This window comes from Mauremys reevesii, linkage group 2 (genome assembly GCF_016161935.1).
Source record: "Mauremys reevesii isolate NIE-2019 linkage group 2, ASM1616193v1, whole genome shotgun sequence".
Taxonomy (NCBI): Eukaryota; Metazoa; Chordata; order Testudines; family Geoemydidae; genus Mauremys; species Mauremys reevesii.
The window spans coordinates 177,193,093-177,255,819 of record NC_052624.1 but is presented as its reverse complement, the minus strand read 5'-3'; the positions used below and the strand labels follow the sequence as shown (position 1 = coordinate 177,255,819).

The window sequence follows — 62,727 nt, the reverse complement described above, 5'->3', positions numbered from 1 at the left end:
ACAGTGCAAGGAGAGGGATGGAGTTGTTGTTTTGGGGTGCAGGGAAAAGCAATGAGCATGGGCAAGCACATGATGTGCCAGTGGAGATAAGTCCTTTATAGATGATTTGTAAGTGACGCACAAGAGTCAGAACAATTTCTAGGTAAAGTTAGACCAACAACATGTCTAGCAAAAATTTAGTCACGGCACTTACATAAGTGTTAATGCAAACAAACACACCAAAAAGGGCCAAATCTTAGCTGCTTGAAACAAGCCAATGAAGTGATGCTGATTTATAGATAATGACCTGACCCATTATATTTATATAATGTCACGTATGCGGTAAAATATAAAAATGCCCTTCCAGATAGTTTTAGAGAGATGTTCCCCCACAAATTGCCTTCATTGATCCCTGGAAAAGACACAGTCAATCATTTGTTACATGCCTATTTATTCTTCCTCATTATGAAGAGCAGTTCACATACTTCTTTACAAAATGGCCTGAATCTCAGTAAGGAACAAAAAGGGTCACCCAGTCACTGAAGTTTTACTGAACTAATTCTTCACCAGATTTAGGGTTCTAGGTGATTGGCACACAGATAAAGGGAAAACATTTGAATCAAAAGTATTTCAACACGTTTATGAGATTTTAGGAATCTATGACGCACACCACAATTGTTTGGGAAGGTGGAATGGGTCAAAAAAGGTTAAGCAGGCTACCTTTTCAGAACAGCATCAAACACACTGTAACTAGCATATCTCATTATTTTGATGGCCTATAAACAGCAGCCATTTAAAGTACAAAATGAATCCCAGTACACCCTCATGTTTGGACAAACTAAGGACCCCAGGAAATCTCCTGTAGAGTTTCTGGGAAGTAGCAAAGGAATTTGGATCATTTGAACTATATAGATATTCCACAGACCCAAACTGAAAAGGCACATATTTCCTTGGGAAAATTTGAAACCCTTTGAAAATGAAAAAAGACTTCAACCATTAAGTTCATATGGGGAAAGGTTTTTTTTTGGGGGGGGGGGGACATAATCTGATTCCACATTCTTAGTGGAAGGAAGGATAGGAGCCCTAAAACCGATTAACCTTGGGAGGGATTCTGTATGGTATTGACAAGAATAAATGAAGTGGTTTATAGCCAACAGGTGGATCCCAGGACTAAGCCCAAAATTACCCAGAAGGTTCATCTGAGAAGATACCAAAGAGTCAGAATTCTAACTTGGCTACCTCAGAAACTGAGAACACTGTTTAGTTGAGGCTGAAAGACCAATGGATGCCCTGTTAAAACAAAATGGGCAAAGTTGTTCATTATTGTCCCAGCCTGCAGACTTCACAGAAACAATGAACACACTGCAGGAGTCAATGAAAAGCAGCCCTTCAAAACTGCTGAAAGAAAATCAATCAGGGAGCGACAGGCTTTAAATAAATTTGGATGAAAATAAAATTAAGTCAGGAGTAATGGCATGGAAAGTCCTGACAGGAAGAATACGATGTAAATCATGTAACCCTTATTAGAGGCAGTGCTGGTAGACTAGAATGAGCTGAAGAGAATGGGACAAGAAGCCAAGTGAGGGAGACTGAGGCAGGGTTGTGTGGGACAGTGGGAAGAGTTGTTCATTGTTTGTTAGCAGACTCCACAGAAACAGTGGAAATACTACAGGAGTTTGCCTGTGGCATGCACCAAGCATGCCCATTATGAGTTCCCACAGCCCCAGACTGTCATGCACAAGTATAAAATCAAGTTGACAAAAACTTTGTGCTACATCAACATTTTCTAACTTGGACACCAACATTTAGGGACTTATGCACCTCCCCATCTCTTTTGTAGAGCAGTGATCTCTCCCTTCTCCCACTACATATCATCTCCTTCCCTGCATCAAGTCCTTCTTCCCAATTACCCTTCTCCTTCCTAAATTATTCAGTCTCTATCCTCCTCCCCTATCCATCTGGCTCCAACCTACCCCCAAGTCTTTAACCTTCCAAAATCCACTCACCCCCAACCACTTATGGGGTCTCATTCACTATTTGCAGGACACCAATAGACTTCTGAACAAGGAGTAGAAATTTTGGTGAGACTTTTTCCACTAGCCTCCATGGAGGAACTGATCATCTGTTCCTTCCTCAGACAGGATGGTGGGCCACAGGTGTCTGTGCTCTACTTCTAGATCCAGAGATCCTGTTTTTTCTTCCTCCAGCTTGGGGTGGGAGATTGCAGAAGCCTGTAACTCTTTTGCATCAGTAAATCCCAGTTTGAGCATGATCAGACCAGTCCTTGGTCCCAGCTTGCAGATTGGATGGTAAGGCCAAATCCAAGATACCAAGGGGGAAGTGACAGAAGCTACTAGTTAAATACTTTGTATAGCTGCTTTATAAACCTAAATGAGAACTGGGACTGTTTCAGCCCCAGGATGGACACTCAACAGCAGGGATCAGCAATCTGCTTGAGATAAAATCTTACATCCACTACTTAGATTCAGAATTCTTGAGGGAGGGACAGCTGCGCAGGTGGTTGGAGCAACTACAAAGTTATGTTATAGCATTTCTCCTTAATCAAGCCCTTAGTGAGTGCTAGTATAAGTTAATACATAATAAAATAAAATAATTTGGGGAGCAAGGATTGTCTCTGACAATGTGTTTATACAGTGCCTAGCACTGCTCTTGGGAAGGAAAGGAAGGGTGGTTGGGGTCACTGCAAGAGAATGGGAGAGAGGGTCAAATGGCCCAATGGGCACCGCCCTCTAGAAGCTCGTGGTGTAGGTGCCTTGATATTAACTATGTGCATCTGCGGAAGCTGCAACCTTTATGAAGGAACTGCTTGCTCCCTTCCTCCTGCCTCCACCTGACTCTGCCCACTACCCAGTCCCAAAGCTCCCTCTTCCCACCATGTTCTCAGTTCCAGGGCAGGGGACCCTACATAGTTTATTAGGGGCTCTGGGGCAATGGGTTCACGGGCTCTTGAAGTGGTACTTCCCTATCCTGGAGCCGAGTGCTGAACATGGGGGTGAGACAGGGGAAAGATACATTCTAGAGAAGCCCCAACCCAAAACAGCCTTAGCCTCATCCTCACGCCACCTGGGAACACACCCTCACAGCAGCCCCAGCCCCTCTCTCCAACCCAAGAGGCACAGGACAGTTTTACAGCCAGTTTGTGACTCACAGAATGGAAAAGGTGGAGCAGCGGCACTCAAGGCCTGGAGAGCCAGAGTAAACAACAAATCATCTCAGACCCCCAGAGCCAAGGCCTCCTGGCCCAGGGAATGAGCATGGCTGACTGGGTAACAGGGAGAGGACCACCACCACCAAGCCTCTGGCAGGGCTGCAATGCGGGAGAGGGAACCACAGAACCAATGGTCCCTCTGGGGCCAGGATACTCCCTTCTCTGGCAGTGGATGGAATGCGGAGTCCTGTGAGGTAAAGGGTCGAGTCTGAGAGGGGCAAAATATTCTTCAGACCTTAGACCAGGTTGACTACGTCAAGGGTTCCCAAACTTTTTTCCCTGATGCCCACCTGTACAGCTGCAATAGGCACTGTGGCCCACTATTAACACTTTGAGGAAAATTATTAATTTTAATGATTACTTACATATACATGTCACAGCAAATAAACAATGTATATTTCCTTTTAATTTTAACGTAAATGATTGTATGCCCTAGCAATATGCACTCAAAGAAATACTTACAAATCTTTGAAACCCAACAGTTATAGTAAAACTACACGTTAAAAAAATTTTGAGAGCAAAGTGTGGTATTCAAACAGGGAAAACTCAATTTGGTATAAAACTGGAAATAAGCAAAACAATTTTTGTAAACAATCCTGTTAAAACCAAACCATGTTATTTGTTGATTTTAAAACAAAATAGTTGTCCAACTTTGAACACTATATTACATTTTCAATTTTTTTTAGTGTAAAATCTGAATTTTTGTGCTTTGTGAGTAAAGACTCAACCCTAATCTCTGCTAATTAGAAAACAATCAACTATTGTAAATAAAAATATAAAATAACTTACAGACCAGGAGTCTTCTTAATGGGATAGAAGTGCCTGCTTCTCCTTGTACAGTTTTTCCAGTTGGGGACACACCTTAGTGAGGCTCAACCAAATCTCATCTTCAATTTTCAGCCCCTTGCTGACTCCAGCCCTTGAGTGCAGCCCTGTATGCCTTCCCTGCACAGACTGTCAGGCAGGGCAACTGGATGCGGCTGTGTGTTCTGGAGCTGCGCTGAGGGGCCAGGGTTGGGAGGGGAATGAAAAGATGCAGTTTGGGGGGGGGCGCAATGCCCCTACAAGCCTCCCCCAGTCTCTGCCCCTGACTTGATTGGGGAATGCAGTTTTGCCAGTGGACCACTTGGGATTGTGTTGTAGCCCACAGCCCACAATTTGGGAAGCCCTGGACCACGTGACTCACACTGGGGGCATTGGCCCCAAGTGAGAATCCTGCATGGGCAGGCGGACTGCAGGGCACAATTGTACCAGGGTTTAGTAATGACACATGGCTACTGTATCTGGGGCTTACAAACCTCACAGAAGTTGGACCCCAGATTAGGCAGCTTACATGTCAGAGGTGTAGGGGTCACTGCTACCAATGTACACAATTCAAGCCACACACTCTATAGAGTTCAACACGACAGACAAATACCAATAAAGTGAGTTCAAGACCTTTGCAGCTCTGGAAACTGAAGTCCTTACCAAACCTTCTCTATCAAGCTTCAAGGGGCCTACACATACATCACTCCCCCCGCCCTCCACACACACACACACACACACACACCCCTCAGTTCCCCTTGAGTCCATCAATTACTCTCCCTTCTCCTCCCCACACACATCCATCAACTCTCCCTCCAGACCACCAGTTCCTCCTTCAAGGGGTTCCCAAACTGTAGGCCTGGATGCAAAGCTGGTCACTTCACACTATGGACTGACTGGGCAAGCTCTTCACGGGAGCTCTTAATAGCAGGGAGGAAAGTACCTGGTGATGTTGCTGCGCCCCCTGCCATACAGGAGGCTCTTTGCATTATGGGTCATGTTCCACTCTCACAGCTTAACAGGTCTCTGAGAGAATTTATGCTGGAAGATGCCTATCTGCCTAACAGAGACAGGGCTGGGCGAGCATCCAGCAGCAGGTAAGAGATAAAGCAACAGAAGTAGAAATTTCTGGTCAACACTCAGAAAAGCCAATAGCAGCATAGGGCACACAGAGTAGCTGAGGGGAAAGATGGAGACACAGCACTGTGGGTGGACTGTGCACTCATTGTGTTACTGTTGCATTCTTCAGCAGCCTGTTCTTCTCATCTGCTACTATTGGTCTGTACAGAAACAGCACAATAAGTGAAGTCTGCAAACTACCACCAGTCAGCCCCTTAAAGGAGGGAAACCTAGTTGAACCCCTTCTGGTTATGCAATTGGCCCATTGCTTGCCATTTAGGCAGCCCTCACAGATTTTGTTCAGGTCACTTTATTTTTTAACAAATTATCAGAAAACTAAAGATTCAGAGCTTCAATTTGATACAAATCAAATCATAACACTAAATTTAAGCCCCCTGCACTTCAGAACCAAATTCACCATTGGCTATAGTACAAGGGATTAACTATCAATGATTAGGTGTTGGCATTATTAAAAAGAAAATCATTGATTCAACAGCCATTGTATTTATCAGTTATTAAAAATGTGTAATGATACAGTACATGGTTTACAAACCTCACTTACGTTATGAATCATAATAGAGACTAAACAAGCTAGAATGATGACCTTCCCACCAACCTAAAACAAGCATGTCATATTGCTGGTGCCAGATCAGATGTGAAAGTGAGGTCCTGATTACCTGTGATAATTAAAAGACTATGGCATCTTCCATAGCCTTACTACTGGCAAAAAAAAAAAAAAAAATCAAAAAAAAAAAAATAAACCCACAAAATCAGTAATGACAGTAGTTTCTGTTCACATGGCTCCTTCAGAACTTTATTCTTCAGTCTCAGGCTCAAACTATACACACAGTGAAGGGATCCCTGTATCTGCAACATACTTAATTGTCCTTAAGGATTAAAGTCCTATATATAGGTAGTGAAGTCTTTCAACTGGACTCCTCCAATTCAGAGTCCAACTGAAAGAAATGGAGGAACATACACATCTTCTTCCAGCTCCCCACAACACACAAGGTGTGAATATGAGAACATTTAAGTCCAGATGGAGTCTCTGTATAACCTTTTACTAAAATGTAATGTACACCCCCCTCCCGTTGCATGTTACAACTGAACTTGGCACAGAGTTTGAATGTAAAGAACCCTAACTAAAATTAACAGAAATCTGAGTTGGTACAACTTATTTGCATGACAAAGGGCCAGAAAAAAGAAATGCAGCGAGGAAAGCAAGGTACAGAAGAATGAGTTGTCACAGTAGGATTATAAGGATACGATATATATTGGGCTCTCTGAACATAAGTAAATGTCAGATGACAAGGATATTTTCAAAGGTTTCCTTGAACCTTTGGACACTATGCAAATAGAAGTGGACTGCTGATAGACATATTAAATAGGAGGACAGAAGTGCCAGATGCCAACTGCCCCATCTGCACATCATTGCAGAAGTTAAGGATGCCTCTAAATAGTTTTAATCAGTTTATTAAAAAACTGAAACAGTAATGGAGCAAGTGGCAGACCAGCTGCAATTCTTCAGTGTCAGGAGGCTGCAGGAGAGCCATGGGAATGAATGCTCCATTCCCAAGTGTGGGAGACCCTAAGACTGATGGTTGCTAGCTAATTGAGCCAACACTATCTTCAGAATATCTTCACATCTATATTTATTTGGTACTAGATGTAGTGTTCACTCTAGCTATAGCCATTCTATAGCATGGTGTCAGTTCCAAAGTAAAAATTAGAAAGTTATGGAAACAAGGAGACCATTTGGATTTTGCAAGCCCAAGAGAGAATGTGTACCAACTACTTACATGTGAAGAAGTGAAATTCCCCACTGACAGGTTTGCAGAAACGAGTTTTTATTTACACAAGCAAGTCTATCTTGAGATTCTAGTCAACTCTTTACATTTCTAGAATATTTACATGATTTCAAGATGCTTCATGAGTAGAGTGATGAACAAAAATTACAAAGGCTGTCAAAAGCTTAGCAAAACAACAACCCATCCTTGTGCTTTAAAACTTATGGTCTAGAGTAATGTAGAAAAAATGTAATGTTAGCACCTTGGTCATAACGGTCATGCTATATATTCATGAAAGAGACACTTTTAGAAAGCAGTAGGTATTTCAGAGGTGACCGTATCCAGAGGCTGCCAATGACAATTCATGAGTGAGTCATAGAGTTCTTCACTTCTCTCCATAAATTCTCTGTTCATTTCATCAATATCCAGATGGAGCTGTGGATCTGCAAAAATAAACCCAGTAAATAAAAAAAATTGGACCCAGCACAAAAGACTTACACAGGCACACAAAAAAGTAATGGCAAGAGCTTCATATGTGACATGTGGTTGTTATTACACCCAATGTTCCACCTCAAAAAACCAACCACACAAACCCTCTGCAAACTGGACTTTAAAATAAACCCCAAACATAACATTAAATTACATTAATGCTTAGGGTTAAAGTACAGATACTACATTATTACTTTGTGAAAAAATCAATTCTAATAAAACAAACTTGCACAGACTTGTTGAAGGTATTAACCTAAATTATACATCCATTGCTACAGATTTGTGAAATATCACTACCCCTACATTTAAAGATGGGAGAAAATGCATGCCAGGATATGCTTTTCTAATATCCCAGTATCCAATATACACTTATTTCTCAGACACAAGGGTGAAAAAGTTGCTGAAGGAGTTAAGGTAAGACTTTGAACCTGACATCTGGTCAGGTTCAGACAGACAATCATGATAAGTAGCAATTCAAGCAGGGAAAGAGCCCTCTGGCATAATCTAGCATGCCATTATGGTTAGATAAATGATAGGGCATCCCACTTTGTTTGGGACAAGGGGGGGGGGGGAAGAGTTCTGTACAAAATGTAACATCTCTTTTGCTTTTTAGCATATGATTCTGTTAAGCAGTATTGATATTTAACATGCTGTAAAAGATTTAAGAAACCTGTTTTCTACTGAGATATTTAAAGCAGAGTCAAGACTGTAAAGAGCTGGAGAAATTATGAGATGGAAAAATAGCACATCGAGGAAAATTAGCAGAGTGGGACAAAAAGACTATTTTATCTTCATGTAAGAGCAAGTTAGGAGAAAGTCATTTGTCTGAAAGAATGCCAAGTCTGAAATCTCCTAATTTTACATACAATGTAAATTATGTTACAGTCCCAACTTGCTGACCTCTATGCCAGTATTTAGGATAGCTCATTTGGAAATGAAAGTGGAATATTTGTACAGACTTTTTCCCATTAACTAGCACTACTTTGTCAGCAGTTCTGTATAGAAATTTTATAAAGCCAGACATTATTAGGACCAAACAATTGAAGTATGATAGCATTAGCATTACCTTCAGTTATTAGTTCATCATTGCTTTCAGCCACAATTGGGGTCTCCTGAAACAAACAAGAATGTTTATGTTAGTTTTATAGAAGTGTAATCATTATTAATTCCAGGTGCTTCAGAAATTTTTACATTCCATTATCTGAAAAAAGGATTTTTCAATGTATTCATGAATCTTCATTAAAAAAAGTCTTAGAAGCTGTAAAAAAACGGGGTTTTTTCAACCTTAATCCATTCCCTTTCTAAAAAAAAAAGACATTCAGGAGAAAGGCAATTTTATAGCTTAGTATGACTTAGAACAACTACAGAATTAAACTATGCATTATGGACAGACTTATTAGGATAAAAAAAATTACACACACATAATGTCAGTCACATTTGGCAAAAAAAAATACAAGAACAAATGGTACACATTGAGAGGATTATAGAAGTTTAATACTAGAGAAGTGTATCATCTAAAGGCTTGGATTTTCAATCTGCAATTTAGTCCTTATTTTACACATTATCATAGGCTTTACACATGGTTTCCATGTTAAAACTAAAGGGGGGAAATGACATACAGCTCTGTTATAAATTAAGTTCATTACGTAATTAAAGATTTTGGCAAGAACTTATCTTCAATGTAAATTCAGTAACATCAATACCTCAAATACAGCTGGAGTCACAATTGAGTCTCTTATAGCAGAATCTCCAACAGCTTGCATGTTGTCATAGGAAGGATAGCTATAGTTGTAATCAGCATAAGGATCATAACCCCACTGTGAGTAGTAGTTCTGATAATCTTGACAATAATCATTATAGTTATAGGACTGATACCGCTGGAAGTCTGCTTTCATTCTAAAAAACATTTTAAAGTGTATAATTAGAATTTAAGAACTGGATGTAAAACTGATTTTAGTTTAAAATTAAACAATTCAATAAGTCTTTGTACATCAAATTATGAAGGTGAACATTTCTCTGAAAGTTGCCAGAAATGAAAGGGTGAGGAAATCACTGCACAGTACTTTTCATCTGTGTTTATACAGAAGTAAATGGTTTCACCTCTGCCAATACCAATAGTAATTACTATCCTGGGTAAAATCCAAATCCATGAGACTACTACTACTTCTATCCATTTACTTTAAAGTAAGTTTCAGTGCCAGCATAAACACAGTTTCTGCAGCTAAAGCCTTGTGCTCTGCTATAGATTGGTTAATTAGTACTTAGACAGCTATCAAGTACAGCTGCTTTAAAGCTACATTTTTTTTGTTTGTTTGTTTTACTTAGACCTTTGTTTTGTGTGGCTAATTACTAAATCTTTGTGGGGGGAGGGGAGGGAAGAGAGGAAGAAACTAAACAAAAAATCCCAAAGAGATCCCAGATTACATTTTAAGGAGCATGACACTTTTTCTTTAAAAAAAAAAATCCCAACACACACACACACACACACACTTACTTCCCTCCTCCAACACACACACTCCACTTGAACTTGTTTTGCATAGAGACTGGTTTGGCATTCAGCAGCTGCCAGAGTTTATTTCCCATCTGAAGTTATAATCCTGTTTATGACCATCATTGCCACAACAATTTATGAAGTAAGAGAAGTGGGGAATAAGCAGCAAAAGCACAAACTCTAAAAAGGAGCCTGATTCATTTACTAATAGGAGCATGAAGGAAGAAATGTAAAAAATAGTTGTTTGACAATTTTTTCTTTAAAAAAATTAGAAAACTCCCCATTTTAGATTAATCTGATACTCATTCATCATTATACACTATACAATGAAGTCAGATGGACTGATTGCACATTCCAGAGACATATCAGATTTTCCATATTTAATACCCAATGCTAAATGTGGCCCTGTGCAGGCAGACTCCTGTACTTGTACAGCCCCCCATTTACTTTGATAGTTCTCTACACAGACACAGAAAAGCCAGTTGTACAGTCCGCCCCTTAACCAAGAAAGCAAAACTACAAGAAATAGACATTTTGTTCATAACCTAACAGTTTAAAGACAATGGTATCTAGCTCTCAGACCAGCTTTGGGTAGTGCCAATTTGAAATAGAAGATTTATCTCCTTTAAAGGGAAAGAGGTAATATTTTTAAGGTCTGGGTATACCTAGAAGAAAAGGAGCTTCACTTTTGGATATTTCCACTGATTAACAGGAATATAAGGCAAGGTAATGTAAGTATGTTTAGGAGGTTTCTTCCTCTTTGTTACATGCTATTTCACCCATGTACTGGATGAGAGAGTATGTCAATTTGATATCAACCTACCCAAACCTAACTGGTAAAAGCAGGGATTGCCTCAAAAAGTGTATATAACTAACTAAGAGTTTAGGAGGCAGAACAAGGAACCTTTTAAGAGTGGTTCACAGTCCTCACTTGCATGTTAAGAGCTTCAAAGTCAGGAATCCTTGGACAGCAAAGAACATTGATGGAAGTTGGTGTATTTTCTGTATATCGCATTTGGGATCTAGTTTTGGCTTTTGTACTATAGATTTTTTTTGTTCTCCCTGCTTAAGAGTGCTCCTTCACTTCACCAGATCACTGTAAAATAAACCCTGTGCTATTTTCATTGGAAAAAATTTTTGTATTTACTCTGTAAGGCCCTGATCCTGAAATCTCTTATGATGCGCTTAACTTTGCTATTATGAATAGCCACATTGACTTCAAATGGGACTACTCACAGTAGTAAAGTTAAGCATGTGCTCACTTAGGTGCTTTTGAAACAAATTTGCCCCAGGATTCGGGCCAGGCTCTAGGTACTTCACGGTTACCAGACAGGAAAAGCAGATGGAGAAGCACTAACTAGAAGAAATGCAAAACTAGATCTTTTATATCATGAACTATGGGATGACACCACCATGACAGTAGATGAGATATGCTTTGACAAAGTGAAGCTACCTTTAATTCCTGTATCAGTACAAGACGGATTCATTACCTTTTAGAAATTCCTATACTCAGTCGGATTCGTTTTCCACCTAGACCTGGTGCATTTTGGCAGTCTTGCAGTGCTCTCATCTGATCACCTTGTTCACCAAATCTGACAAAGCCATACCCCCTGCAAATTCCAAAATGTAGATATTTTAGTAATTCCAGTATACACGCCAATTATAACAGAGTTAGTAAGTTTAGTGTTTTCTTCTGCAGACAAAACCCTTATTTAGCATTGTAGCTACTATGGCTTACAGTACATATTTGCTTTAACTTTTTTGTTTCGTTTTTAAACACCCAAGCTAAATGCTTTCTCTCAGAGCTCAAAGTTGTGTCAAAGAGCAAATACTGACAGCTGATTGAAGTTAGATTAATAGAGCAAGTTTCTTTTAATGGCAGTTCTCAACAAAAGAATAATGAAAAACAACATGGTTACCTGTGTATCTAGGCAGACTCCATATTAATGGAGTATATGGCAACTGATTTACCCTCATCTTCAATTAGTGTTAACCAAGAGCTATTAATTTACAGTACTTAGCCTTTTAAGAAGAAAAGTTCACTTTCTCAGTATTTTGGGTTTCTTGCCTGCAAAGTGTACTGTGATCTTAATAGGGAACCAGCAACAGAGAGTTATAGTCCCAGCCCTGCCACTGATTCATTGGGTGGCCTTGGGCAAGTCACAAACTCTCTTTGGGCCCTTTTTGCTGCTGGTATAAGCAGGTTCAACTCCACTGACTTCAGTTTATGTGGCCCCTTGTCTATTTTCCCCACCTATCAAGTGGGGATAATACTTAGCCCTCAGTACAGCTCCTGATTATGCACAGGTGCACTGCTGGGCATGAGCAGAGCCCCATTAATTCAATGTACATCTCCTTTGCCTCCCCAGGTAAATTTTATGGCATGCAAATATGTGCACAGTGAAATCACAATTTAGCCTATTGCATGTTCAATCCAGACAAAGACTTGAAACAGCACAAGGGATTTTCCTTTAATACTGCTTTGTTTTTAGACTCTAACCTCTGTTCTACCTTCTCTTTGACTTGGAGGGAGACCCCAAAAACCCCATAGAAACATGATACAGATTTAAGTCTGACTAAGTGGTTTACAAATAATAACTGTCTACAGTCCTTTTATAAGCAGCATTTTGATTGTGTAAAAATTACCTGGAGTATCCCAGTAGGTCTGTGGCTATTTTGCAGTCAATGCATGTAGGGTACCTTTTCACAAAATAGTCATAGAGCTGAAAATCATCCACTTCAGGAGTTAGCTCTCCTACAACTATTGAGAAATCTGGTCTAAAAAGGATTGAAAAGAAATAATTAGATTGCAAGAATACTGAAATCTTGAGACTGGTCAGAAAGCTGTTAATTACTTATTGCATATAACAAATAACTATAGGACTAATCCTGCAAACACTGTGGTCTTCTATAGCACTACACACACTGTAGTGATCCTTGCACTTGGCAGTGCTCATGTTTGCAGGATCAGTCCAAGTCTTGTAGTACAACCACTGTGGCACAATTTTCTCTAAGATAATGATCCCAGTCTACTTCTCTAGCTAAACAGGCTTTATTTCTGCTTTGAGAGAGAGCAGATGTCCAAGTCAATCCACCTTAAAAAAAACAAAAACCCTCAACCAAACCAAACAAAAAAAAAAACTGATTGGATTTTACTATCTCTTAGTAAGGTAAGAGGAAAGAAGAGGTGCAATAAAAATACGAGCAACAAATGAATAAATGTATATTTATGGATCTCAAAGTACTAAGTAAAAAGGTAACCCAAAAATATACACTGTTGGTGTCCCTCACGTCTCAGCAAAGATTTAACAGCAGAGTGGTGTAATCATATCTCATTACAAAGACTATTACTTTTACAAAATATACTAGCATAAACAATACTTGGCACTTACATAAGAACCTCCATTTAAGAATCTCAAAATATTCATTCACTGCTCACTATTGATTTAGATGGATTGTTATGGACAGGGGCTAGTTCTTCTGGTCTGTTTCAAGAGCTTTTTACCTGATTGGAAGATTAACAACACTAACATAGTCTGTTCTTCCTGCTTTTATTTTGTTCTTTTTCTTTCGCTTTTTCTGTGGTCCTCTCCACCAGCTATAGGTTTGTAGGGACTCTCTTTTGTTCTTTCCCATTGTATCCTGCTGGGATGAAAAAAAGCTTTATAGTACTTAGTCTCATTTAAATTCCTCCCACCCACTCCCCATCACCACAGGTGATTTCCCCATATTCACCTTGCCCTTGAAAGAAGCCTGGGGTCCCATCTCTCCCTCCGCCTCCCATGAGGGAAAGCAGCCTCTGGGGAAAACGCCTGGCAAAAATAACAGAGCCAAAGGATTGTATGAACAGCCATATTCCCCTGACTTGTCAATCTGGCTAAAGGATTGAAAGCGTCCTCTTGGAATTTAAAAAAAAAAAAAAAAAGGTAAAATAAAGCAGTTATCCCTTAGATGTTGGCCAATCCTAAAGGTTAATCACTTTAAGGACCGGACTGCGCCTAAATGTTCCGTAGGACTTGCTAGAGCAGTGTTTCTCAATGACCCGTCTGTGGACCATCACTAGTCCCTGAAATCTTCCTGACACTGTTTAGGAAGGCAGCAAGCTGGTCGCTGGCATCAAAAAGGTTGAGAAACACTGTGCTAGAGCACTCTAGTAGCATTTTTTTGGGTGACTGAAAGGCACAGCTAGGTCATCACTCTTGCCTAGAATGAGCCTCAACTGGCCCTGCCTCCCTTTTGCTGGGAGCTCTTCCCTTCCTGCTGCTGTGAGAAACTCTCCTCACAGCTAGTTGTCAGTCACTCGCTCAGGCCAAGAACCAAGAGGAGGTTGGTAGATGGGATGCAAGGGGAAAGCAGACAAGAGTCAGAGAGATTCTAATTTGGAGCCCAGGGGAACTCATGCCCAGATGTAGGGCAAAGAAGAAACAGGCAGAAAACATGCCTCACTCAAAAAAGAGGAAGGAGGTAGGGCAACTACAAAGAAGAGAAGGAGGGAGATGGTCGTAGAGTTAATGCAGGTCACATTCCTCACCTTAAATCTTAAGAATGAGGATTCTCATCCTTAGGGCTCCAAGAGTTAATACATTCGGTATTTCTCAATATATTTTACTTACTAGAAGTAGAACATTAATGTCTGTGTGAGTGCTTGCATATATCCTGCTCAGAGAGTGTTACAGGCAAGCCACTCCATGAGAACTCACTTTTAAACAATGGGAAGTCCAATGCTTCATGTCAGGTCCCACAACCTGCTTCAGTTGATATAATTAGGTTTCCAGAGCAGGGGAGCATAATTAATTAGCACATTACCTGAAGGAAGCACAGGGCTAGAATTCACCTACTCAGAGAAATTATTTTAGTTTTATATTCGCTAAGAATTCTGGATATGGTTTAGTATCCCTCCTAAGCACTGTGGACCTGGACTTGTTCTCACCAGATGATCTTACCTGGTTTGCCACTGTTCAGAAGTTTTCTTCACAAGGAATGCTGCACTGCTTCACAATTTATTCTGATCCTCTATTTAAAGAAAAAGGGGAGGAGGAGAGAAGCTTTTATGAAAAGTAATTCAACTTAAACTTAAAAAAATGGTTGCTGCACAGCTAGACTTGCATTGCAAAAGCCTAAACTTAATACACTTATGCAGACCACTGCTATTAGTAACCACTGATCACTTGTGGATCAAATCATCATCGCATCATATCGTGACACAGCCTGACTTGGGGATAACCTGGAATGACCACACATATCCTTTCTATTCACCAAGACCAGTAATTATCTTTCAGCTCTACTTCCACAAACTTCTCTATTCTAGAGGACAGTTGCGAGTTTTTGTTCTTATTCCACCACTGCCTCAAGGTTTTTTTTTTTTTTTTTACACACACACACGCAATTATTTTAAATATGTGTTTGGTTGGTGGGGGACATAAGGTCAGCTTAGAAGTGAAGAAAGATCTATCATCCAAAAGATTAAAAAGATAGCTAGCTCATTTTTATGGGCCTTTGAGGTTTCCTTGGTTCTTCCTCTCTTTGGAAGAAATTCAAAGATGCCTTGGTTGGTGGTGTAAGTTACAAATCAATAAGAGAGTGCAGAGTGGTACATATGGAAGAGGCAGCTGTAGCAGTAAAAGCAACAAGACCGTATAAGGTAAAGCATAGGAAGAATTTTGCCCTCCTGTATCTTTCCTAGCTATCCCCTTCTGCCAGCTTGGTATGCAAATTTCACCCTCTTACTGACTTGTAGCTTACATAGCCATTTAGCACCTCTGAATTTAGCCTCTTATTATTATTTGTATTACAATAGCGGCCAAAGGCCCATGCTAGGGCTACAGCTTTGTGCAGTCATTTGATTAGTTTCAATGCCTTTTCCCTTTAGCTCACTCACTTGCTCTATACAATTTTTAAGGAAAATCTGAAATAGCTATTCACTATGTATTTTCTTTTAAATCATCTTGCTAGTCAAACAATGTTGGGGATAAGAGCAAGTCATTGCACACAGCACTTTCCCTCACAACCATTTTTTAAAAACTATTACTCTATTGCAAATTGTTTTTACATTCAGTACTTGGTACATATTAATAAATGCCTGCCTGATGAAATTTCACCCCATATTATTCCACATAACAGATTTCTGTAACATATTACCCCAAAGTGGGGTCTATGTAGCAAAATACATAATACATCTTTCATTCTAATGACTACGGGAACTATTGCAAATTTCGTAAAATCACAATAGTAACAGTTTGAAAACTGTTACAACCCCGGTACAGCAACGACTTAGAGCTTGTCTACATATGGAGTTATTCAGGAACAGCAATTGGGCTTTAAATTCACAACCTGCCTTAATGCAAATTAATTTTCATTTGTAGACAAGCCCTTAAACACACACATAACTTTGTAACCGGTGAGCAATCCCACTGACTTCAGTGGGACTATTCATGTGAATAGTCATTCACATGCTTTAATCCAGTGATCACCAACCGGTCGGTCGATCGCAATCCACTGGTCAGTCCTGGGGACTCTCCCAGTCGATCATGATCTCTGGTGGTGCAGTGGGGCTGTCGCTAAGTTTGCTCCCTGCCTGCCTCAGCCCCACACCGCTCCTGGAAGCGGCTAGCACAGCCCCATGGCCCCTTTGGGGGTGGTGGCAGGGGTCTTGGCGCAATGCTCCTGCCTGCAAGCACCACCACTGCAACTCCCACTGGCTGGGAACAGGGAACTGTGGCCAATGGGAACTGAGGGGTCAGTGCTGGCAGAGAGGGGCAGTGCACGGAACTACATGCCCCCTGCCCCACCCCACCCCCAGGGGCCACAGAGGCATGTTGGCCCCTTCTGGGAGCAGCGTGGGGCTGCCTCGCTGCACCACAAACCGGGAGCTGCCCGTGGTAAGTGCCACCCTGCAGGAGGCCCCACCCCAACCCCCTCCTGGAGCCAGCACCCCATACCCCCTTCTGCACCCAAACTCCCTCCCAGAGTTTGCACCCCCTCACCCTCTCCTGTACCCCAACCCCCTGCCCCAGGTTCAGCCCAGTGCCTGCTCCCACACTACGAACCCCTCGGCCCCAGCCCAGAGCCCACATCCCCTCCCGAACCCCCTTCTTCAGCCCAGTTAGAGTGAGTGAGGGTGGGGGAGAGCGGCAACAGAGAACGGTGGGATGGAGTCAGCAGGGCAGGGCCAGATCCTGGGTTGTGCTTAAATTCAAAAAGTGATCTTGAGCATAAAAAGGTTGGAGACCACTGCTTTAATCTTTTCAGGATCAGCACTTCACTTTGAATTTCAGCAATTAATTTTTTAACAATATGGGAGACTTTACAACAGCACTCTACTATTAACTCTTTCCTGATAGAGATAGATGTCATTTTGCACAAATTATGAAGTGCACAGATTAGCAAAATGTGCATCAGCAAGGTTTTACTATAGTTCTGCTATTTAAAGAGACAGAGCCAACAGAATTCCATTTTTGTATAAAAATATAAAATAAAAAATTCTAATACTAGGCCTTTAGATTAAAAACTGTCCAATTTACTTTCGACCACTTATGCTGTTTGTTTTTGGACTTACCACTCTGTGTGCACATTTAATGCAAGCTGCAGCACAATTTAAAAAAAGCTATTTGACCGCAGAAGAATTGTATCAGAAAAAAAAGTGATGCAATAATATCTTGATCACAGTTATCATGGTCTTCTATACGAAACAATATTTTTGGTATTTTATTCTCTGAGCTTGATAGTTGTCATCTGATCTTTTCACTGCAATTCAAACAAATTTAAAAAAAAGTTAGAGGTATGCACATTGATAGGGTACATTACTTTTTCATACTAACACTAGCTACATAGGTAATTTACCATTTAGTTATTAAGATCCCAATCCTGGAAAGACTTGCACGCTTAACTTCAAATATTTGACTCCAATAGGGCTTCTCAATGGGACTACTCACATTTAATCTGAAGCATGCATGTAAGGGCTTGTCTACACCTAAAAGTTGTGTCTCTTTAATTATACTCATATAGTTAAAATGACAAAAATACCCTAGGGTGAATTTAATTATATTTGTATCAAAATGCTTAGACTAGTATAACTTATTCTGGGTTGGGAAGCAAAATAAGCTATACCAGCATAAAGCACCTTTATACATGTCTAACTGTATCCAAAATATGGCTTATAACTGTATAGGTAGAAAATTTCACCCGCTGACAATCCTATCAGTAAAACTTTTTTAGTTTAGACCAGGCCTAACTTTTTCAGGCAGTAGCATGAAGGAAAGATTTTTGAAAGTAAGCTAAAAAAAAGGGACCATTATGAGACCTCGAAACTGTAAGTCACTATATAAAGTAAAACAGAGGGGACACTCTCGGGCTGTGTACGGGTGGGTGCTTGGGCCAGGCTCAGTGGGGCTGGTTATAGTTGATGGGGGTGGGGAGGGAGAGGGCTGCTGCCTGTGGTTTGCGTGTGACGGTATTTGTGTTGCCTGGTAAAGGCGCAGAGAGCCCCCCGGGCAGGAGCGTTTAAAGGGTCGGGGGGGGGGGGGGGAGTTTTCACCCGCCGACCCAGGGCGGCCGTTTGACCCCGAGGGCAGCGACGCGACCCCCGACGGTCCCACGGGCGGATTCCCCCGGTGACTCTCCCCCGGGCTGCCGGGGGTGCGGCGGCGGGTCAGCGGGCGGAGCTACCCGGGGGGGGAGGGGCGGCGGGGGCCCCGGGAAAGGCCCGGGGGCAGGGGACGGACAGACACCGCCCCGGGGCGGGGGCGATAACCCTGGGGAACGAGAGAAGCACCCCCGCCTCCCCCCGCTCGCGAGGCCCTCACTCCCCCCCGGCCCGGTCCCGGCACTAACGTCTCCCATCCACGACGTCGCCATAAGGAGCAGGACGGGTCCTACTTCCGCCCCCGCCCGGGACCTCGCGCGGAGGCTGCCCCTAGCAACGCCTGTTTCCCCAACCCCAGGGCCCTACCGCGCACTCCTGTCCGACTCCGGGACTCCAAGGGCTGCACCCTGGCTAGGAAACCCGAGGGGTGGGCCGCGGGCTCGGGGGTGTCCGGGCCTTGTCAATGCCGGCTCAGGCAGTGCCTGGCCAGCCTGTGCGACGGGTAGATGGAAGGACCCCAGGCGTCGCCTCCCAGCGTGGGGGAAGGAGACCCGGGGTCGCGCCGGGCAGATGGAGCTAGTCGGCGGCTGTTACGAGCAGATTCTTTTCGGGTTCGCGGTGCGGCCGGGGGAGGTAACGGCGCCGGGGCGGCGGAAGCTGCTGGTGGCCCTCCCGTCCCCGCGGGGTGTCCCAGTCACTTACCGCGGAGGTGCGCGCGCCCGACGCTGCCCGCCTCAGCGCGGGCTTTAAGCGGGGTGGCTCCGCGCGCGCGACGCCGCTGGGTTCCCCCTGCTGGGCGCTCGTGGCCGGTGCGGGGAGCGGCGCGAGCTGTGAGCCGGGCGTGGCTGCTCGCAGCTGATCTGATCAGCGCCGGGGCCCGGCGTGCAGCGGGGGATGCCGGGAGTCCTGCCTGCTGCACGCGGCGGGCAGCCGGCCCTGACCTCGCCAGCTCCATGTCAGCCCTCCCTGCCCCTGGACCCAACCACCTGCCTGGGGGCCTTGTCCCCTGCGGGGCTCTAGAAGCAGGCGCCTTTGCAGCCGAGTTCCCCGGCGGCTGCAGGGGGTATAGCCACACTCTCTTTGGCCCAGCCACCTCTAGAGGGCCAGAGAGTGCCACGGTTTTTATGATTATCATTTAGTACGTTTATTGTGGTCCTTAATACCTAACAACCAACCCAGAACGGGGTCCTGTTTTGCTGGGCATTGCCCAGACATAGAACACTAGATGCTTCTGTGATCTGAAGCGTTTACACCAGGGGTCGGCAACCTCTGGCATGTACCTCGGCCCGTGCCGCTTCCCGCAGACCCCATTGGCCTGGAGTGGCCAGTGGGAGCCACGATTGGCCGAACCTGTGGACACAGCAGGTAAATAAACTGGCCCAGCTCACCAGGGTGCTTACCCTGGCAAGCTGCGTGCCAGAGGTTGTCGACCCCTGGTTTACACCCTACCTACGGGGGGTGGAAGGCATAAAACATATCTGCAGAATAAATTGTGATTTTGCAGCTAATGGCATATTAGTTCCACAATTTACTACCTCTGCTTCAGCTATCCAGGGAAGCATCAAGGCTGCATATTAAGGGTGGAGAGGGGAATGTCAAGAATATAGAATTGTAGAACTGTAGTCTGGAAGGGCCCTCAGTAGGTCAGCTTTTCCAGTCCTCTGCACACAAGGCAGGACAAAGTAGCTAGCCCATTCCCGACAGGTGTTTGTCTAACCTGGTCTTAAAAACCTCCATTGACAAAGATCCCACAACCATTTTTCCTTAATGTCCAGCCTAAATCTCTCTTGCCACAATTTAAGCACATTGCTTCTTGTCCTGGCCTCAGAGGTTAAGGAAAACAGTTTTTCACCTCCTCCTTGTAACAACCTTTTATGTATTTGAAAACTGTTATCACCTCCACCTTCTCCTGAGCTGCCTTTTCTCCAAACTAAACAAATCCAGTTTTTCCAATCTTTCCTCACAGGTCGTGTTTTATAGACCTTTAATAATTTTTGTGATCCACTAAATAACCCCTAGATTCCTTTCCGCAGTACTCCTTCCTAGGCAGTCATTGCCAAAGTGCTGAAGGAGAAAGGGCAAGACTGGCTTGGATTTTCCTAAGAGCCTCGACTTGTCTCTTTCTTCTGAAAGCCGTAGAACCTCTTTCCACACAGCACCAATCCACCCCCATCACCAGTTACAAGTGAAGCTCTGGAGACCGGAGAGTTGTTAGGTTGATGGTGTCATTCTAATCATAGAGTGACCACTAGGAAACTTCCTTCACAGGGTCTCATTAGATTTGTAACAGAATATAACGTTTCTGTATGTTTGGCAAAATGAGCATGGCTAGTTTTTGCTATTTTAAAAATTAGGCTTATACTATGATATTGATAATCTAATCATAGACAAGTTAGAACATATCACACTGGGTGTGTTTCAAAAAAGGTTCATTCATTTTATATTTTGTTTTCAGAACTGGACGCCTATCTCTGACTTTACCCATCATGCTCACACTGCCTCATTATCAGCAGTAGCTGTGAATAACAGATATGTAGTCACCGGTAGCAGAGATGAAACAATCCAAATATATGACATGAAAAAGAAGATAGAACATGGGGCATTGCTGCATCATAATGGTAAGGGAACTTTTCTTTTTAGAGGTATTAATTACATGATTTACTGATGGGTGTGTTTCTGTAACAGAGAACTGTCAATTTTTAATGGGGCCTCAGTTGAGATGCATTTGAAATGGATTAAGGAATTATCAAATGCATATAAATAAATACATGTGACTTTAGAGAGTGAGGGATCAGACAGAATTCAAAATTGTATGCTACTACAGACAAGGACAATAGAGGAGCATCAGTGATTTAAATATGGTAGTTAAACTTATTTTCATGAATAAATATATAGTAAGTAAGCCAGGTTTCATCCAATAAGCAGAACAAAAGGCTGGCATGTTTGGATGTTAAAGGCAGGCTGTTCTTTCACTGATAGAGAGGCATTGCTGCATGTTTTGTGCATGCATTATTCTTGCAAATAATGTATGAGGTGTACTTATAACGTTGTAATTCCTAGATAGTTATTATGTAAAAAGGTATCTGTTATAGGTGTGATGCAAAATGAAAACAATTTAAGTGACTTTCATTTTTCACTTCAAAATACAATTTGATATGTGAGACTTTATTGGAAGTTATACAATTAAGTTTTAAAATATTAGCATGTCTTTAAGTGAATATCTTGATGTTTTATATAAAACTATTTTTTGTGTAGTATTTTATTCAAGATGCCATAATGTAGATTAATAGTGCTGATCTTGTTCTGTAGGCACAATAACTTGCCTGGAGTTCTATGGGAATGCACACCTATTGAGTGGAGCAGAAGATGGATTAATTTGTATTTGGGACACAAAGAGATGGGAATGTCTGAAATCCATTAAAGCACATAAGTGAGTCTTCTGAACTGCTTCTTCTTAGATATTTTTGGCTATTTATGTGACAAAGAAAATACATGATTAACTTGTTGTTGTTGTTGACTTTATTAGGGGGCATGTGACATCTCTTTCTATTCATCCTTCTGGAAAATTAGCTTTGTCAGTAGGAACAGACAAAACATTAAGGTGAGTCAAAACTGGCTGAAAATCTTATTTAGTGAAATTTACTAAATTATCTTATTGAATTATAAGCAAGGATTATATATTGGGACTAGACGGTGAAGCAAGGATCAGGAAAACATCTGTGATGCTGTTGTCAGTTAACCTATGTAACAGTGTATGTTTTCACACTTGCAGGATTCCTGGTCTATCAAAATTTACCTTTTAATTTCACTTTGTTTTATACTAGGCAGAGATTATGGTTGGGATAAGGGTCACTCTAGAATCTAGACAGAGTACATCTGTGCCTTAGCCTACACTTAAATTAGGTCATCATAGCTATGTCAGTCAGGGATGTAAAAAAAACAAACCCACACACCTCTGACTGACATAGCTATGCCAACCTAATCCCCAGCGTAGATGCAGCTATGTTGATGGTAGAGGGCTTCGTCAACATGACAATAACCATCATTCAGGGAGGAGGTGTTCCATCAGTCAAGTCTGCCTCAGTACTAGGGAGTCATGCCGGCATAGTTATGGTGATGTAGCTATACTGGTGAAGTCTCCATAGTGTAGCTGTACCTAGCACTTTGAAATTTCCTATTAGCTCCATTGAAATATTAAAGAGTTAATATTCATCCTGTTGACTCTGTAGTATACAAAACTGGCCTTTTAACACAAAGGAGTAGGGAAGCCCACCTTTATCAAACTGCTAGATTGATGTCTTCTGTTAGCCTCAAGACTGATGTCAGTTGCAGATGGAACAAGTGCCAACCTTTCAGGGAAGAATACAAAGCTAAGAGATTGGTGTTGGGAGGAGGACTGGATGGCCTGCTCTAGATGGGAGTGCAGACTATTACATTTTTTAAAATAGCAACAGCATTTTAAAGTATTTCTTTTAAAGAACAGTGCCAGTGGCAGTCTCGGGCACATGCTGCCACCCCCTTCCCCCCGTTATGCACCAGTGGCAGTCCTAGGCTGCGCTGCCACTCCTCCCCCCCACCCCCACCCCCCCGCCCCAGCGGTGGTCCCAGGATGTGTGCCCCCCCCTCCCCCCAGCACCAGCAGGGTCCCCAGCCACGTGCTGCCCCTCCCCACACCCACACCTGTGGAGGTCCTAGAGCACCTGCGGTGCCCCTGAAGCCCCCCCTCCAGAGCACCCAAGATTTAGTCAGGGGTATATAGTACCTGGTCCATGACTTTTACTAAAAATACCTGTGACTAAAACATAGCCTTACCAATGGTTAGTAAATGGTACTTTAATTTCTCTATGCTATTTTAAGTGATGAACATTGAGCCCCTTTTTGGTATTTTACAGAACATGGAATCTTGTAGAAGGACGATCTGCCTTCATCAAAAATCTGAAGCAAAGTGAGTGTGTCAATCTAATCTGCAAAATATTTATTAAAATTAAAATCAGATGAGTTCCTTTTGTGTATGTGCATGTTTGTTTAAAAGGTACACTGGGGTAGCCTTTGGTTTGCAAATGTTTCACTTTTTAATTACGGTAATTCCCTCTGCTCTACCTTCTGCTGAATATCAAAAGCACATATCCTCAATACAGACATTGCCATGAACAGGCAACAGTAATACTATGGCAGAAATCTTATTTCTTTCTTCAAATACACATTGTTAGGCTAAAAATCATTTTTTTTAAATTCTGTACCTCGTTTAATTATAACACTTTAGATTATCAAAACTGAAAAATTTAAAAAAATAGTTTGCTATTTATTCTGGTAGTAGTAGTAGTATTTGTATTTACTTTCTGCATTTATTTCAGCTTGGACATTGAAAATAGACTAGACAGTTTCTAAAGATTTTTACTTTTAGATTCTTATGCACTAACATGAATTTGGGTTGCAAAGACTACAGAAAAATGTTTGTTTTAAAATATAACTTTTTATATTTTCTGGTTTTACTTCTTTGGAACATTGATTTTTGGTAAGATTTTGTAAAAGCTTGTTTTTACAAAATCTAAATTTTGGAACCCAACAATGTCTTTAAAAATCTGTTTTGCTACTACTAGATTTATTCCAGGAGATATGAAGATTTGTTATGATTTCCCCTTCTGGGTGGTAATATAATCCTCTATCCTGAAAACGCACATGCTTACATTTACTACTATGAGCATCATTGAAATCAATAGTACTACTCCTGATAATAAATTAAGCATTGGCATAAATATTTGCAGGATTGGGGTCATATACATTGCATGTTAAAGATTCCAGAGTGAAGATGTCAAGAATGAGATTCAGAGTTTTTAAATTATTATTAAGGCAAAACTTATGGTCTTTCTGGTTGCTTTTTTATTTAAAATTGGTCAGATGCACACATAGTTAAATGGTCCCCCAGTGGAGAGAAGTATGTGGTGGTCATAACTAATAAAGTGGATGTCTACAAACTTGAAACAGCTTCTGTCAGTGGTGCCATCACAACTGAGAAGAGAATTTCTTCAGTTAGATTTATAACAGTAAGTACATAAAAGAAGGGGGTGGGAAGCTAAATTGTTTGAATTACTTTAGCCTCATCGGCATTTTCTTCTCTTCGTCTTCAAGGATTCTGTTCTTGCTATTGCCGGAGATGATGAAGTTATAAGACTGTACAATTGTGACTCACAAAAGTGCCTTTGTGAATTTAAAGCTCATGAAAACAGGTATTTTATATTTGTCCTGTTAAATTGTTTTAAAATTTATGGCAGTGCTGAATACACGCTACTGCCTGGTTAGTGGCAACATTGAGAACATCTTGGCTTAATACAGTTTATTTTTATTTTTAAAATAGAAAGTAAACTGCCTTGTTTCTGATGTACTGAGTTGAAAATTCAATACAGATTTGTGCATTCTCACTGAGTGTGAGTGTACACCTACTGTTATATGAAACATGAAAGAATCCCTGTGTGAGATTTATTTTAATATCTCCCCACTGGATATAGATGATGATCTTTTTATATATGTTAAATACAGTATGTTGTGTGTATGTGATTTTAAATTGTCATGTCAATATTTTCCAACAAGAGCATGAGCTCACATCTTTCGTGGATGTATTCTAAAAAGATATGGATTTATACCTCCAGATTATGATTTTTTTATCCATAAAATAGTTACAGCACAGGCACAAGAATTGCATAATGACCTATTTTGCCCCACCAGCGTGCCTCAAATCAGTTCTTGAGGAACTACTTTTTAAGAATTTCAGGTTTCATTTCTAATCTACCCTTGGCACCAGGGTGCCAAATGGTACTTAGCATTTTTTTATCTTGTTCCCAGAATCTCAACATACTCTTTTTTGTTTTTAATTAAAATTTCAAGCTCTTGTGGTTGAGGAGAAAACCTTGAAAACAAGTAAAACAAATATAAACCGATGCAGAGATGTTTGCCTGCAACTGCAGAGAACTGGAATACAGCTCGGAGAGGTGTGAACTGCTCTGTTCATCTAAATGGTCTTAGTTCAGCTGCCCAATGATGATAATTTAATAATCTGTATTGTTCAATATTTCACTGATGGTCAAAACATGTAAGGAAGGAGAGGGAGGTGTGTTTGAAGTATAAATTGCCAAGAAAGGATGGAGACAGCAGAAAAAGAGGTGGAACAAATCTCACTGGAAGAATGTGCTTCTGTTCTAAAACACCGTGTGTATGTCTACGCTGCATGTGGGAGCGAGTCTTGCAGCTCAGGTCCACAGACCTATGCTAGCGGGGCTTGCACTAGCACACTAAACATAGCTGTGTAGAGAGGTGGCTTTGGCATAGCAGCTCAGGGTCTCAAGTCCACCTCAACCCTCAAGTTTGAGAACCCGATCTTCAGCCCAAACCACAATGTCTATGCAGGTATTTTGACAAACATGTACCAGAACTTAGTTGCTTTGGTAGTGTCTGCACCTTTTCCTGGTCTTCCCCTCAAAGCAGTCATGAGTCTTGTTCAGCACCAGATACTAACTCAAACAGTTGTCCATCAATGCTAATTTTTAGTTTGGAAATTTTTCTAAAAGATGTGCTCTAGGAATTATTTTGGGAAAAGTTATGGCCTTCGTTATATAAGCGGTCAGATTAGATCACAATGGTCCCTTCTTATGCCATTTTTTTCTATTTTTATTCATAGATTCTAAGGCCAGGAGTCTCTTATTTCTTTAATGAATCCACATAAGCATTGACTAACAGGCTGTTACCAATTTATAATCTTGCAGTGGTGTCCAAATGGACACCCATGTAAAATAGCTCAGTTGGACTCCATCAAGACCAGTAGAAAGGGAATCTTATGTGTTCCCCTTTATCATTAAAGAAATACCAAGTACTCTGTCTTAGTTTAGGTGCCAATTCAGCAAAGCACTTAATCATATGCTAAAGTGCTGTTGAAATCAGTGGGTGTTCAGCATGTGCTTAAAATTAAGCATTTATGTGCTTTCCTGAATCAGGGTCCTAACAGTCCTCAACATGCATTTTTCAAAGGCACATCTTGCTCCAAATGGCAGAATACAAAACAGATTAGTCCTGTGCATGAGCTGTATCTTACGTGCCTAAATCAAAAATATTCACATAAAGCATCCATAGTTTGTGGCTCTCTAGATGACGTGTAGAATGTTCTCTCTTCATTTTTAAATTCTAACAACTTCTTACCATTTGTCCTTATTGTTTGAAGCCACCTTTCATGGTATTAAGTATCCAGGTATTATATTTTGTTCTAGAATAAAAGACATCTACAGTTTTGAAAAGGAAGGACTACAGGTTATCGTTACTGCATCCAGTGATGGATACATTAAATTGTGGAGTCTTGAACTCGATAAGGTTAGTATATTAACAACTCATGGAAAAATTCTGGAGAACTAATTTGCAGGTTAACATTAGGTTTTAAAAAGCATGCTGTGACAGGTTCCCCCTGGGGTACCTCCTGGAACTGGGGTACCACAGAGCCCCCCTGACCCACCAGCCTGGGCTCCCTTTACACTGTATTGCTGTGACAAGCTCTGCACTTTCACCAGAACACATATGGGTAGGGACATACCCAGCCACCGTTACATGCAGATGCTATGATCAGCCCTGCATGGGAAGGCTCCAGCTAGGGAACTTCCCAGATACTCAGGCAAGCGGTCCAAAATTATACCGTCTTGCACTATGCAGGGAACTGTACAGTATAAGCTCATTAAATTCGCCCCCTCCCTCAATGTGGAGAGGAATATACAACAGCTTTATGCCCCGAGTTATGACTCCCACACACTGGTTTTAGATATAGCAAAAAAGTTTGATGGCAAAAGATAGATTTTAAGTGATTATAAGGGATAGCAAACAGATCAAAGCAGATTACCTAGCAAATAAACAAAAATGCAAACTAAGCTTAATATACTAACGAGATTGGATATGAATAGAAAATTCTTACCCTAAGTGATGATACAAGCAGGCTGCAGATTCTTAGGAGGCAAGTTCACGTTCATTAGGAACTGGGGAAACTTCTGGGATGGGAGGAGCCTATACAGGAGAGATGGGCTCCATCTAAACCAAAGTGGAACCAGACTGCTGGCACTAAACATTAAAAAGGTTGTAGAGCAGTTTTTAAACTAGGAGATGGGGGAAAGCCGACTGCTGCAGAGGAGCGTGTGGATCGGACACAGACTTTTCTTAGGGGAGAGTCTGATGATAGAGAATCTCCAGGTTATAGTCAGGAGCAGAGGATTGAAGAGTATAATTTAAGGGCCGGATCAGATGATAAACAGTCACATAAAAAAGAATCTGGCACATCAGAAAAAGGCAGGCTAATAAACAGGGACAAGTTTTTAAAGTGCTTGTACACAAATGCCAGAAGTCTAAATAATAAGATGGGTGAACTAGAGTGCCTTGTGATAAAGGAGGATATTGATACAATAGGCACCACAGAAACCTGGTGGATTGAGAGCAATCAATGGGACACAATCATTCCGGGGTACAAAATATATCGGAAGGACAGAACAGGTCGTGCAGGGGGAGGAGTGGCACTATATGTGAAAGAAAGTGTAGATTCAAATGAAGTAAAAATCTTAAGCGAATCCACATGTTCCATAGAATCTCTATGGATAGAAATTTCATGCTCCAGTGAAAATATAACATTAGGGATCTATTATCGACCACCTGACCAGGACAGTAATAGTGATGATGAAATGCTAAGGGAAATTAGAGAGGCTATCAAAATTAAGAACCCAATAATAGTGGGAGATTTCAATTATCCCCATATTGACTGGGAACATTTCACTTCAGGACGAAATGCAGAGATAAAATTTCTCGATACTTTAAATGACTGCTTCATGGAGCAGCTGGTACGGGAACCCACAAGGGGAGAGGCAACTCTAGATTTAATCCTGAGTGGAGCGCAGGAGCTGGTCCAAGAGGTAACTATAGCAGGACCGCTTGGAAATAGTGACCATAATACAATAGCATTCAACATCCCTGTGGTGGGAAGAACACCTCAACTGCCCAACACTGTGGCATTTAATTTCAAAAGGGGGAATTACACAAAAATGAGGGGGTTAGTTAGACAAAAGTTAAAAGGTATAGTGACTAAAGTGAAATCCCTGCAAGTTGCATGGGCCCTTTTTAAAGACACCATAATAGAGGCCCAACTTCAATGTATACCCCAAATTAAGAAAAACAGTAAAAGAACTAAAAAAGAGCCACCGTGGCTTAACAACCATGTAAAAGAAGCAGTGAGAGAGAAAAAGACTTCCTTTAAAAAGTGGAAGTCAAATCCTAGTGAGGCAAATAGAAAGGAGCACAAACACTGCCAACTTAAGTGCAAGAGTGTAATAAGAAAAGCCAAAGAGGAGTTTGAAGAACGGCTAGCCAAAAACTCCAAAGGTAATAACAAAATATTTTTTAAGTACATCAGAAGCAGGAAGCCTGCTAAACAACCAGTGGGGCCCCTTGACGATCGAAATACAAAAGGAGCGCTTAAAGACGATAAAGTCATAGCGGAGAAACTAAATGGATTCTTTGCTTCAGTCTTCACGGCTGAGGATGTTAGGGAGATTCCCCAACCTGAGCTGGCTTTTGTAGGTGACAAATCTGAGGAACTGTCACAGATTGAAGTGTCACTAGAGGAGGTTTTGGAATTAATTGATAAACTCAACATTAACAAGTCACCGGGACCAGATGGCATTCACCCAAGAGTTCTGAAAGAACTCAAATGTGAAGTTGCGGAACTATTAACTAAGGTCTGTAACCTGTCCTTTAAATCGGCCTCGGTACCCAATGACTGGAAGTTAGCTAATGTAACGCCAATATTTAAAAAGGGCTCTAGAGGTGATCCCGGCAATTACAGACCGGTAAGTCTAACGTCGGTACCGGGCAAATTAGTTGAAACAATAGTTAAAAATAAAATTGTCAGACACATAGAAAAACATAAACTGTTGAGCAATAGTCAACATGGTTTCTGTAAAGGGAAATCGTGTCTTACTAATCTATTAGAGTTCTTTGAAGGGGTCAACAAACATGTGGACAAGGGGGATCCGGTGGACATAGTGTACTTAGATTTCCAGAAAGCCTTTGACAAGGTCCCTCACCAAAGGCTCTTACGTAAATTAAGCTGTCATGGGATAAAAGGGAAGGTCCTTTCATGGATTGAGAACTGGTTAAAGGACAGGGAACAAAGGATAGGAATAAATGGTAAATTCTCAGAATGGAGAGGGGTAACTAGTGGTGTTCCCCAAGGGTCAGTCCTAGGACCAATCCTATTCAATTTATTCATAAATGATCTGGAGAAAGGGGTAAACAGTGAGGTGGCAAAGTTTGCAGATGATACTAAACTACTCAAGATAGTTAAGACCAAAGCAGATTGTGAAGAACTTCAAAAAGATCTCATAAAACTAAGTGATTGGGCAACAAAATGGCAAATGAAATTTAATGTGGATAAATGTAAAGTAATGCACCTTGGAAAAAATAACCTCAACTATACATACAACATGATGGGGGCTAATTTAGCTACAACGAGTCAGGAAAAAGATCTTGGAGTCATCGTGGATAGTTCTCTGAAGATGTCCACGCAGTGTGCAGAGGCGGTCAAAAAAGCAAACAGGATGTTAGGAATCATTAAGAAGGGGATAGAGAATAAGACTGAGAATATATTATTGCCCTTATATAAATCCATGGTACGCCCACATCTCGAATACTGTGTACAGATGTGGTCTCCTCACCTCAAAAAAGATATTCTAGCACTAGGAAAGGTTCAGAAAAGGGCAACTAAAATGATTAGGGGGTTAGAGAGGGTCCCATACGAGGAAAGATTAAAGAGGCTAGGACTCTTCAGCTTGGAAAAGAGAAGACTAAGGGGGGATATGATAGAGGTATATAAAATCATGAGTGATGTGGAGAAAGTGGATAAGGAAAAGTTATTTACTTATTCCCATAATACAAGAACTAGGGGTCACCAAATGAAATTAATAGGCAGTAGGTTTAAAACAAATAAAAGGAAGTTCTTCTTCACGCAGCGCACAGTCAACTTGTGGAACTCCTTACCTGAGGAGGTTGTGAAGGCTAGGACTATAACAATGTTTAAAAGGGGACTGGATAAATTCATGGTGGCTAAGTCCATAAATGGCTATTAGCCAGGATGGGTAAGAATGGTGTCCCTAGCCTCTGTTCGTCAGAGGATGGAGATGGATGGCAGGAGAGAGATCACTTGATCATTGCCTGTTAGGTTCACTCCCTCTGGGGCACCTGGCATTGGCCACTGTCGGTAGACAGATACTGGGCTAGATGGACCTTTGGTCTGACCCGGTACAGCCGTTCTTATGTTCTTATAGCTTGGAATTCCCAGATGTTCCATTCACAGGCTAAAAATCCCTTTATCCTGGGTCCAGCACTTCCCCCAACTCAGTCTTTGTTTCTTAGGTGTTTTCAGGAGTCTTCTTGGGTTGGGAGTCAGTGAAGAACCACGATGATGTCACTCCCCTGCTTTATATAGCTTTTGCATATGGTGGGAACCCTTTGTTTCACAATTTGGTTCCCATGCCAGCCAATGGAAAAATACTGATATCCCAAGGTGGAAACCAGCACCAGGTGACCTGGTCACATGTCCCTGTCATAGCAGCCATTACTCCGACGCTGTCTGTAGCGTCCTCAAGAAGGCTCCCCAGGTGGAGATAAGCTTCCCCTAAAGCCTATTGTTTCTTCCTAGTGGCTCATTAACTTGAATGGGCCCTTCCCAGCCAGCCATCTAAACCGAGAGCATTTTGCCTAGTAGGCATTGCCCAGGAATAGCTACATGTGAAATAGATACATAGTCAATATTCATAACTTCAGATACCAAAAACGATACATGCATACAAATAGGATAATCATATTCCGCAAACTGTAACCTTTCCAATGATACCTCACATGACTTATCTTGCATAAAATCATGATGATGTTATAATCATATCATAATAATATCACTGTGAAGAATATGGGGTGCAATGTCACACATGCATTTACAAATTTATTTTTAAATATTGAATAAACCTGTTTGCAATCTAGAAATCCTGAACTTCGTCCACACCACGTTTATCAGAAATTTTTTATATATATGCACTTAGATCTTTTGGCTATCAATTCCTCTTACTATAACTTTAAAAACTTTTAATTTTTAGTGGTGATTTAAAAAAAAAATCTTTGAAATTCTCAAGTAACTTCACCCCTCCATCTTGTGCAAGGTTATGCTCTCCCTGATATCTAACTGGTCACACTTAGAGCTTCCTAATCAATCTATGTTTTGGTGGTTACTGTGTTTGTAATGTTGGTGACTAACACCACTCTTTAAAAACACAAAATGTATTATTTATTTGTGTTCAAGAGGGGAAAAATACTGTCTTGATTGAAAAAAATCAAAGATGGTGATACACTAGGCATTTCAATTTTATATTGAGCACTTTTATTCCAAACATTTTATTTTTTAACAAAGCAGAAAAAAAAATCACTTCAGAATGTGTCTTTTGCATTTTTATCCCAATGCCTTTTTCCATGATGCAAAAGGTGAACAGTTTTAGTAACTATAGTTAGCCAAGATTTATAAATTATTCATTCTTCATTGAAATGTGATAGGCCTAGTCCTCACTACAATTTGTAACCAAGTTTGTAGCCAATTACTGCCTTGGTTGGCTGTAATTGTGGGTTGTCCTCTCACTTTTTTATCATTGTTATTACAGAAGCACTTAAGGACCTCAAAGAGGGCCTCATTGTGTTAGGCACTGTACAAATGACACAAAGATAATCCCTGATCCAAGAAGTTCGCATTCCGAGATTTAAACAATATTGTTAAAGCTCAGCAACCATGGCAGCTAACAGTGTTTGTTTGGCTTCAGCCAGAGACCTAGGCTGGCACATGGTTGTTTTACTGTTACTGGTTCAGCATGCTTTCCCCCCAAACTGCAGCTGTCCTAAACGTGTTTACGAAACTGGTGTGCCTGCTCCTTCCTCCTCCCAGCTCTGTGTGTGGTAGGACATTCCAAAGTGCAATGCTTCGTGGGCTGCTATTGCTATTCTCTGTTTCCTCAGGACACCCGCTTTGTTTTGATGAGGTATTATGAAATGTTTGCCCAGATTTTCCCAAAGCACACTGTTACAGACACAGTTAAGCAGTATGGTAGATATAGATACACAAATATGGTTGTGATTGCAGAAAAGCTGCTATGTGCAAATAAACTGAACCACGTTATTTGTAACCAGTTGTAACCCTGTATTTGAGGAAATAAACGGGGGGGATATATTTCAATCAAGTTAGCTTAACACCACAGAGCCCCATTAAGTTGCAGACTAGCTACCTTTGTTGTAGCCAAGATTCACCCAGGCTACAGCCAGCCAACTAATGGTTTCAGTTGTGTTGAGCTCTCTCAGTTGAACCAACGTGATTAAAAAACACACTCATCTTGCCCCTCAAGATGTACCCTTAAGGCAGCTATGGCTCTGACAGCATTACAAAACCACAGTTAACAGTTGTGGCATGGTGATATAAGTCCTTAAAAGTAGATGTACAGGTTAAGTGACTTAAACTATATTGAAATAACCTTTTAATGAATCTGTTTCTATATTTTCCTCAGATCCAGGATAGACCATCTTTGCTATGTGAAGTAAATACCAAAGCCAGGCTTACATGTCTAGCGGTATGGCTAGACAGAACTTCAGAAACCAAAGAGAACCCTGACAATGCTACAACCTCTTCTTATGGTAACAGAGGTCGATCGTGATTATTTTATGTTGAAAATAATTCCTATTTAAGTGCTATTAATATAGTGAGAAAATAGAAAATACGAGAGCAGGTGGGAGTTTTTATTGCATGTTTTCTGGCTGAATGTGGTGCTCTCAAAACTAAGGGACGTGAGAGCACTTCTTATTTAGGATATCATACTGATAGATGGTGCAAACTTTCTGGCCTAATACTGTCTCAGTCTGGAGCAGTAATGCCACAACTACTGAAGACTCAATAAATAAGCAACCATACAATGGCATTTTGCAGAATCACTTTTCAAATGGAACTGCACTTGAAGGATTAAGTTTTCCAGCTAAAAATATACAATTTTCTCAAATACACACGACCCTACTTACTGACTGTATTAATGAAACATGCCAGTTTGACACTTTGGGTATTCACCCAGACCACTAATGGTTTCTGTCACTGCCTTCCCTGTAACCCTGGGTGCCTCTGGAGTGCAGCTTTGGTTCAGAGCCCTGACACCAGCAGCATGCACATAGCATAATGGTCTCACCCTGGCTTTCACTAGTCCAGTTGCTCCTTGTAGGATGACTCAACAGTCCTTCCAATCCTGAGTCTCCCCAAAACCATCTCCCCTGCAGTGTCCAATCCCTCTTATTGGACACTCAAAGAGATAACACCAAGTTCGCTGCATCCAAAAAGCCAGTACACAAAACAGCTTGTCAGCTCAGCTGGGGTGATCACACTCCCCCATAATACACAGCACAGATGGTTTGTAGTAAAACGAAGAATAATTTTATTAACAAAGAACCTAGATTTAAATGATTTCAAGCAAAAGTGAAAGAGATATGAAAGCGCTACAAACAAAACAAAAAGAACATGCTTTCTAGTCTCGACAACTTAATTCTAGCAAGATACAGTTTTTGCCTAACATAGTTTTTTACATCATATTGTCAGTATTCTGCAGCCTGTTGTAACAGGAGGACCCACCTTTCACAGATACAAGGCGCTGACTGCTTTGTTGTCTCAGGTGATGAATATCCTAAAGTCCTGTAGCAGCTTCTAATATCTCCAAAGTTTATCTTTGTCTTCAAAGCCAAGAAGCCTTCCTGGGGGCTCAACATTCTGTCTCCGCCAGGGACCAGATGCCATGTTAATTTTGCAGTCTCCTGAGATTTACAGTGCAAATGATATTCCTGCAATATCCGATGCAAATGAATGGCTCATTGTCCTTGTCTCTTGTCACACTTGGTTCAATCTGCAGTTGAGCCAAAGAGGTGTTGGCCTTTCTCTTTTGTCTGTTTTACAGACTCCAAATCATAATATCGGAATATCCATAATTTCACATACAGCATTCTTACACACATTTCAGAGTGATATTAATGACCAGCAGGTTATTGGTTTTCCAATGATATATTACAGGAAACCTTTTAAACAAATATTATAACAAGTGTGTGAAGTTCATTGAGCTGGTCAGGCCAGCTGAGATTTACTGTTATATACCAGGGAGGCCATGGCCATCTGGCATTGGGGTGCTCGGATGGTCACAGCTAGTGTGACCAAAATCTTAAATTCTCTGCAGTCTTCTCTAAGCACCTTTAAGTAAGAATTAGTATGGTAATAGTTATGTAAATAAAATGCTCAGGCTTTTAGGATACTGTTTTTGACTGGCAGTATGCTGTGCATGAGTCCTTAAACCTGTTGGGTCAGATTTTCAAAATTAAATGTATGCAGTTTTGTGTACCTAATAGGTCACTTGCATGTCAGGTATGTATGCATTAAGTAGGTATGGGCAGATGTATTTACCCATTGCATGGGCCTAACTTAAAAAATCCAGCCCAGTATTTTTTTTACTCGGCAGTCATGCATGACCATTTAAAATACATTTACTTGTCCGCTTGATGTTTGAACACTGCATACCATGGCACTCTCATCTCTTCCGCTAAAATATATTATAGAGCTCATGCTGTTTCAATTTATTTTTAAAATGGGGGAAAATAAATTTGTACTTCATGCCAGCAGAGATTCCAAAAATTGAACTTAAAAACTCATAAATAACTTTCTCCTTTGTTTCAGTAAATGAAGATGAACAGCCATTGATAACTAGGAAAAAGAAAGTTTGTTGGACTGATAATAGTGATAAATCAGCAAAGGAAGATAGGCAAGTGATGCCCACGAAAAAAAAATCAGAAGGTGCACAGCAAAAGAAGAAAATGAAACTACAGAACTCAAAATGAATGTAACTTCTCTACCATTCAAATAATAAGCTGATATTAGTAAATTTTGGTATCACTGTAACTATTTTTTACACCTATCACTTCTACTCAAGGCATTTTTTGTCTCCTCAACAGGGCACGTATCTCTGAAACTATCTTAATTTTGGGAGTAGAAAAGTTTTCTACATTGATAAATGACCATTCAGAATTTTGGAAGGTGGCAAATCTGATGGTACTAACTTCTCTTGAAATATACCATTCAGAAGTAAACACATAATGTAGTATATCTAATATATATTTTAATTATCTCCAGTACATTATAAAAATTATCTTTGAGCAGTTCTGAAACTCAGTTTAAAACTACAAAAATTGCCGCAGTTCTGTGTTAATATACTTGGATTTTCTGGTTTTAATCATTAAAACTTGGAAATAGGTTTCAGTGAAATATACAATGAAGATGTCTGCAGTTAACCAGTTCTACAATGTTAAATTGTTTGCAACAGGACTGGCAGCCGATAAAGATCTTCCACAGTGTTTGGGCACTTGTATCTAGGAGGACTTAATTTTGGAGGGGGCCAGTTTTTTATATAATTCAGAGTAAACTGTTTTTTAAATATACCTACTAGGCTGGATTTTTTTAGTAAAAAATGTGCCTGCCTTTATCACTTTAAGGATTATTTTTAGACAATCTTAATATATACTCCATGATGTCAGAAAAATAGAACTACCAAAAATATCCTTCATATATTCACAAAAAGAAAACTTGTGTTTAACCCTTGAGACAGCAATGAAAAGAGGTTGTAAAAGCAAACAGTATATTTTTTTGCCTTCTAATATTTCAAGTCTTTAATTTTAAAAAGACCTGTCTGTGTCCATAAATTCAACCCTGTTTATGTCCTCTTTTTCCAGGAGTCGGTTTACTTGATTGAAACAAAAACTTTGGTAACTTTTATGCAAGCATTTTACAAGTATTTACGTTTACTCTTGAGCTGTTGAAATGCCAGTGTTAAGAAGTGGGCTAGAACAACTTTAAGAGGTTCTATATGTTTTAAATGTTTATGTTCAAAGAAATCTAATATAAATTAGTTAAGTTGGAAAAGCTTATTTTCATTTCTTTCCTTCTCCTTTTCTCTCCCCTAAAAATGTTTATCAAGTCTGTGCTCTGAGATTTATTGTGTAAAACAAAGAAAGAGTAGTATTTATTATGTACGTAAAGTTGACTCCCTGATGAACCATTGTGCTAAGTATTCGTACTGGGCATAATTCCGCCTATCTTTAAAGGAAAGTGAGCAGAGAATGTTCAGTAGTCAAAATAAGAATCATGGCTGACAATAGGCACTAAAGCAGAAATGTTCTCTACTCCAGTGGTTCTCAACCAGGGATCCCTGGGGGCCATGAGCAGGTTTCAGGGGCCACCACCAAGCAAGGCCAGTGTTAGACTTGCTGGGGTCCAGGGCAGAAAGCCGAAGTCCCGTTGCATGGAACTGAAGCCCGGAGCTCTGAGTCCCACCACCTGGGGCCGGAGCTGAAGTCTGAGCAATGTAGCTTCGCCGGGGCCCCTGTGGCATGGGGCCTTGGCAATTGTCCTGCTTGCTTCCTCCTAACACCGGACCAGGCTTTTATATGCAGAAAACCAGTTATTGTGGCACAGCTGGGCTGTGAAGTTTTTATAGCATGTTGGTGGGGGCCTCAGAAAGAAAAAGGTTGAGAACCCCTGTTCTACTCTATATAAAAATTTGATTAACTTGAATATAGAGGACCAGATTAGTATTGAAGGGATAGGAAAACTCAACAAAATGAATTGGGGCCACACTGGAAAAGGAATGCAGTGTATCTTGGGGGGGCATAAAATAAAACCTGTAAAGTATTTTAGCACAACAGCCAACTCTGGCTGAGCACTAAAGGGTCCTCTGACACAAAAACAAAACAAGCATCATCTGGACTGTGCTAGGATCATTCCCTTTATGGTGGCAATGTGCTCCTGGAGTAGGTATCTATGTTAATCTTTTGTAATTTTTTCCCTTATTTTCCTAGTTGAATTAAACCCTGTCTGTCATAATTTGATTTTTAAACCTGGTTTATATTGATTTAGCTTAGCTTTACAGGGACAGTCTAAAGCAGGGGTAGGCAGCCTGCAGCAGGTGAGCTGATTTTCAGTGGCACTCACGCTGCCCAGGTCCTGGCCACTGGTCCGGGGGGCTCTGCATTTTAATTTAATTTTAAATGAAGCTTCTTAAACATTTTAAAAACCTTATTTACTTTACATACAACAATAGTTTAGTTATATATTATAGACTTATAGAAAGAGACCTTCTAAAAATGTTAAAATGTATTACTGGCACGTGAAACCTTAAATTAGAGTGAATAGATGAAGACTCGGCACACCACTTCTGAAAGGTTGCCGACCCCTGGTTTAAAATCACACCTTTATTTAAATTTGCACAATTCTGGATATACATTAAGGCCTAAAATAGTTTTTTAGAAGCTTCTGGTTTTATACATAGCTTCTACCTATGTAAAATAAGCCTGATCCATTTGAGGGTATAGTGCGAGATATACCAAATCAAACTTTTAACTGATTGCTAGGCCATTTTAATGGCAGATATTGAGAGTTTTGTATGGTTCTTTTAGAACTATATTTTGTATAGTATTTTCAGATGTTTATTTTTATTTCTATCCAATATGTCTATGGGCTGAGGTGATGGATGCCATTTATACATGTAGACTAGTAGGTAGTAGTTGTGGATTTTTAAATATGTAGGACGAATTTTCACAAACACTGCAATATATGGAAATATGCAGATTAATTTCTACCCAAAAAATAAAGCATATACATTTTTAAGAATGTGGATCAAAAACTTAAGCATTTCTTGGCTAATACCCTAATCCAGCCAAGACTTTTGCACTTGCTTTCTGCACATGAGTAGACCTATGGTCTTCAGTGGAATTGCTTGCATGTAAATCTTTGCAGGATGTAGACCTAAAGAATGACACCTCTACCCCAATATAACGCGGTCCTTGGGAGACAAAAAAATCACACCACATTATAGGTGAGACCGCATTATATCAAACTGGCTTCCCCCCCCCCGTTCCTTGTTCCCTGACTGCCCCCTCCGAAGACCCCCGTCCCTAATCACCCCCAGGACTCTACCCAATCCCCCTGTCCCCTGACTGCTCCGACCCCTGTCCACCCCCACCCCCTGACAGGCACTCACTGGCAGCGGCGGGAAGTGGAGCAGGCCGGCCCCAGTCCACTCCATTCTGCCAGCTCCCAGCTGCAGCGCTCCGCTTCCCAACGTCGGTGAGTGCGGGGAGGTTGGGGAAAGGATGCCCTTCCCCCCCAGCCCGCTCAGCTGGTGCTGGGGCAAGGAAAGCGGTGTCGCTGGGGGGCGGCTAGGAAAAGGTCCTGCACTCACTGGCGGCGGGAAGCGGAGCGCCATGGCTGGGAGCTGGTGGAGTGGAGCTGGCTGGGGCTGGACTGCTCTGCTTCCCGCCGCCGGTGAGTGCGGGGAGGTTGGGGAAAGGACACCCTCCGCACTCACCTGCAGCGGGAAGCAGAGCACTGTGGCTGGGAGCTGGCGGAGTGGAGCGAGCTGGGGCCAGGCTGCTCCCCTTCTGCCGTGAGTGCAAGGGGATCCTTTTCCCCAAGCCCCCTCCCCTGAGCGACACGGCAGGGGCCAGGGCGAGGGAAGCAGAGCGGGTGGCTCCCAGCCCCCCGCTAATCCCCTGGGCCACTCTGGGACTGCGGGGTCCCCAAAAGTGCCCTCCCACAGCTCCTGTCCCCCAGGCCCTTGGGGGGGAAGCCCCTGACTGCCCCCAAGACCCTCTGTCCCTTATCAAACCCCTCAGCCCCAGCCTGGTCCAGTACCCTTAACGCTGCTCAGCGCAGCGTGTCAGAGCTTTACCGTGTTATATGCAAACCCACGTTATATCGGAGTAGAGGTGTATATGATGTTAGCCACCTTCCATAAATGTCTCCACAGCCAAGTCTGTGGCCCCAGGTGCAAGTATACTCATGCTGACTATAGCCTGCTTCTGTTTCTGACTCTAATATTAGTTTAAAAGGTTCAGTGCTGTACACCTTTTAAACTAATATTAGAGTCAGTGTTTAACCTTTTAAACACTGTTGGTTTGGGACTGCTCACCTTTTTCCTTTGAAACCTGAAATGTGGTGTGCACTCTGAATTCCTATTCAACACCTCTAAGGTTCTTTGAACCCTGTAGTACCATTGAATTGAAGAAAGTGAGAAGCTAGTTTAAGCACTTGTTCAGGTGGTTTTGTTTAAATCTTAGTTGTTTGTAAGAAAAAATTTTCTATATTCTTTGTATGACTTTGGGGATATATTTTACCTCACAGTACACAAGGTGTTGGCAGGAAATGTTAGTGCAAAACACTTCCTTCACCAAATGTCTCCATTTGGCCAGTGTTGCATACTTACTATAGTGGAAGAAGCTATTGCATTTACTACAGTTGTGAATATATTTGATGAGGGCCAGAAGGATCCTCTGTAACTGGACTTTCCGATAATTACTAGACAGAAGAAACATACTGGAAAAAACTACTAATCAAAAACATCTGAAATGTATGTGTTACACATCGATAAGAACTGAGCTGCAATGGAATAATACTGTTTACTAGATATGATCCCAGTAATCAAGTTATTGTCTGGATCTGAATTTCCTAAGAATTTGTGGGTGAGGTATGGATCTGGGGTTTCTTCTTGGGCCCATGTCTAGTTTTTACCACTCTAATTGTAGAGGAGTATATAAACTATAAATCATTTTATGCTAACTATAGGCTCAAAGTTGGATATTGGATAAAATTTCCACAAGTCAGGATTCAGTTATTACAGTAGCAGTTATCCTAGTTAAGTCTGAAATGCATCTCCTATTGTCAACTGCAGTCTCTCTCTTTATTTTTTTACTATTAAATAGTTACTGATAACATTCTCAAACTCCTTTTGGGCTGAAAAGAAATGTTTTTCATGGTTTTTTTAGGTCAGAGGTGATGTTTAAAAAACAACAACAACAACCTTTCACCAAAATCTATTAAGCCTTTTTTGTTTGTTTTTTGAGAGGTATATGCAGTGACAGACCAACCATTTTCTTCCAGGTGCTCCTGTCAGATATTTTTAGCAAATGTAATTCAGCAATAACCAGTGTGGGGGCTGAAAATATTTGTGTGTTAATTTAAAAAAAAAAAAAAGTTCTGCAAGGTAAACAACACTTCTTAGCTGAAACATATGTCCCACACTGTACATTGATAGCATGTTCTTATCACAATAAGTACAGTCTATATGAAACCTATAGTGAAGACCTTTTGCTGTCTTACTGGGCAAATCCAGGAGAGAAGCCTCTGATAAGACAGACATGCTGAGAAGAGATCAGAAGCACCAGGCACAATGGCCCATGATCTGTTTATCGCAACTGCACCCATTGTGGCTGGTTGGTTTGTGATTGAGCTAAAACATGTAAAAATAGACATACCCAGTCAGAAAGATTCTTGATGCATGCTCTGTCTCTCTTCCTTTGTAAAACCTGTGGGAGCTGGTGAAGAAGGAAATTTATGAGGTTCCCTTTGAACAGTTTCTCTCACAATATCCTCTTGGAAGGATGACGAGAATTGATATCCCTGCTCTTTGCAGGTCTTCAAAACAGCTGGATCTCCAGGGATCTGTAGATTCCAGGGATCACAGGAGGCTCTGTGCCTCCATGTAAGCTGTCTGCCCTGGCTATTCCTCCCTATCCCTGGCTTCTTGGTAGCATGGCTTTAATGGAGCTGCCCTACCAGGAATAACCCCCTAGTCACAGTATCAGATGGGTAGCCCTGTTAGTCTGGATCTATAAAAAGCAACAGAGAGTCCTGTGGCACCTTTAAGACTAACAGATGTATTGGAGCATAAGCCTTCGTGAGTGAATACCCACTTTGTCCAATACATCTGTTAGTCTTAAAGGTACCATAGGACTCTGTTGCTCTTTCCTTTAGTCACAGTTGCCCTTTATCACACTATTAAGGGAGATCCCTGCCAAGGAGAATTTGTCTCAAGAGACAACAGGGGAAACTGAGCGACTGACTAAAGGAACAATGAAACAGTGCTGTAAAAAATATAAATGAGAGGGGCAACTTTTTTTTTCCCCTTTCATCTCTGTAGGAGTTAGGTGTTAACTTGTAACCGTAGCAGGGACATGCCAGGGGACCAGACATGTAATGTTTAACTTGCTGCTGCTGTTTAAAGGGTGGCTGTTAACAAAATACGAGACACATACACACACACACTCATATCTAAATAAGCAGCCCTAATTAATGATTTGCATACTGCATCCGCACGTGCTGAGAGTCTCTATTTCTAAGGGCCCAAGCCTGCTTGCTGGGAATTCCCTGTGCTTGACAGCAGTGGTGTGACGAAGTGGGACTGTTCTTAATGTTTCCTCGGAATACTGTGTGTGCGCCTCAGTTTCCCCCATGCATTTCTTAAGTCTCCAGTGTGCATAAATGGCCGACAATCTGTCTTCTAGCAACAGATGGCCAGGGCCCTTCCCCCCTTGCAAGGGGATGGCTAAAGATGAGCAAAGAGATCAGGTGACCTCCTGGCCCAGGAAAGAGACAAAGGCCAGAAAGGAGGGGCTGGAGGGGGTTTCAGTTTGGAGCTGGCTGGGGACGGGAAGTGAGGGCAGACTGGGTTGTCTGGCTCACTGGGCCCCAGAATGGACCTGGCTGAGGGATCCCATTCTCTGTACCTACAAGCTCTGTTTTAGACCATGTTCCTGTCATCTAATAAACCTCTGTTTTACTGGCTGGCTGAGAGTCATATCTGACTGCGAAGTTGGGGATGCGTGCAGGTCCCTCTGGCCTCCCTAGGACCCCACCTGGGCGGACTCACCGTGGGAAGTGCACGGAGGGGTATATGCTGAATGCTCCAAGGTCAGACCCAGGAGGTGAAGCCGTGTGAGCTTCTTGCCCTGAAGACAGTCTGCTCCATGGGAGAGGAGGCTCCCCAAAGTCCTGACTGGCTTTGTAGGGAGCAGTTCCAGAGCATTGCCCAGGGACTCGGTAACAAGTAGTGCTTAGGCTGTGCAAGGAATGAGGGCAGGGGTGGCAGGTTTGTAGAAATTTTGGTAGTGCCCAGAACCTGCCCCCCCCCAAACTCTGCCCCCCACTTGCCTAAGGCTCTGGGAGGGAATTTGGGTGGAGGGAGGAGGTCTGGGGTGCAGGCCCTGGGCTGGGGCAGGGGTGCAGGATCTGGGATGGAGTTTGGTTGCTGGGTCAGCAGGTGGGGGTGCAGCAGGGGGTGATGGGTGCAGGCTCTGGGAGGGAGTTTGGGGGTAGGAGAAGGTGTGTGGGAATGGGGTGGGGTGCAAGCTCTGGGATGGAGTTTGGGGGCAGACTCTGGGCTGGGGCAGGGGTGGGAGGTGCAGGCTCTGGGATGGAGTTTGTGGGGGGAGGGATGCAGACTGGGAGGGAGTTTGGGGGTGGAAAGAGGTGTGGAGGAAGGGGGTGCAGGGGTGGGGGTTGGGTGTGGCTGGGGGTTAGGAGTTCATGATGCTGGGGGGGGGCTCAGGGCTAAGGAAGAGGGTTGCAAGGGGATGAGGGCTCTGGCTGGGGGTGCAGGCTCTGGGGTGGGGCAGGGCTGGGGATGAGTTTGGGGTGCAGGAAGGCTGCCCCAGGGCTGGGGCCAGAGAGGAGGACTCCCCCCAGCCCTCTCCATGCCAGCAGCAGTGATCTCTGGGGGAGGGCCCTCATCACCACCACCATTGCACCACACAGCACTGTCACTGCATGTGCTCCTAGGGCCCCTCTCAGGTCCAGGAAGCCCCCTTGCCTCCCCTCTGGTGGGTGCTGGGGGATGCCATCACATGTGTGCATCTCCCCTGCTGCCCCTCACTGTAGCCTCACTGGGGCTGGGGGAATGGGCTGCCCCTTGCCCAGTACGGGGCAGGAGCAGTGACTGTGGGGTGGGGGGGGGCTATGCTGGTGGAGGGTCCTGCCAGAAAAAGGAAGGGTCTGAGGCAGAAGGGCGAGGGCAGGCTGAGTGGGGAGCACTAGGACCCTGTGGCGGCAGTTCATGCCAGGGGCAGAAGAGCAGAGTCAGCGTGGCGCTGCAGGGGAGAGGGACCCCAGGGAGGTGTGTGGGGGCTGAGGCTACTTGGGGGAGGTGCAAGGGGGTGGCAGTCGGGGCCGGGGGAGGGGCCCAGCCCCAAACATTGCTGGAGCCGGGCCCCTACAACTCGCTGCCCCTGAATGAGGGGTCAGGGCCGCCCGGTCTCTGAGCTGTCCCGGGCAGGCTGGGGGACAGGAGCCCGGGCATAAGATGCAATCGCCCCGCTAGCCACAGACGTGCCCCAGGGCCGGCCCCGCCTCCCGGGGAGGAAATACATGGAGGCCAGTGAGGCGCTCAGCGGCTGGAGGGAGCCCAGCCAGCGCGCCCGCCCCCTGGGCGGAGAGGGCGGCAAACCCCAAGCTACGGGCTGCTTAGCCGCCCTCCTCCAGTCCTCCCCGCTGCGCCGGGCGCGGCTCTGATTGGCTGCCCCCCCCCCCCCGGGAAGGTTCGGGGGTGGAAGGTCGGGACGCCCCGTGCCGGGGTTTCCGCTGCAGCGCGGCTCCAGGCTGGGAGGGCAGGTCAGTGCGGCGGGGGACAGGCCGTCTTGTGGCCGCGGGCCTGCAGGGCAAGTACAGGGCCTGTGGGGAAGAGAGGGGGCGAGTACCTGGCTTCGTACCTCTCGCTCGGCGCCGAGCCGAGCTGTGCGGGGCGCTGAGCGGGGCTCTGGACGCGGGGGGTGGGGGTTAAGCAAGGCTGTGCTACGGGGGAGTGTTTGGAGCGGGAGGAGGTGCCAGTATTCAGGAGTGAAGTTTCGTGTGTGTTTCGGTTGGGGACCCCAGAGTCTGGAGATGGTGACATTCCCCTCTGGTCACGCCTGGTTCCTCGCCCGGCCAGGGCAGGACTGTTCTGAAGTTGCTTCACTCTGCATCCCTCTGGGGTGATCGCAGGGGTCTGTCAACCCATCTTACAGAACCGAGCCTCAACCAGCCCCACCTCTGAGTTTCCCCAGACTGTGGGGAGGTTTGGATCCAGATTTGTGGCCGGTGCCTGTATGTGTACTGGGCTGAACCCAAACCGAGATCCAGACACCCCTGAGCCTGGAGAAAGTTCAAATCCAGATCTGATCATGGCAACATGGCCCAGTCTCTGGCTTTTCAGGGAAGTTCTGGGCTAGAGCTATTGCAGGATGATGAGGTTTTTTACCCCTTATGTTGTCATTATAGGGAATTGCTTAAGATGCTTGACACAGAAACATTACCAATGGCCTCTGTTAAGAAGCAGCTTCAGTGCATGTCTCAAACCATTACACACTGAACCACCTTCCTAACACATTGCTTCTCCTTGGGCTTCAGGTTCAGTGTTCATCAAACCCATTTAAAATCTATTTTCATATTCTATACTTAATGTGTGTGATATCCTTTCACTTAGTCTGGAACTGTTGATTCATATGGGATGTTTCTCCCTCACACATGCATCCAGATACACTGATGATATGATATATGCTTTCATGTTCTTAGGATTTTAAGTTTGTGGTGTATGTTTGTTTGTGTTTCTCAATGATTGCCAATAATTGTCTAAAAACAGCCAATAGGGAAGTTTGCATTACTGTTGCCCAACCTTTAGTCATTATACATTGAGGACTTCCCTTTCAAGTGTTATCAAGCTAATATCTTTGTGAGCATTAAAGTAAGTTAAAAATAAATTTAAATTGTATAAAAACTGTGTAAAGGAAAGAAGGAATGAAAAGAATTAACATAACTCTGATTTCCTTGTTATGTTCTCAGAATGGGTTTGGACTGGATAGGCTTTGGCTATGCAGCATTGGTTACATCAGGTGGAATAATTGGCTACGCAAAAGCAGGTATAGTAGTGATAAATCCTCAAACTCTCTGGTGCATAATTGACTCAGGTGTTGGGAAATGGAACCAGCCCCCCCCCTATAAAAAAGCAAAATATCAAGTTTTCTGCACAGTGTAACTTCTTATAAAATAGTCTATCTAAATGTTCATGCTGTTCTTAACTTTGACAGTTTAAGGTTTATGCAGATCTTTCACTGTAATTGGGAGTGAACGGCTGTATTACTTGAGTTGGTGTTCTTTCGTGATAAGCTCACAATCAGGCATACCAGTAGTCTACTGGTGGCCTTTATGTTCTTTGGATGAATCGCAGTAAGCTTACTTCAGAAAGGCTTTATTGCCGATGTCTTGAATATCATTGACCTATTTATACGTTTTCAGAGAACATATAAAAAGGTTAATTGTTAGTAGTTTTTTATTTTGTTTTTTATAATTGATACTAGCACCATCTTGTACACTACAAATGGTCCCCTCATCACTTCTGCAAATGGTACATTTAGAAGAGTAACTGCAAGTATTTAGAGAGTTCAGCTTTCCATTTTAACCTTTCTGTAAGTAGTGTGACTTGTTTGTGCTGTGTCACAATTATTTAGCAACATTTCTTTGCAGAGCTGCATTGAATATACTTGCACTTGGAACTTTATTCCCTGATCTGCTGCTTCCAGTTCTGCTTTTCTTGGTTTTCATTCCTTCATACAGAACTGTGGACCATCAGCTCTAAAATGCTTGCAATGGGAGGCCTCAATTCATGTGGAAACCCTCATTCAATTTTTAGGGTAGACTCATGTTGAATGTGGACTGAAGAGTTTGCGTTACCTGAATTCAGTAGGAGTTTGCCCACAAATGTGAATAAATTGGAGCTCCAGAGAGCTTATTAATGTGCTTCCACTAGCTTGTTTCATCCTGACCAGTCAGGGTGGAGGTAATAAACAACATTTGGAACTTACACTGACCTTTTGATCAGTATTTCTCAGAGCATTATTATCCTCTGTTTCCAGATGGGGAAACTGAGACCCAAAATTTAAGTGACTTGTCTGAGGTCATGTGGTAATTCAGTGGCAAAGCCAGGAATGAGGAATTTATTTTATTTTATTTTTTTTTGGAGGGGAGGAGTAAAAGCAAGTGAAGTGACTTGACAGGGGAATGAGAGACTGCTAATAACTGAGACCTGTCTGTGCCAGTAAAAGTACAGGACAGCATGTTAAAAATAAAGGAAGTGTAGCTGAGTAAATGGCCCTGTCCATCATTCTATTCACTTTATTCTATAGCCATTTCTTTCTAACTTAAACCTGAAAATGTTCAACCAGTCAGATCACTGACTGTTCTGATATCCTTGCAAAAAAGATGTGCCTTATATAATGATGTCACCGTTGACAGAGTGGGCTCTTTAACCATTTTTTTCTTTTTTAAAAAATGTTCTGTGTAAATTACCTCTACTGTATATTCCTGTGTGGAGATCCTTATGATCTTGCGATATTACACTCATATGTCAAATCTATTACTGTAGTGCAAATCTAGGGAGCATTCTCTTTCTTCATCTCTTATAGACGGCACCCCCGCCTGACTTCATATATTCAGAATGTCCAAATGTGTATGTAATGATTTAAGGTTTTGTTTGGCTTTATCACAAGTACTGAAACATATCTTGCCTATGTTGTATTCAATGGGCTCCAACACCAATCTGCAGGCATGCCAAGGAAATCTTGGCATCATGACACCTAACTCACTCCCTGCCCAGTTGTGTCATGGAATGGGGGGAGGAGGGAAGCGGGTACTATGTGTGAGTAGTTGTGGGCATGGGCATCTCAATACTGTAGATCATTGAGGCAAAATTCAGGTATGCAGTAGCCATTCTGCGGAAAATCAGTTATGCCATATTTGCAGGAGAAACTGTAGCTACTCTGCTGAGGCTGCTGAACTGGATGGGAATAGAGTAGCCACTTGCTAATGTGCATGTCTTTTCCTTACACAGATGAGTATATCCTGCACCTCTCTCTCTCTCCATCCCCTGCTTTATCCCAAATTTGGGATCTGAACCAATAGTGCAGCTGATGTGTTGATGACTAAAGAATGATCAGCTTCCTACAGCACTAAGTGCTCATCATTCTGGTACACTTGGAGTAAAGACTTTTATCATACTGGCCTGACGATTTCAGATAATTTTGATGGTGACCTGCAAATGGAACGGACAGAATGCTATCACCATTAGCAATAGGTGTGGAATGCTCCTCTTAGCATGGCTGATGAAGGCATTCAGCACTTATTAAAGGTGATGACATTTTGTCAATTCCATTTACAGGTTGTCTACAAATCACTGAGGATAGGACTGGAAATAGCATCCATCTTCTGTCAATAGTGCAGGGTTATCTTTTGCACTAAGGACCAGATCTAAAGCCCACTCAAGTCTATGAGAATCATTTTTTCCATTGTCTCCAATGGCTTTGGATTTGGGCCTTATGTGTGTTTAATCTTGAATACTTGTATTGTTGGTGCCTTCCAGCCCTTCTTGGTAAATTGTCTAATCATCTTGCCTGGCTAGTTTAATCTTCCTTTTTCTAATCTCAGGCCATTACTGTGTGAGATCTGTACCACCCAACATAGTTAATCCCTTTATTTCATGCTAGTACTTCTCAAGAGCTTCTGGAAACATTTTATTGGGGGCGGGGGGGAAACAAGTTCTTTTACCCATAAAAGGTCATGTCTGATGCTTTTATTCTAGTGACTTTTTGTGTTTGTAATTTATCAATGACTTATTTGCATGTTAAAGAACTAAATGCTGTAATGTTACCTGCAACTAATCTAGAGTTATTTGGTACTTTGTTAGGATCTGTATAATGACTTCCTTAATAAAAGCCAGCCTATTCAAATATTAACATCCTCTCACATTTGATCTAAATTCTACTCTACCTTATAACAGTGAACAGATATGATTGTTTTGTTTGACTGCTTGGTTTATGGACCAAGTTTGTCTGATCTTCTAATAAGTGCAGTATGTTTGATTTATTCAAGGTAGTGTCCCATCTCTAGCTGCTGGTCTTCTTTTCGGGAGCTTAGCTGGACTGGGTGCTTACCAGCTGTCTCAGAATCCAAAAAATGTGTGGCTTTCTCTGAGTGAGTATACTTTAAAATATTTATGTAAAACAAACTTACTGTTATGTTAATAACACTTCAAGGGTGTATATTATGGTGCAGCAGTAGTGAGCACCATAGTTAAGATTGTGATCCAAAGTTCAATTTTAACAGGGCATTTAAAACCTTTATTATGTAAAACTCACTGAAATGGCAAAAAGCAATGCATAAAATATAAACTTAGAGCACTATTTGAATTTTTCATGATGGTTTCATGAAAAATGAATTGATAGAGAGAATGAGAGTTTTTAAAAATTATTCCCTTTGGTGTGTCTCCCCAACTCCCTCCCTGCTGGACTGTCTCACTTTCCTTTGTTCTCCTTTTGCAATAAATCTAAATCACTCCAGGCTCTGGCTTTTAGAAACATAGGAATCAGTACACGAAGATACCAAGTATATCAGTTATACTGTACATCAGGTGTGTTTGTCTGTAGAGCATTGTCTGACATTTTAGCCTTAATGGAAAATGTGCCAAGCCAAACCTGCCAAATTTCAGTTTGAAGAAAAATCTGCTGTGGGTATGAATGGTCATCACTTCCAGAAATAGTGAAAGAGAAACCCCCATCAAATGCTGCCAGTAGCCTAGAGGAAAGAGGAGACCGGGAGGGAGTTCAACTTTCACCTCTTCTACGTGCTGTTTAAATTCCTCTGCAATTCACTATCCCTATTATTGACTACACCCACGAACCCCTACCTAGAATACCATTAGAAAAGAGCTGTTGAAACCACCCTTTCCCCCCCGGCCCCCTTTCTTTTTAAAATAAGTTAATAGTTGATGCAAGTTCACTGCAGGTCCAGACCCCAGGTCTAAGATAACAAACCCTAATCTTTTCCACTGCACCATACTGTCTTTCAGAGAGACTAAAACGGTTTTGGGTTATCTTGTCCTTAACAGCTGTAAACCACATTCTTTTCCCAGAGCCGGGGGTTCTGATCATATATTGTTTACTAGTCAGCAGTAGAACACTGAACTCGCTTAGAAATGTGTGTCAAGTCCTCCTCCAGTGGCTGGTCTAGAAAGGAAGTGCTCCTGTAGCTCAAATAATAAGAGCCTAAGTTAAGGGACCAGAAGGTCGAGGAGTTTAAATTCTGCTGCTGCTGGAAGGTGGGGGTATATGGTTGCATGCAATTCACATAGTGAAAAAACTACTTTTGGTCAGGGTTTTTTGGTTTAAAAACTACAATCTGTAATATGGTGTGAATCACCAAAATACATGTTTCATATTGCAGCCACTTGTCACACATTTTGTTTGTGTAACCCAATGGAGGCAGGAAGTGTTAAGCATAACCCTCGGTGGCTGATCCACAGAGGATGTCTCTCTGTGACAGCTCTCAGCTTGAGGGCATACCTCCTCAGAACAAGCTGTAAAAATGCTCTAAAGGCCATTGGTTCAGTCCCCAGGCTTGGCCAAATTGATGGTTGTCACATGTGCTGGTGTCTCACATTGAGCCATGTGCTTTATACTGGCTGGGAGGAGGGAGCACAATAGGCATATCTGCTGTAATGCAGGGATGACACCCTGCTGCTGCAACTGCTCCTTCACAGAGGTTCTCTCCAGCTGACAAGTTATGTTTTCACTGCTAAACCTGGAGGGTTGCTCTTTGTTTACTTTTTAATAATTTATAAATAGGGATAAAATGGTATAGGCACCCAATTTACTGAGGTACATCACAGCCTCTCTCACTCTTCTGAAGGGTCAATATAGATGCTGCTTCAACAATGCAATTTATTCTTCTGTTTCCCAGGCAGGTGCAGCTTCCTTTCTCGCTGACTCTTGAGAATTATACACTCAAGCTGTAGTTAAAAAAAAAAAACCCAGGAAGTTAGCAAACAAAAACTAATTTAATGACAGTTAAAGTTGTGGCACTCCACCCACTCAGACCTTAGAACTACAGAAATAAGTTATGGGGAAAGACTTGTGTATTCCTTTTCACCTTCATATTGCCTATAGCAATCTTGATGTGCACTCCAGGGCTCCATAAGGCTTTCGCTCCCATCTCCAACTGATGCCCAAAAGCAGTACATGCCCTACCTTCATTAAACTTGTAGTAACACAAATAGTGAAAGAGAAACCCCTATCAAATGCTGCCAGTACCCTAGATGAAAGAGGAGACCAGGAGGGAGTTCTATGTGCTGTTTAAATTCCTCTGCAATTCACTATCCCTATTATTATTAGGCATATACAGCATGTGCAGTGTGTAAAACCTGAGTCTAAAGTATTACCCCTTACAGAACAATGTGGGTTTTTAAAAAAAATACATAGTTTTCTTGATTTTTCTGTTATATGACATTAATCATGTTTCACACTTTACTTGATGATCTTATTTATTACTCCTTTCTTTGCTCGCTCTGAGTTAGTATGTCTCTCTTGTGCACATACCTCTGAAATAGTTCTCACTGGTCATCTGATCTTTCATTTAGTTGCATCTGGAACACTGACTGGAGTTATGGGAATGAGATTTTACAACTCTGGAAAAGTCATGCCTGCAGGTTTAATTGCTGGTGCCAGGTACTACACCACATGCTGTTTCTAATCTTACTCCATATGCTCGAGTCAGTCCTATTTAATTACATTGGGGTTAAATTACTGTATTCTAAGATTATAAAATATTTAAATAAAACTCCATGTATCTTTTTAAAAACAGATAATTTCAATTTTCTGCCTACTTATGTTTTATGGGGGAGTATTTGGAAGTTTGCTCTGCATGTTTTTAAATTCAGTGAACTTACAATGTTTTCCTTTAAACAGTCTGTTAATGGTTGGGAGACTTGGACTGAAGATGATTGAAAAGCCCCATGGTCCATAATTGTGAACATCGTGTGACTTAATGTGTCAATTGGAAGCCTGAAAATGCAGCTACCTGAATGTTCAGAGAGTACACAACTGTTCTTACATCAAAATAACTTTTTTTTTTAAGATTGGGGGAAATTGATGGGATGGATGGGTGTTAAGTATACAAAATATGATTTGTTTCCTCAGTCAATATTTATCTGTACTTTTTTCTGAGACGTTGGGTTAGTGTTCATTTAAATTTCTCCTAATACATCTTTAATTAACCACTCCCATTTTGAGCAGTCAAAAAAAAAAAAAGTATAGACAACATATGAGGGAGAGAGGGAACTGGTGCCTAACATCATGATAAAGAAAATTCCCACTGTGGGCCAACAGGAGCACTTGGTCAAATACAATACAAATATATATAGTTACTCTGCATGCAAACTATCAGAATGCTTTACCTGACTGTGGTTTGGCTGTAAGAATGTGTCTACCACCAACTGAATATTTAATTGCAAAATTATGTTGAGCAAAATGTCATTTAAAGGAGATTGATTTTTATACTAATAAAAACTGAACTTATATTGCAAAACTATTTCCTTTATTGGGCAAGTCTGGATTGGGGCTGGTTTGTGCCCTTCCTGTGGCCTACCTTTTCTTTTCTTAAGGAAATCTTTTCTGTGTACTGTTCTCCATATTCAGTCTTTGATCATGTAAAGAAAGAGAACTCTTAACTGGAGGGGAAGAAGACAGAATTAAGTGTGTACATTGTGTTAATACTGCATTAAAGACTCTTTAAAGAAGAAACCTCTATTGTGGATAATTTCAGCAAGATTTATGCAGGAGTATTTGAACTGTTGAAGTCAGCCTAAAATACACAATCACTTGCATATTCTATTCTGAAAATAAAATAAGTTCTGTAGTTCTGGTCTTCCATACTCGCCCTTTAGTTTCTAACAGTGCTTGAACATTTCTAGCATCTCTTCAGTTAATGATTACAAAATAAAGTCATACTTGTGTCCATTAACATACCTCTACTTTGTATGCAGTCTGTGGCTTAAACTGTAGTACAACTGTGGAAGATAGGGTTGATCTAGTACAGTCCTACAGTTTAACATCTTAAATATCATTATAATTAGAATATTTCAGGTCAGCATTATAGTAAAGTGTTTTACAAGTACCAGTATCCCTTCACCCAGTAACAAAGTGCAGCCACTTCTTGGGTGGAACTGAGCACCTGTTTAATGATACATGGCAACCATGTGCAGTGGTTTTAAGCAAAAAAAAACTAAGCATGCTGTACCCAAGGTGGACTTAAGTCACAAGGATCTAACGAGTTAGAATCTGGCCATGATTCCAGGATTAAAAAAACCCATTACGCTGGGGGAGAAAGTGATGGGGGTGGGCTGGGAGGGAGATCTTTAATAAGCATAAGTGTTCAGAACCTTAGGTTTTATCCCAGAGATAGTGCCTCTAGCAGCAATGACCACTGCTACCGTAGTGAGGTACAAAGACAGCACTGATTTGGGAAGGAGAGGGCTACCTACTGACTCAGCAACACCACTATGTGCAGCAGCTGATGTTATCCCTGAATTCCAATAAATTAAAAGATTATGTCTTCGAGTTACCAAAACCCATTTCACTGTTAGCAGAAATAACATGAGAAGAGAACTGAGCTTTGAAAGCAAACTGCTGAGGAGGAGAAAACCTTAGTTAGCTGGGGAAAAAAAACTGGTTGAAAGAGAAATGGTTTCCAAGATATTACTAAGGCTCTGCTCTGCATTATGCCTTGCTCTAAGAACATAGCACATGACTCCCTGATTTGAATGCAAAGCATCCACCAAGTTACCATTCTGCTGGAGGCTTTAAAAGTACCATTTGCCATGTCCTAGTTCTGTCATCTATTGTGCTGTGAGCTGACAGCACCCTGGCCTCGCCGGCAGAGGATCAATACCTGCTCAGAAATATGGCCTGAGGTATTAAGCAGTATCATTTTATGGTGCTAGACTTCCCAACTTGCCAGCTTTGCTCTCTGGTTGAACATTTTAATCTTTGGGAAAAGAAGGGCCAGAGACCCTCTGTCTTCGGCGGTAATTCGCCAGCGGGGGGTCCTTCCACCGGCGAAGACCGGGAGCAGAAGAAGCTCCTGTGCCCGGCCCCGCAAGAGTTTTCCGGGCCTCCAGGAGCGAGTGAAGGACCCCGCTCCAGGGGCCCTGAAAAACTCTGGTGGGGGCCCCTGTGGGGCTCGGGGCCTGGGGCAAATTGCCTCTCTTGCCCCCCCTCTGGGCGGCCCTGTGCTATAGATGCTTGCTTCCTCAGTTCCCCCCAATGTCATCAATAAATTAAAATGTTTTACATAAGGAACAATACCCCTTCTAAAGGGTCTATCTTATTAACTAAAGGCCCAGTGAAAAACAAGCCTTCACACTAGCACCTTAGCTGGGAGACTGAGTCAATCTCACTTTATCCATTCTCATCTGGGTCCACCGCTCCCCTTCAGCAAGGTTTTCTCAACTCAGGTCCTTTCCCTGGAGTAGGGTCTCTTACCATTAAAAAATCCTTCCCTGGAGCCAGGGTTGGGCATAGATCTGTCAGCTGCTGCTGCTCTTCTGTGGGGCAGCATCTAGTTTCTGACAGGCAAGGCTTCCTTCCACTGTTTGGGAGTTCCCTGTCACTCAGAGCAGAGGTTCTCAGTGAGGGGTCTACCAAGCAGGGCTGGTTTTAGACTCTCTGGGGCTCAGAGCAGAAAGCCAAAGCCCCAGCCCTGTGTGGTTGAAGCCTGAGCCCGAGCAACTTAGCTTAACGGGGCCACAGGCAGTTGCCCTGCTTGCTACCCCCTAACGCCGGCTCTGGCTTTTACATGCAGAAAAACAGTTGTTGTGGCACAGCCAGGCTGAAGAATTTTTATAGCATATGGGGGCGGGGGCACGCAGAGCACACTACAGGCTCCTTCCCTCAAGAGCTTCTTCTAGGAACCACCTCAGCTGAGCACTGGTAATGGTTTATCAGACTAATTAACTGCCAACCAGCCACCTCAGGATTTAATTCTTCCAGGATCCAGGTGTGTCTGAGTTGTCTTGTGCTCCCTTAGAGGAGACTGTCTGAGGTAGGCTGGTCCCTGACTCCTCTGCAAGGGCCAAGGCCCCGTGACACCCACTAAAAAAATAAAATGTAAAATGCCAATTTAAGAACAGGCACAAAGGGACGTGGTGACAACTCCACCCCTCCTACTTTTCAGATGTGACACAATGGAGTAGATCAAATGTCCTTGTGTTTTGGTGCCAAATTCCCAGCTCTGCCAGCTGTCCTGTGTGATCTTGGGCATGTCACTTATTCTCCCTGTGCAACTGCTGCCAACTGTTAAAATGGAGATAATCATATTTCCTCCCATAACAAAACTTGCCTTGTTTCCAGTCCTGCCCAATATTCCTCCACCTAAGATCTGGCCACAGAAACAGCCAACAAACTCATCACTAAGGTCCAGCAAATGCCACACTTGCCACTGTTCAGGAGTAGGTGAGAGGCACCCTGCCACTGACTGCGTAGCAGAAATCCTATCTGGATAGTGCTGCATATTCTCCATCCAGCAGATAAAACAGCAGCCCACCGTGGTAGACCGAATGGGAGAGGGTCTCTGCCACTACCAAAAACTCCCATGTCACCAGACCAGTAGAAAGACTACCTGACTTTGAGCTTCTGAGCTGCCTCTGGAACCAGCCAGGTTCAGGTGGGGCGCAGGTCACTGTCCAAACACCAACCATGCGTGGGACACACACACGCCCTTTGTCCAGCATGTCTATTTGGAGTGTATGCTCCTAGGGCAGTGACTGACCCTTATTGTGTGCTTGTACAGTACCTAGCACAATTGAGTCCCAATCTCAGGAGCTAGGGCCTCCAGCTGCTCCTTTTTTCCTTCTAATAGTCAATATAGTTTTTATTTTTAATTTGGTAGAGTATTAATCTAATGGAAGAATCACAGTAGGACAAATGTATATTTGGTGGAATCAGTGTCATCGCTAGGCCACCTGACAGAGTAATGTGGTATATCACAACTGTGGCTGTATTTTGGAGATGTCAGTATATTTTAATGATCGCAACATAGGGGAGAGCAAGGAGGTCAGGGTGCTATTTCCAGCTCTGACACAGATCTGTTGTGTGACCTTGGGCAAATCACTTAACCTTTCTGTACCTCTAATCCCCCATCTGTAAATGTGGGAAGCTTATTCTATCTACCTCACAGGAGCTCCGGGAGGCTCATTTCATTCATGTTTGTAAAGCACTATGAGATCCTCTCCTGCAAAGTGCTGTATAAGTGCAAATGATTCTTACAATTTTATTTTTAAAGAGAAGAAAAGATGTTACAACCTGGACCTGATTATACCCCCTGGGATCAGCATATGGATAGTCCTTTCCATCAATGGCTCTCATCCTGTGGGGGAGGGAGAGCCCAGTGGTTTGAGCATTGGCCTGCTAAACCCAGTATTGTGAGTTCAATCCTTGAGAGTGCCATTTAGTGATCCCAGGCAAAATCAGTACTTGGTCCTGCTAGTGAAGGCAGGGGGCTGGACTCAATGACCTTTCAGGGTCACTTCCTATCTCATAGAGCTGGTATATCTCCATGTACATATATTAGTGTACTTACCCAGCTGCTTCTTAACCCCACAAGCTTTAAGGTGCATTGTGGGAACTAGAGTGAGACTGTCAACATCATTTCCATTGCAATCAGACTTGAATATTTAGTCAGTTCTATGCAAACACCCAGGAGGGAGGTATCAAATAAAAGTACAGTGCTAGTTCTTTACTTTAAATATTGGGCTTGTGATGTTTTTTGGCTTCTTTAGGATGTATAAAGAAGGACTGAGCTTTTTTTTTTTGTCTGTCTGTCTGTCTGTCTTTTACATTAGAAATTCAGGTCCTTTCTAGGCTGGAAGAGTCTATGATAAATGGAGCACTAGTGAAATGATGACATCACAAGAGCCCTGAGACTGAAAGCTATGCACTAGAAAGGGAAAGGAGTTTCAGTCAGATGGTTATGTATTTCTGTTAGCACCCACTTCACTCCAATATCTAATTAACGTTTTGGAAAAAGGAAGCCTTTATAGTCATGATATTTCTAAGACATAAAGCAGCAGTAACCAACCCTCCAGCAGGGCCGGCTCCAGGCACCAGCGCAGCAAGCTGTTGCTTGGGGCGGCCCATGGAAGGAGGTGGCACGTCCGGAACTGTGGCGGCAATTTGGTAGCAGGTCCCTTAGTCCCTCTCAGAGGGAAGGACTTGCCGCCGAAGAATGAAGCAGCGGCGGTAGAGCTGCCACCGATCGTGGCTTTTTTTTTTTGGCCACGTGGGGCGGCAAAAACGCTAGAGCTGGCCCTGCCCTCCAGGTCCCTTTATAAAGAAGCACAGAAAGGCACATGCCCATGTTTAAAAAAAATCATTGCAGGTCATTTTTAATACTCAGCCTCAGGGATTCTCTACACAAAAAAGTTGCATGACCTTAACTAGTATAGTTAAAGCAGTACAACCCTCTGCCCCAAGCGTGGGCACACTTATACTGCTATAAAGGTACTTTTTCCTGTATAGCTACATCTGTATGGAAAGGGGAATAAGTATTATAAAGCACCTTTATACCAGTATAACTGTGTCCACCCTGGTGGTTCCACCATGACAGCCATGCTGCCCAGGAGATGGAGTAAGACTTGTGACATGTACATGAGTTATGCTGTAGTCAAACACAATTTATTGGGCTTTAAACCGGGATAGCTAGGTGAAATTTAATGGCCTGGAATATACATGAGGTGAGATTAGATGATCTAGCAGACCCTTCTGGCCTTAAACTCTCTGAATAACTATATTGCTAAAAAACTTGCCCCTAACCGAAATAGTTATACACCTCTACTTCGATATAACGCTGTCCTCAGGAGCCAAAAATCCTACCGCGTTAAGGTGAAATCATGTTATATCGAACTTTATTTGATCCACCAGAGTGCGCAGCCCGGCCCCCCGGAGCGCTGCTTTGCCGCATTATATCCGAATTTGTGTTATATTGGGTGGCGTTACAACAGGGTAGAGGTGTACCATTGCAAGATGTGTGTGAAGATCAAGCCTTTGTGTATTAAGTAAAGGTTTCCAATGATGGTTGAAGAGGGGATAGATGAAAAGCTCATAGAATCATAGAAGATTAGGGTTGGAAGAGACCTCAGGAGGTCATCTAGTCAAAGCAGGACCAACGCCAACTAAATCATCCCAGCCAGGGCTTTGTCAAGCCATGTTAACCTACTGCTCTATGTACCTCCCTACCTTGCTTCCTGGGATTATGAAGCTAATACACGGATACAGAACAATTCATACAGGCTTTCTATTAAACTTGAACTATGTTTTCACATGTAGTGTTCTGCCCTTCAGAAATGGCGAGGGTTTGTTGAAAGTTCGGGCAAGTTGCAGCAACACTTGTTTCGGGGGTTTCACGGAACTCTTCTCTCTATGCAGTGTATTTTCTTTGCAGCCGACCTGCTCATATTTTTTATTAAGTGGGACAACAGAGGGCACTAGAACTTCAGCTGTGTTTATAATTGGAGAAAGCAAAATATCTATTATCAAAGCCAACAGAGTGAAGAGAATTCCTTCAATACCCCTCCCCTTGTAAAGGCAGGAAATTGATCATGTGGGAAATGCTTCCACCCCTTCATCCTAGTGAACAATCCCCTGCTAATAATAATTACATTAATAAAGAAAATTCAGTAGAAACCCTGACATTCTTTCCCATATGCCCTGCAGAAAATTCCTTCCTGATTTTATATTTGAAAATCAGTTTAGCTTTGCTCATGTGAGCAACATCATGGTAGTTAAGCATCTAATCCTACTAATACATGGAGATAATACTGATATGTAGGCAACTGGCAAATTGAATTAGGTTCTGCTGTACCATTAGCAGATGGGAATTAAAAATACTGGGTACCCTATTGAAACCATATAAACAGCATAGCCTAGTCACCTGTTCAGTGTATAAATAGGGAGAGGATGCAGGATATCTTTGTTCTTTAAGCAGGGACATTATCAGATAATACTAGGCAATGGCTGGAATCAGCTATCTGCTGCAAGCAACATAAAAACATCCCTTAGTTAGTAGGGTTATTGGATCTGCCAAAATTATCAGTCCCCTTCACATCCTCCCCAGTAAATATGAACAGCTTCCTTTGGGCTTGAACCAAGTATTGTTTCATTAATATTCAGCACCACGTCTAGCAGAGAAGAAAATTACACCCAGGGAAGAGAGGAGATGGATGAAAAGCAGTGGGAAGAAAGTAAATGCTTCTAAATTTTAAAGTGAAATTTTTCTTTGCTGACTCCCCTTCCTCCATCCTCACCCTGTATAAAGAAATTGCCACGTGACATGTACTGCAGATGGATTACAAGTGGCTTATAAGTAATCACACTAGTCGGATTCATAGCCTATAGTATTTGCCAGTCAGTACAATGGGGACACGGACCCTGACTGGGGCCTCTAGTTGCTACTGCAATACCCCTTAATAATAATCATAGCCACATTTTTATACTTAATTAGTTTGGATTGGGAAGGTAATCCACAAAATTGTCCAGGAAAGAGTGAGATTAGTCCATATGGTCTTTTTGTTTTCTTTCCTTGGCCCTATTCTCCATAAACAGAAGATTTTTATTACTGGGAGTAAGAGCTCAGACACCCTGGTGATGAATGAAGAATAGTAACATAAACCTCCCCTACTAATTTTGCTCCTATCCACAAAGCTGCTGCTAAAATTATTGTCCTAGCCTATCAATCTGATCACAACATCCCCATCATTTACTATCTCCCCTGGCTCCTGATCCTCCCATCACATTTAACTTAATGTTCTTGCCTTATAGACCCTACATCACTTGCTTCCTTTCCACGTACCCAATCTGCGGGCAGATCTTCAGCTGGTATAAATTGTCATGGCTGGTGTATTAGTAGTTTACGCCAGCAGCGGATTTGTTGCCGGGTCTCCCATTGCATCAACTTCTACCCCATTAACTCTGCCAGTGACATAGTCTTGATGCCTTGTTCATCTGTTTCTCCCATAAGTGTCTCATTGCCTTTTTCACACTGCCCTGCCCCTGCTGGTTTGCCAGAACTCTACCTTTCTCTTCACTCATCTCCCTCCTGAAAACATGTGATTCCTATGAAAAAAATGAGTCAATAATAGTCACTAACTTCCAGCTCTACTTCTGTCTAGATCTAGCAGTAACTAAACAGAGTAGCCCATGATGAGCACATAACTGTCCTGAATATCCACCCTGCTGTATTGCTGTAACCCTCCGTCTTTCCTCACCCCACTCTAGCCTTGCTGCGTGTCACCCTTGCTTGCTGTGTCACATCTACAATGTAGGCCCCAATCCTGCAAGCTGGTTCACAGCTGTGAACACCATTGAAGTCAATGGTTTTCAGGGTTTGGCCCAGACGGTTCAGCTTATCATAGAATCATAGAATATTAGGGTTGGAAGAGCCCTCAAGAGGTCATCTAGTCCAACCCCCTGCTCAAAGCAGGACCAATCCCCAACTAAATCATCCCAGCCAGGGCTTTGTCAAGCTGGGCCTTAAAAACCTCTAAGGAAGGAGATTTCACCACCTCCCTAGGTAACCCATTCCAGTGCTTCACCACCCTGCTAGTGAAATAGTGTTTCCTAATATCCAACCTAGACCTCCTGCCCTGCAACTTGAGACCATTGCTTCCTGTTCTGTCATCTGCCACCACTGAGAACAGCCTAGCTCCATCCTCTTTGGAACCCCCCTTAAGGTAGTTGAAGGCTGCTATCAAATCCCCCCCACTCTTCTCTTCTGCAGACTAAATAACCCCCATTCCCTCAGCCTCTCCTCGTAATTCATGTGTCCCGGCCCCCTAATAATTTTTGTTGCCATTTTCGCTGGACTCTCTCCAATTTGTCCACATCCTTTCTGTAGTGTTGGAACAAAAACTGGACGCAGTACTCCAGGTGTGGCCTCACCAGTGCTGAACAGAGGGGAATAATCACTTCCCTTGATCTGCTGGCAATGCTGCTACTAATACAGCCCAATATGCCGTTGGCCTTCTTGGCAACAAGGGCACACTGCTGACATCCAGCTTCTCGTCCACTGTAATCCCCAGGTCCTTTTCTGCAGAACTGCTGCCTAGCCAGTTGGTCACCAGCTTGCAGGACCAATGCCTCAAATTGTAAGTTCTTCAGGGCAGGGCAGAGACTATGTCTTCTGGAAACACCTACCAAACTTTTGAGTAGCATAAAATAATAAATAGTTAGATACAGGAGTGGTCCAGATTCTCAGGTGGCACAGAGGGAGCAGAAACCTCCCCTAAGTCCCCAGCTGGGAATACTTCTAGCAAAGGGGAGTCCCTGACAGGCCTGGAGCCAGCTCCCACAACTATCCCCCTCTGGCCCAGTGTGTATTGAGGATGTGGAGGTGTGTGTCTGGGAGGCGCAGGCAGAGTGAGCGGTTGGAGCACTAAGCACTCTGGCAAGCCCCATCTAGCACATGGTACCTACGTGACCATTGCCAGGTGTCATGGTATATAGCAGGCTATGCAAAACTGCTCCAGGGCCAGGGCAGAATGAGGGTGCAGAAACTGGCTCCCTGCCAGGCCCCTGCCCCACTCTGCTATGTCCAGTGTTAGCTAGATGCAGCAGAGAATCTGGTCCAGTATGTTTGGTGCTTTTCTGCTTACGACAGTGGGAATTTTATCACAGTGTTGTTTCATGATGCTCACACACACACACACACACACGCTTGTGCACTCTAACAGGCATCTGTACACACATGCACAAGGACATCCACACTGCTCCGTCTTTGCTCATATTTTTCTTCTTTGTTAGTGGCTGCTGCCACCCATTACTATTTTCCTGCCCTCTTGCACAGTCTCTGATCAACTAAATGCTGAACAGCAGCTCCTCCAAACAGCCCACAGAGCAGTTGTGGCAGTGACATGCAGTTATTCCTATATTGCTTAGAACGTTAAACATTAGACTGTTAACTTTTTTACAGAGAGGGGGAGAGAGAGAAAAAGAGAGAGATGGATTAAAGGGAAATAGGGACAGGAGCCATGGATTTTATTCAATGTATTTGATTTATAGAATATGTCCCACTGGGCTTCCTGCAGGGCAAGAACATTAATCCTAAATCTGCATTAGATCTGAAACTCAAGGGACAGTTGTGTTGGGTCTTCCCTACAGAGCCAGCACTCTCTACTCAGTATAACTGGAAGGTTGGAGTTATAGATCCGATAAAAAAAAACTTTTAAATGTGCTAACCCCTCCTCCCGACCCTGAAAGGGGCAAGTTATGAAAAGGAAAGGTCAGCCATACACCTATCCAAGACACAATACTCAGGGTAAGAACCACGCTAGGGAAGGAAAGGGTTAGCTATTTAAACAGCCTTGTTAAACAAGACCTAATTAATGCTAATCTCTCCCTTTCCCTCACCACAAGATTAGCACATCCATACTAGAGTGTACAGGGAGGAGAGTTTGGAGACAGGTCAGACTAGCATTAATTGTTTCAGAGTAGCAGCCATGTTAGTCTGTATCTGCAAAAAGAACAGGAGTGCTTGTGGCACCTTAGAGACTAACACATTTATTTGAGCATAAGCTTTCGTGGGCTACAGCCCACTTCATCGGATGCATAGAATGGAACACACAGGAGATATTTATACATACAGAGAACATGAAAACGTGGAAGTAGCCATACCAACTGTAAGAGGCCAATCAATTGAGATGAGCTATCATCAGCAGGAGAAAAAAACATTTGAAGTGATAATTGAGATGACCCATAGAAGGTGTGAGGATACTTAACATGGGGAAATAGACTCCTGTAAAAGAGCTACCTTGAAACAGGCCTAATTACACTAATTAAATCTATTTCCCCATGTTAAGTATCCTCACACCTTCTATGGGTCATCTCAATTATCACTTCAAACGTTTTTTTTCTCCTGCTGATGATAGCTCATCTCAATTGATTGGCTTCTTACAGTTGATATGGGTACTTCCACCTTTTCAAGTTCTCTGTATGTATAAATATCTCCTGTCTGTGTGTTCCATTCTATGCATCCGAAGAAGTGAGCTGTAGCCCATGAAAGCTTATGTTCAAATAAATGTGTTAGTCTCTAAGGGCTAGTCCACACTAAGAAGCGGGGTCGAACTAGGGTACGAAGTACCCTAGTTCGAACTACTCACCCGTCCAGACGCCGTGGAATCGAAGTCCGCGGCTCCAAGGTCGACTCCGCCACCGCCTTTTGCAGTGGTGGAGTACCGGAGTCGACCGCGGCGCTTCCAGAGTTCGAACTATCGCATCCAGATTAGACGCGATAGTTCGAACTCCGAGAAGTCGAACTCACCGCGTCGACCCGGCTGGTAAGTGTAGACTAGCCCTAAGGTGCCACAAGTACTCCTGTTCTTTCATTAATTGTTTGTTATTTAGTGGGGCCATTTCAAGTGACCTCATTCAAAGCTTTCATTGCTTCTTGTTTTAAAAT

At 42.6% G+C, this 62,727-nt stretch overlaps 3 protein-coding genes and 1 long non-coding RNA gene across 17 annotated transcripts; 2 read left to right on the top strand and 2 right to left on the bottom strand.

Annotated features, from left to right (window-relative positions):
• Positions 1–6,961: 6,961 nt before the first annotated feature.
• On the bottom strand, positions 6,962–19,304 carry LOC120397238 (tRNA selenocysteine 1-associated protein 1-like). Of its 7 annotated transcripts, none has more exons than XM_039522946.1 (10): positions 19,182–19,304; positions 17,454–17,641; positions 14,842–14,911; positions 13,634–13,710; positions 13,404–13,543; positions 12,545–12,676; positions 11,389–11,508; positions 9,111–9,303; positions 8,474–8,519; positions 6,962–7,361 (listed from the first exon to the last, which is right to left on the bottom strand). In XM_039522946.1, exons 4-10 carry the CDS (start codon positions 13,661–13,663, stop codon positions 7,225–7,227), a joined length of 798 nt encoding a protein of 265 aa, XP_039378880.1. In that variant the 5' UTR covers positions 13,664–13,710; positions 14,842–14,911; positions 17,454–17,641; positions 19,182–19,304; the 3' UTR covers positions 6,962–7,224. The 7 variants fall into 7 exon arrangements, with proteins under 7 accessions (XP_039378880.1, XP_039378879.1, XP_039378877.1 ...); XM_039522945.1 differs by lacking the exon at positions 19,182–19,304 and adding an exon at positions 18,846–18,984; XM_039522943.1 differs by lacking the exon at positions 19,182–19,304 and adding an exon at positions 18,728–18,839.
• Positions 18,241–37,505, top strand: PAK1IP1 (PAK1 interacting protein 1). Of its 6 annotated transcripts, none has more exons than XM_039522940.1 (10): positions 18,241–18,258; positions 20,935–21,097; positions 21,789–21,909; positions 22,006–22,080; positions 23,372–23,424; positions 24,378–24,523; positions 24,609–24,706; positions 26,735–26,834; positions 33,086–33,221; positions 35,275–37,505. In XM_039522940.1, exons 2-10 carry the CDS (start codon positions 21,055–21,057, stop codon positions 35,433–35,435), a joined length of 933 nt encoding a protein of 310 aa, XP_039378874.1. In that variant the 5' UTR covers positions 18,241–18,258; positions 20,935–21,054; the 3' UTR covers positions 35,436–37,505. The 6 variants fall into 6 exon arrangements, with proteins under 6 accessions (XP_039378874.1, XP_039378876.1, XP_039378872.1 ...); XM_039522942.1 differs by lacking the exon at positions 18,241–18,258 and adding an exon at positions 18,676–18,906; XM_039522938.1 differs by lacking the exon at positions 18,241–18,258 and adding an exon at positions 18,980–19,112 and having other exon boundaries at positions 35,275–37,502.
• LOC120397241 lies at positions 33,980–44,167 on the bottom strand. The gene is made up of 3 exons (XR_005593734.1): positions 44,118–44,167; positions 40,902–40,961; positions 33,980–34,456 (listed from the first exon to the last, which is right to left on the bottom strand). It is a non-coding gene; the product is annotated as an uncharacterized LOC120397241 (long non-coding RNA).
• Positions 43,500–52,018, top strand: LOC120397240 (transmembrane protein 14C-like). 3 transcript variants are annotated; one of them, XM_039522952.1, is made up of 5 exons: positions 43,500–43,537; positions 45,238–45,314; positions 48,319–48,420; positions 50,861–50,948; positions 51,189–52,018. In XM_039522952.1, exons 2-5 carry the CDS (start codon positions 45,239–45,241, stop codon positions 51,244–51,246), a joined length of 324 nt encoding a protein of 107 aa, XP_039378886.1. In that variant the 5' UTR covers positions 43,500–43,537; position 45,238; the 3' UTR covers positions 51,247–52,018. The 3 variants fall into 3 exon arrangements, with proteins under 3 accessions (XP_039378886.1, XP_039378885.1, XP_039378884.1); XM_039522951.1 differs by lacking the exon at positions 43,500–43,537 and adding an exon at positions 43,749–44,031; XM_039522950.1 differs by lacking the exon at positions 43,500–43,537 and adding an exon at positions 43,749–44,078.
• The last annotated feature ends 10,709 nt before the right edge of the window (positions 52,019–62,727 follow it).

Bases quoted from the DNA above. Each gene is read 5' to 3' on its own strand.
- LOC120397238 (XM_039522946.1), bottom strand. From the start codon at position 13,663: ATGGGACCCCAGGCTTCTTTCAAGGGCAAG. The intron at 11,509-12,544 runs GTAATTTTTACA...TGGAATTTGCAG, and splicing joins GACCTACTGGGATACTCCAG to GGGGTATGGCTTTGTCAGAT. The intron at 7,362-8,473 runs GTAATGCTAATG...TTATTTTTGCAG, and splicing joins TGATGAACTAATAACTGAAG to ATCCACAGCTCCATCTGGAT.
- PAK1IP1 (XM_039522938.1), top strand. From the start codon at position 19,050: ATGGAGCTAGTCGGCGGCTGTTACGAGCAGATTCTTTTCGGGTTCGCG. The intron at 22,081-23,371 runs GTGAGTCAAAAC...GGTATTTTACAG, and splicing joins GGAACAGACAAAACATTAAG to AACATGGAATCTTGTAGAAG. The intron at 26,835-33,085 runs GTTAGTATATTA...TATTTTCCTCAG, and splicing joins GGAGTCTTGAACTCGATAAG to ATCCAGGATAGACCATCTTT.
- LOC120397240 (XM_039522952.1), top strand. From the start codon at position 45,239: ATGGGTTTGGACTGGATAGGCTTTGGCTATGCAGCATTGGTTACATCA. The intron at 45,315-48,318 runs GTATAGTAGTGA...GATTTATTCAAG, and splicing joins AATTGGCTACGCAAAAGCAG to GTAGTGTCCCATCTCTAGCT. The intron at 48,421-50,860 runs GTGAGTATACTT...TCTTTCATTTAG, and splicing joins AAATGTGTGGCTTTCTCTGA to TTGCATCTGGAACACTGACT.